The 72,089-nt window shown below is 43.2% G+C and overlaps 1 protein-coding gene and 4 long non-coding RNA genes across 6 annotated transcripts; 1 reads left to right on the top strand and 4 right to left on the bottom strand.

Annotated features, from left to right (window-relative positions):
- The first annotated feature begins 1,419 nt into the window (after positions 1-1,419).
- LOC125542296 (flavin-containing monooxygenase FMO GS-OX-like 8) lies at positions 1,420-3,695 on the top strand. The gene is made up of 4 exons (XM_048705264.2): positions 1,420-2,099; positions 2,191-2,426; positions 2,689-3,099; positions 3,284-3,695. Exons 1-4 carry the CDS (start codon positions 1,520-1,522, stop codon positions 3,563-3,565), a joined length of 1,509 nt encoding a protein of 502 aa, XP_048561221.1. The 5' UTR covers positions 1,420-1,519; the 3' UTR covers positions 3,566-3,695.
- A 30,208-nt stretch (positions 3,696-33,903) lies between these two features.
- Positions 33,904-34,779, bottom strand: LOC125547515 (uncharacterized). The gene is made up of 2 exons (XR_007300694.2): positions 34,507-34,779; positions 33,904-34,352 (listed from the first exon to the last, which is right to left on the bottom strand). It is a non-coding gene; the product is annotated as an uncharacterized LOC125547515 (long non-coding RNA).
- Positions 34,780-36,021: 1,242 nt separating this feature from the next.
- LOC125547514 (uncharacterized) lies at positions 36,022-38,376 on the bottom strand. Of its 2 annotated transcripts, none has more exons than XR_015599474.1 (3): positions 38,163-38,376; positions 36,567-38,000; positions 36,022-36,444 (listed from the first exon to the last, which is right to left on the bottom strand). It is a non-coding gene; the product is annotated as an uncharacterized LOC125547514 (long non-coding RNA). The 2 variants fall into 2 exon arrangements; XR_007300693.1 differs by having other exon boundaries at positions 36,597-38,000.
- Positions 38,377-47,700: 9,324 nt separating this feature from the next.
- On the bottom strand, positions 47,701-48,423 carry LOC125547512 (uncharacterized). Its single transcript, XR_007300692.1, has 2 exons — positions 48,284-48,423; positions 47,701-48,204 (listed from the first exon to the last, which is right to left on the bottom strand). It is a non-coding gene; the product is annotated as an uncharacterized LOC125547512 (long non-coding RNA).
- A 5,113-nt stretch (positions 48,424-53,536) lies between these two features.
- On the bottom strand, positions 53,537-54,309 carry LOC147977614 (uncharacterized). The gene is made up of 2 exons (XR_015599472.1): positions 54,092-54,309; positions 53,537-54,007 (listed from the first exon to the last, which is right to left on the bottom strand). It is a non-coding gene; the product is annotated as an uncharacterized LOC147977614 (long non-coding RNA).
- Between the last annotated feature and the right edge of the window lie 17,780 nt (positions 54,310-72,089).

Below are 72,089 nucleotides of genomic sequence, written 5' to 3'. Positions count from 1 at the left end.
TGTTTCCGAAAAATCAGGAGATATTAAATCGGCCAGAAGTTAATAGCAATCCCACTTGATTAGCGCCCAGTTCTGGAAACAGCTCACGGGAGATGCATGGGGCCTTCGTACTTATCAACGACTGCGACGCTTCTAATCTGGCGGTCAGGAAAAATGGTCTTATAGGAAGCTAGGACGAGTAGTCTAATCCCTAGCGAGTTTGTTTTTTTTTTTTGCAGGGTTAAAAGGGATTTCATTGCTCAAGATGGATGAAGATCCTCCAAACAAAGTAGTGGTACATTAGCAGGGCCAGATTTGAGCCAAATTGCCGTCCTGGCTTCTACACGACCAAACGAAGCTAACCTATGACTGACGGTATTTTGATGCCTGCTAATAAGAGCAATAGAGCTATCCCTTTCACCAAGGATTTTCCTCACTTCATTCACTAGCATCGCATGCAGCGATCTGTCCTGTGCATGTGCCTGGAAAGAAGCCACAGCAACCTGGCAATCCATCTCAACATCAACTGGGAGCAGCGACCATTGCATAGCAAAATTGAGTCCTCCAAACATGCAGCAAGCTCAGCTTGCAAAGGGCTTGCGCAATTAAGGAGATTCCGGCAGGCCGAGAAGATGATGGCGCTGGTACTGTCTCGCAAGACAATCCCAGCACCCGTCCCTCCTGTTGTCTCGCAGAAAGACCCATCCACGTTTAATTTTACTCTCCCTTGGTCTGGAGGTTTCCATCTGATCGACTGGTTCAAAGTGGCTACATGTAGTAACGATGCTGGTCGGCCTCCAACCTGTAACACCATTTTTCCTTCAATATGATAGCCTGATGGATGTTGCTTGATGGCCAGAAGTGATGCCTCATAGCTGAGCAAGAACCGGCAAGATGCCTCAACCCGGGGAGGTTTTTTTGTCATGGACGATTTCATTCCGGATGTGCCATGCGCGCCAGAGGACCATTAGTAGTCGCATGCGATCATCTTCTCCCAGCCCGTGCAACACGTCAAATAGCCATTCCATGCCCGTGTGTCGCACTGTAGCTATACCGGGCAGGTTCCAGTGCTTCGCCATGGCTCGCCATAGCGGTTCACTTGGAAATAACCTGATAGTATTTTATATCTATTTCGAGAAAAGGGGCACTCTGTAGGGAAAATAATGCGGCGCGCACTGTCTAGCCACATTCTTATAGTATTAGTTTTCGTTGCACGAGCAGCGCGTGTGTGTTGCTACAGCCAACCATTTTAGCAACATCATATAAGTTGGAGCAGGTAAAAGATGCTCCCTTTATGCAAAAGTATATATATATATATATATATATATATATATATATAATTGTCAATAATGCTAGTACTACTTTATCTAGCATCTGCTGCAACCACTATCTGAATGATGTGCAATTATTCGTCACAGTGGAGGTGGGTGGAGCACTCGAACATGGTTAAAGGACGTGAATATGCGGCAGAAACTTCGTGGCAAGAGCAAATCAGACAGCTGCTCCACACCTCCCCGGCCATGACTTCTTGCCGATCCACATGGATACGGCATGCGTCAGCAAGCCGCCGCAGTCGAAGAAGGTGTGCGTCATCGGAGCCGGCATGGCCGGGCTGGCTGCGGCGCGCGAGCTGCGCCGGGAGGGCCACGACGTCACGGTGCTGGAGCAGAGCGGCGACGTCGGCGGGCAGTGGCTGTACGACCCGAGGACCGACGCCACCGACGCGCTCGGCGTGGCGGCGCCGGTGAAGGTGCACAGCAGCATCTACGCCTCGCTCCGGCTCATCAGCCCCCGGCAGACCACGGGCTTCACCGACTTCCCCTTCTGCCCCAAGAGCGGCCGCGACGGCCGCCGCTTTCCGGGCCACCGCGAGGTCCACCTGTACCTCAAGGACTTCTGCCACGCGTTCGGGCTCATGGAGGCCGTGAGGCTCAACACCAGGGTCCTGCGCGCCTCCATGACGCCCGCGCGTAAGTGGGCGGTGAGATCCATGGACCTCGGGCTCGGGGAGTGCGCTGGCGCCAACGGGAAGGAATTGGACGCGTACGTCGACGAGGTGTTCGACGCCGTCGTGGTCGCCACCGGCCACTACTCGCAGCCAAGATTGCCAAGCATCAAAGGTAAGTGTAAAGCAATGCAAGCTCCACCCATCCCGTGCATGTTCCCATGCATAATCGTTTACTATGAAGAAGAAGATGTACGTACGTACAGGCATGGAGACGTGGAGGGGGAGGCAGATGCACAGCCACTCGTATAGGGTGCCGGAGCCGTTCCGCGGCGAGGTTGTGGTGGTCGTCGGGTGCGGGGATAGCGGCAGAGACATCGCCATGGAGATCCGCGGCGTGGCAAAGGAGGTGTACATCGTCGCCGGGTCCATGGAGGCGGTCACCCCAGGCTTGTCCAAGGTGCTGGCCAAGCACAGCGCCAACCTCCACCTCCGGCTTGAGGTACGTACACTACACGTACTACACAAGCGGTCCCTCTCCACACACACGTCACGTAGAAGAGAACCAATAGTACTTATAATAGTTTTGCTTAGTCTTTTTTAGTACGTCTCACTCCATGCTATCTTTCTTTGATTTTGCATAAAGATTCATAAAAAACATTATTTTTAGTTTTTCGTTTTCTTCTTACATACTATATCACTTTTAAGTCTCAGTCGAATGAGATCTAGCTTATAATGCACCGTTCATCCTGGCCGGCCCGTAGGTGGAGCGGCTGTGCGAGGACGGACGGGTAGTGTTCAAGGACGGTGGCGGCTCCAGCTCCAGCATCGCCGCTGACACCGTCATCTACTGCACAGGGTACAACTACTCGTTCCCGTTCCTGGACACGAGCGGAGCGGTGGCCGTGGACGACAACCGCGTGGGCCCACTGTTCGAGCACGTGTTCCCGCCGTCCCTGGCTCCGTCGCTCTCCTTCGTCGGCCTACTCAGGAAGGTATTCGCGCCTCGGTCCTTCGAGGCTCAGGCTCGTTGGGTGGCCCAGGTGCTGTCTGGCAGGAGGAAGCTGCCGACGGAGGAGGAGATGCTTCGATTCGTGGAGGAGTTCTACCGTGCCAAGGAGATCGCAGGCGTGCCCAGCAAGTACACCCACGAGGTCGGCTCGCTCAAGTGCTCGGTATGTGTTACACTTTTATTAATAATATGGTTGCATGCATCGATTGACACAAAGGCCATGGCTTTTCCTCTTTTTCAAGAAAAAAAGTGTTCGGTACGTACGGTTGGAACCATGACCACGTACGCCGCCAAACTGCTTGTGCTGGATGGATTCGCTAACCATCGCTTCTTTGATTGGCATGCAGTACGTGGATGATTTCGGGGAGAAGTACTGCGACTTCCCTCGTCAGGAGAGGTGGCAGTACGAGATGCTGAGGTCGACCGTGCACGACATGATGGACACGTTCGAGACCTTCCGGGACGACTACCAGGACAGCGTCTCCATCGGCAAGGCTGTGCAGGAGTGGCATCTCTCTTGTCTGCACAGCTCGTCCAAGGCCGGTTCTGAGGTTTCGAGGGCCGGGGCGAAACCAGAACCTGGTGCCTCTAAATACGAACATCAAAATGATATGGATCGAAGAGAGTAGTGGGAATCACTATTGTTTCATGTAAGGAAATCCGACAACAAGGAGGAGAAAAGCCTGACACAAAGAAAACCCATGAAGCGTTTCCTTAGACTGTAATAAATGAAGCTAAGCCGGCCCATGAGGCGAAAGACCTCCTGAGTCTGCAAAACATCTGGAGCACATACATGCTAGGGAGCCACTACTTAACGATCGCTCATTCAAAAGCCTCGCAACGGTCAGCGCGAGTTGGTGCGCTCTCAGCCGTAGCCACGTGTCGCGCTCTGGGTGCTTCCTTTGGATTTTGTCTTTTTATCTTCCGCACGTGTTTTCGGCTATTTAAACATTTTTTTCGGGTTTTTTTGACGTTTTGGTTTTTCACCAGTCTTCCTTAGCTTTTCGACCAAAAAATGTTTTCGAAAAAAAATTTGTTTGCGCGAAAAAGCGCGTTTTTCTTTTTTCCCTTTCGTGAGAGTCACAGTTTTCCTTCCGCTGGAGGCATGGTTTTTCTTTCACGGGAGTCACGACCGTGCTTCTCGGAAACGAAAAAAACGCATTTTCTGCGCCTTTTCCTTTCGTGAGAGTCACGGTTTTACTTCCGCGAGAGACATGGTTGTGCTTTCGCGAGAGTCACGGCCGTGCCTCTCAGAAATGAAAAAAAAAACATGTTTTCTATTTTTTTTCCTTTCGCGAGAGTCACGGTTTTGCTTCCGCGAGAGGCACGGTTGTGCTTTCGCGAGAGTCACGGCTGTGCCTCTCGGAAACGGAAAAAATGCGTTTTCTATTTTTTTTTCCTTTCACGAGAGTCATGGTTTTGTTTCCGCGAGAGGCATGGGTGTGCTTTCGCGAGAGTCACGGCCGTGCATCCTCGGAAACGAAAAAAAAAGTGTTTTCTCTTCTTTTTTTCCTGAGAGCATCAAAATGATATTTTTCAATGTGTAGACACATGCGTTTCAGCTGCAAGTAATATGGATCCAAGAGAGTAGTGGGAATCACTAATGTCTTGTGCAAGAAAATTATTTAGACACTATCTTCAGTGATCCGTAAATCCATCTGCACTCATTTATAACATTATCCTCTTCTTCTCTTATCATTGCCATGCTAGTAGCGATGCAAGATGAAGCCCGGCAGTTCCGTGTTTGACCATGAGTACATCCAGAGAGAACGGATTGAGGTGCACGATAGATTGGTGCACAATTTTTTCCGTACCTCACTACTAGGGAAAACCCTAACAGTAGCGTGAGTTAAAGGCCTAGCAGTAGCGTGACCTACCATGCTACTGCTACGGCACTACAGCTAACTTATATCAGTGTTTTTTTGCTACGTATTTACTGCATGATTGCATATAGTGTTTTGGCTGACTACATTAATGAGAATTTGGCGATGGCAGAGGGCACTTCTATCTTTTATGTCATACAATTTGCAAAGATTATGATAGGAGTGTTTGGTCCGGAGTACTTGAGAGCATCCAATGCTCAGGATAGTTAGAGGCTTTCGAAGATGAACAAAGCCCATGGGTTTCCATGTATGCTTGGGTCTATCGATTGCATGTATTGAAAATGGAGTAACTGTCCTACAGCATGGCATGGACAGTCTAGAGGATGCTCCAAAGGGGCTCCGGCACGGGCGGCCACGGTCCCGTCGGAGAGGCTTCGTGGAGACGGCGACCCGGGAAGACTACCTTCCGCGTCCCTTGTGCGTCCGCACTACGCGTTGTCCCAAGCCAAATCACAGACGACCGTAGTTCTCTCTCTCTCTCACACACACACACACTCTCTCTCTCAATCAAAATTTCGTTTCCCGCCAAAAGTTTCGTGTCCTTCTCGAAGCATCGTCTTGCGCTCGTTCATCATATTTGGATCCCTCCCTTTAGTATTTCTGTTGTTGTTTTGTTATGTCGTGGCGATGGTGAACAAGAACACACCCTATTTTGGCATGACAGGGAGATTTTCCCGCCCGAAATGACGAAAAAATGACCGTGACCACGAGTGTGTCAAAGGGCTCCCGGAGGTATAAAAACGGGAATAGGAACGTGTCACGCTGTTTGGTGGCCCCCAATCATGGGATGGTGTCGAAATTTAGGGGCGAAACGGGCATTCCTAGGTTTGTCCCGCGCAACGTAGGATGGCATCGCGGAGGACAACACAACCGGGGCAAAGGGACCCTGGCCGTCGGAGAGGCCTGGTGGAGACGGCAATCCGGGAAGACTACCTTCCGCGCCACGTGCGTGTCCGCTCTACGCATTGTCCCAAGCCAAATCGCAAACGACCGCATCTCTCTCTCTCTCTCTCTCTCTCTCTCTCAATCAATCAATCAAAATTTCGTTTCCCACGCAAAGTTTCGTGTCCCGCTCGAAGCATCGTCCCGCGCCCGTTCATCATATTTGGATCACGCCCGTTCATCATATTGGGATCCCTCCCTTTAGTATTTTTGTTGTTGTTTTGTTATGCCGTGGCGATGGTGAACAAGAACACACCCTATTTTGGCATGACGAGGAGATTTTCCCACCCGAAATGGCGAAAAATGACTGCGACCACGAGTGTGTCAAAGGGCTCCCAGAGGTATAAAAATGGGTATAGGAACATGTCACGCTGTTTGGTGGCCCCGAATCCCAGGATGGTGTCGAAAATTAGGGGCGAAATGGGCATTCCTAGGTTTTTCCCGCGCAATGTAGGATGGCATCGCGGAGGACAACGCAACCGGGGCAAAGGGGCCACAGCCATCGGAGAGGCCTCGTGTTTCTAAGAAAAATATTACTATTTTTGATTTTGTGATTTCGCTTTGGTAGTTACTGCTTTTCTTTCTTCTGAAAGGGTAATACCAAAACCACTAATTCACTCTTTCGTACAAAACATCATTATTTCATTTTTAATTTAGTTATTGTTTTATTTTACTTCTTCTTTATTTGTAATACCAATGTCACTAATTCATTACTTCTTAGGAATCTTTCTTTCTAGCGAGAATTCTACTATTATATACTTTTCTTGCATATATTATAAAAAGTGCAAATTCTATGTAAATTGTGTGCAAATTTCCCATTGTTTTAATTTTTTGTTTCCTTTCTTCTTAAATGTTAATACCAATGTCACTAATTCATTCTTTCTTAGACAACTTCATTATTTTATTTTTGAACTTTTTTAATTTCTTCTTAAAGGGTAATACCAAAGCCTTTAATTCATTCTTTCATAGGCAAAATTCATTATTTTATTTTTCATTTAGTTTATGTTTTATTTCATTTCTTATTTAATGGTAACTCACGTGCCACTAATTCATTCTTTCTTAGGAAATCTCTTTTATTGTGAATATTTCACTATTATATGTGTGTTTTTGCATATTGCAAGAAAACACAATTTCTGTGTAAATTGTATGGACAAAGCATTATTTGTTTAATTTGCGTCTATGTTTTCTTCTTGCCACAAATTTATTCTTTTGTAGAAACCTTTTTTTCTTCATTTAATCTTTAAGGCACACCAGCACACGTATTAAAATTTCACGTGATTGACCTTTTTCTTGCTTTGGTTATTGGGTTAATAGTGCACACCTCCTCGTCAGTTTGCAGTTGATGTGCAGAACGACGCAGTTTCCTCGGGAACTGATTTAATATTTTCTCCATTTGGAAGTTCTGGGCATTTTGTTGATGTACATGTTAGTAAGTTATATGTAGCAGCAGCACACTTTTTTAGATAATGTATGTAGCATGTATGTTGAATTTTTTTGTATGCAACACATCTTAGTAACTCTGAAGGTCTAACTTTTTTTTCAGGGATCTCTGAAGTTTAACTGTTGGAATGAAAAAGATGACCGTCAAAAAGCCTCAAAGCATTGGAAATTTGGAATACATGGGACTCATCATGTGCAGAGCCCGGCAGGCTATGTGCTTGTTCGCTACATTTTTTTATTGTGTGGAATGCAGAGCACTTGAGATGCTACAGGACACTCGCTAATGGCCATCATGTTGGGAGACTTTTGTTAACGGACCTATTACATTGATTCCTTGCTAAAGAACCTGCTAAGCAGCTGCCCTAATCTGTACTCTCAGAACGGAATTCCATATTGGATGCATGTTGCGTCAAAGTGTTGACCTTTCGCACAGAGGTAGCATTCGAGTGATGACTTGGGCCGGCACATTAAAGTGTTGTAGCATTTCTGATTTTGGGAACCTTCTAGACTTTCCTAGCCGGTTTTCTGGTTTTGGCTGGTTCACCAGACGCGCCTAGGCCGGCTCTCGGAGCAGCGGTCCGTTAATGATGGGCCGACGCTATAGTGGCATGGTAAAAAGAACCTAGCGATTCTCGGTGGGAATGATGAGATCATCAAAATGTTTAACAAGCACTTCGGACAATCCAGGTGTCAAATTATTTGGGGAATCCAAGATAGCTCAGTTTAACTGCTTTTTTAATAACCATAACATCCATTATTTAATCCATAATCAAGAACAATTAGGATTTCTAAAAAAGAAAAAGAAAAAAAAATAAAGGGGCCCCTCATAGGAAAACCCAATCTTTCCCGCATCTGGCACTAATCTATTTTTGAAGTTTGACTAGAGTGGCAATCATTCCAATTAGGAAGTTAAGCTCGTTGGTTTTTATTTTACCAAAATTGGAGCCAGGCTCTATCCATTTATTCACTAGATCCAGAAAATCTTAATTTTCAATTCCCTTTGAAAAAAGGTTGATTTTATTACGACATGCTATTTTTTTCCATTCATTGCCTTTGAGGATCAGTCGTGGTCTCCTGGACTCTTGGCCATTGATGACATAGCTAACTATTATATGAGTCGGCTATTGGATTGACTATACATGATGTGACAAATATATATAGCCGGTTGCTGGGATGTACTGTTAATCTTGCATTAAAGAGGATTTCTTCCGCAAATCTAAAAACAAAGCTAAGAAGTTGTGTGATTATTTGTGTTCTCTTCAAAACCAAACTGTAAAAGATAAAAGCTAGCCAAAATAATCTGCTTAACCCCTACTCCTTTTCCTCTATAGATCTCTTAATGTCTCCTAGCTCCGCATAACCTACCAGACCACACCGGAGATCTCCATAAATTCCACCGTTTTGTTCTCACTTACACGCGGGCAAACTGAATGACTAGTGCCTATTTGTTGAGTCTCAAGTTAATTAATATTTGCCTGGTGAGTGATCTAATACTAGCAACTTAAGTTTCGTTCATTGTCATAGAGAAGCTAGCATGGTTGTAGACGAGTTCTCTTGAATAAATTTTTTATTTTACTTTAAAATGTGTGTGTGTGTGTGTGTGTGTGTGTGTGTGTGTGTGTGCTTGTTTAAATTGTGAAGGGCATTATTAAGATAAAACTATCACATAATGGTTAGGGTTACAACAAACTACATGTTTTTTTTAATTTCCCCAAAAAAACTACCACATAATTGGTTGGCTCTTCCAGAAAACTCAAATTACCGCGTTGTTTAAAATTGATCCGGATTATAACATGTTAGGGCCACTCCTAACTAAATCATTTGTTCACTGTTTATGTGAACGTTAACTGACATGCGGGACTCACATGTTAGCTCTTTCTTTCTTCTTCTTTACATTATCTCCCTGTCCTTCCTTATATCTCTCTCAATGGCTCCTCGTCTCCCGGCACGGCACCTCTGGAGCCCCGCTGCCGTCGTCATGGGCTGCTGCCCGAGGCCTCCTCCTCTCCTGGTGCAGGTCATCTGCAGTTCGACCGGCGGTGCCACGGGCCACTGCCTGATGCACACGCCCACAACACACGCAACAGCAACAGCGACAAGGGCAGCGGGCAAGCAGGAAGCACACGCAGCGCTCCCGCACTCGTCCAAGCACTTGGCAGGGCACTGCGGCTGCCGGCAGGACCTTGCCGGTTGTTTGCAGGACCACACAACCTTGAGGACACATCAACCCGAGCTCCTAGGGATACTCTAGCGATGGCGGCCCGAGCACAGAGGGAGGCGGCCGCTGCTCCAGCGGCTGACAATTGCGGCTTGCCTAGAGCACGGCCAGGCACAGGGAGTGGCCAGAGCTAGGGAGCATGCCCGGCCACCACCACGGTCGGCGCACAGGACCTGAATGCTTTAAAAAATATGGACCCGATTGCTATCTTTGAAGTTACAAGGACCTGATTGTTTTTTAAGTTATAGGGACCTGATTACTTTTTTTGTAAGGGACCTGATTGCCTTTAAAAAATATGTGGGCCCCATCTATCATAACTTGCTAACAATCAACCTAACGGTCAAAGCTAATGATCAACCTGATGAGTGGACCCGAGCTATCATAACCACGCTTAAAACCTAACGGTTCAGAGGGTGTTTGTTTCCAGGGACTTAGAGGGTGTTTGTTTTCAGGGACTTATTGGTTTAGGGACTTAAAAAAGTCCCTATAAGTCCCATCTAAACCAAACAGGAGGGACTTATAGAGACTTAAAGTGGGCATTTGGAACTTATGAAATAAGACTCTCGAGGAGGGACTTATAGGGACTTATAGTTGTAATGTGGTCTTTTAGTCCATGTTAAGTCCAGGAACCAAACAGGTAGGGACTTTTTAGGGACTTGAGACTTATATGTTGGGACTAAAAAAAGTCCTATGACTTATGAACCAAACATGGCCTTATTGGTTTAGGGACTTAAAAAAGTCCCTATAAGTCCCATCTAAACCAAACAGGAGGGACTTACAGGGACTTAAAGTGGCATTTGGGACTTATGAAATAAGACTCTCAAGGAGGGACTTATAGGGACTTATAGTTGTAATGTGGTCTTTTAGTCCATGTTAAGTCCAGAAACCAAACAGATAAGGACTTTTTAGGGACTTGAGACTTATAAGTTGGAACTAAAAAAAGTTCTAGGACTTATGAACCAAACATGGCCTCAGCCACTTCGGTTTTTTGGAACAGCTAACCATTTCTGTGGCAGCTTTTTGGAAAATTCAGAAAACAGGTAGTTTTTTTATAACCCTAACCTTTAATGTGGTAGTTTTTTGTTATTTACTCGCAAGAATAGCAAGTTGGTAATACAGATTCTATACGCAGCTCATTCCCGAAGAAAAAAACATAGCTCATTTCTCCCATCCTGTTGCGCATCGTGCATCGTCGTTGCAGTAATATTTCTTGTTTTCCTCGTTCAGTAACGTACCCGTGCCTGTTGTCGGAAAAAAATACACGTGACAGAGCCACGTGTTGCCGGTTGTAGTTTCAGCTATTTTGCTCGCTTGTTTCAATCGTCACATGCACGGGCACACAAGAACAAAGAGCTACACACATAATAAGTTAAACAAAATATGTACGTACAGTGCTGATCCTTTATTCAAATCTCTGGCAACTACGAATCGTGCGTGCGTGTGTATATACACACATGGATATACACGGAGCGAGGCGCTTCATGCGTAAGGGTCGACGCTCGCAACGGCCTCCAGCGTCCTCCGGTGTGGCGCAAGGGCAAACGTCCCGGGCGGCGGCAGCAGAGACGAAGCGGTGACCTCGCCGTAGCCGCAGCCGGGGCAGCTCGTCGACTTGTTGACTGAGCCCGTGGGCGACGGAGGGCATCGTCCGTGATGAGTTCCGTCCAGAGCAACTGCATGGGAATGTTACTGCATGATTTCGTGTTTCTGGGTATGAACTATGAAGAGATCAGTAGGAAGCAACAAGAGATGAGTCGTCGTTTACCACGGCCCGCCGCTGTCAAGCATGCCAAGGAAAAAAACATGATAGCCAGCACGGCTACGGGGCGTGCGAGGGAAGAAGAAGGCCGCTCCATGATCCTGATCCAAGCTTTCTCCCTCATTCTCCTTGTGCGTCGTTTTATAAGCAAAATGGTACTAGCTAGTTGTACTAGTGGAGCACGAGTGTACTACCCCACTAACTTCTGAACTGGGGACTTTGGTATACCTAGGATCTCCTCTTAGTTGGCCACTCGCGTAGAAGAAGCATACTGTCCTCGCATGGTCAAAGTCTCTCGTCTATCAACAGAGGACGTCTGTAAATGAGTGAAAAATCGAGTAGGTATTTGTCGCTGTTATCTAATACATTATTCATGCTTTCCTCAGTAGGATTTGACCATATTGTGCTTTTCAATGGAAAGTCTTTACGCCTTCACAATTTTCGGATATACTATGCCCGTATGCCTTTCTACCAAACGGTCATATATTGAGTCAATGTACATGTCTTACACCGACAATCCCTTTAAGTGCGGGTTCAACGTAGTATGGTCTTCTAGCATGATCCGAGCATGATTTTAGTGTGACTGTGGACTTTCTTGTTGCAGTCCAATTCCAACACGTGGAGAAGTTGAATGGAATTTCTGGTAACGTGCGATTATCAATTGACATGTCCAGAGCAATATAGTCAAATATCTTGCAAGCTAGCAAGGGGGAAGTTAAAGCTCCAACTTTTTGGGGAATTTTCAGGTCGTGTTTGATCATGTTGACGGTACTTAGAGCAGTTATTTGGAATATTCGGCTGATCAGAAAAATGATTTAGGTATTTACAGATAAATTATGCTCTAATACCGTCTAGGTGATTCACAAGTTTGTCTGAGATGCAACAGTGATGGACCACGGTACTAGGATATTGGTGCCAAAAAATAATGAGCCAGTGGGTTGATCAGGGAAGGTCTGCGGACTCACTGGAAAGCTCTCATCCTTCTCGATCACTTATCTTGACATCCCGGTAAGCTATAATAGGATCCTAGTTAAGGATTTTGAGATGCTAATAGAGCAAATAAAATAGTGGGCTTATAGCCCGCTTACATGGTCTTTTTGCTTATGTGAAGAAGAGAGATGTAAAAAAAGTAAGGGGAGTGGGTTCTTATGCAAAAGCCTAGCTATATGCGTATATCTAGACAAATACAATTAATGTGGAGAAAGAGTAAGAGAGAAGATAGAAAAAGGTACTAATGTAAGAGCCAACCTTATAGCCCACACTATTGTATGATTGAATATAACTGATGGCTATATATAACATGGCAGTTTCATATAGCCAGCAGCCATGCTCGTAGAGAAGTTTAAATCCAATGCAGAGCCCTAGTGAGGCCGTTCCTCTTTAGTGTGAGCAAATGGTCCTAGTAAACTAATGCCTTTCCAGCCTCCTCGTATTTTTAAAGAAACAGTGTGAATGAACAGTAATAATCGCTGTTGATTGATGTCGATGATGTACATATTTATATCCCTCCAAGGGACGCATCGCACAAGCGCGATGTTTACAAGAGATGGGATTAGAAGGACGTGTCTGTTATATTAGGATGCGATCCATTGGGAGAGAACCCGCAAATTGGTTTTGCTAAGTAGGGATTTTCTTTAATTAAACTAATTAATTAATCCTAACACTCCTCTTAATTTCTGCTTTAATTATTTTTGTAAACATCATCATCAACATCTTGATCATCACCATCATCATTAATCTCCTCCAACAACCATGTAGGAAAAAATATGAGGAGATATGTACAATATGCCAACAAAAAACTCCTTCCAAACACCCAGTGGGAAAATAAGGAGAAACTGACATATCACAATGCTTGCATTACTATTGCCTCATTAAAAACCTTCCATAAGAACTTATAAAGGAAAAGAATGCACTATCAAAGATCCGAGGATCACAAACAGATTATCATTCAGGGACACACTCCCCCTGAACTTTGCAAGTCTCGAAGTCGTTTCATACCAATTCCTTTGATATACTTCTCAAATAAAGAACTTGGCAATGACTTTGTAAATAAATCGGCAAGATTAACACATGACTTAGTTTGCAAAATATTTATCTCCCCGGTTTGCTGTAACTCATGGGGATAAAATAACTTAGGAGAAATGTGCTTTGTAATATTGCTCTTTATATAACCTGTTTGCATCTGTGTAATATATGCATCATTACCTTCATAGATAATAGTGGGTGATTCCAATGATCCAATCCCACTTGAACTTTCAATAAAGTTTATCATTCTGCGAAGCCATGCACATTCAAGTGATGCTTCAAACAAAGCAATAATTTCAGAATGATTCATGGGTGTAGCCACCAGAGTTTGTTTTGTCGACTTCCAACAAAAGGTCGTACCTCTACTCAAGAAGACAAAACCAGTCTGTGATCTGGCATTATGGTGATCAGATAGATACCCAGGATCGCAATATCCCACCATGGTCTTATCTTGATTTTTTTGATAAAATCAACCAAGATCTTTGGTGCCTTGAAGATATCTGGAAATGTTGTTCACACCAACCCAATGCCTCTTTGTTGGCGATGCACTGAATTTAGCCAATAAATTTACTGCAAATGATATACCAGGCCTGGTGCAATTCGCTAGATACATTAGTGCTCCGATAGCACTCAGGTAAGGAAACTCATGCCCTAATACCTCTTCCTCATCACCCTTAGGTCTAAATGGGTATTTATCTCTATCAAGAGATCTAACAACCATTGGTGTTTTCGATGGATGTGCTTTATCCATATTAAATTTCTCTAGAATCTTTGGGATATAAGCAGACTGATGAACAAGTATTCTTGAAGGAAGATGTTCAAGTTGCCCAAACAATATTTAGTCTTACCTAGATCTTTCATCTCAAACTCCGTCTTAAGATGATTACTTGCCTCATGTATTTCTTGTGTAGTCCCATTGATATTCAGATCATCCACATACAAAGAAATAATGCAAAATCCATTATTAGATTTCTTAATAAACACACATGGGCAATCATTATTATTTGAGTAACCCTTCTGAAGAAGGAATATACGCAGTCGGTTATACCACATTCTTCCCGACTGCTTCAAGCCATACAATGACTTCTGAAGCTTTACGGACTACATGTCACGATTAGCCTTTTGATTCAAAAGCTTCATTCCCTTAGGAACTTTCATACAAATATCCAAATCCAGTGACCCATATAAATATGCAGTCACAACATCGATCAGCTAGATAGACAAATTAATTTTCACTGCCAGTGATATTAAATATCGGAACGTTGTTCCACTCGTAACAGGAGAGTATGTTTCATCATAATCGATGCCGGGTCTCTGTGTGAACCCCTGTGCTACAAGCCTCGGCTAGTATCTCACCACCTCATTGTTCTCGTCCCTCTTATGAACGAAAACCGATTTTGTTCCCACAGGGAACACATGTTGAGGAGTGCGTATTACTGAAGTAAATACCCCTCTTTTTATGAGCGAGCGTAATTCATCCTCAATTGTTGCCATCCATTTGGACCAGTCTGAGCGCTTCATGCACTCTTCCGTGGACTTAGGTTCGCAATCCAAATCAAGGCCTTCTGCAATTCTAGAGGAGAAATAAATGTCGACAACTATAGTCTTTCTGTTGTATGATTCTCCTGAACCAATATAGTTAATGGATATCTCATAAATACCTTTTGATCCTTCGTGATTTCCCTCAATAATTGGATCAAGTTCTTCTGATGTCCTAGCACCAAAATTTGTGTGTAGACTCGTGCTAGGTTCTGATTGTCCAACATCCTTTAGGTGTCCTTCAATCCTAGGTTGAATATCAACATCTTGTTGACTTGCATTTACTATTTGAGGATTCCTCGTTTCTCGTTGGACGCTTCTGCAAACCTTTGTCCTTCGTGTCTAGATTCCTCCCCCTCTTAGGTGGCTGAGTAGATCTATGGGTCACATCTACTATCTCTGGCACAATGATAGCGGGAACATTTGATTTTGTGACACCTTTATAATCAGTAAATGCATCTGGCAGATTATTTGCAATATTTTGCAAATTTATAATCTTCTGAACCTCCAATTAAGACTCATTCGTATGTGAATCTAAGGAATGGATGCCTTTCACATCCCAATCTATTTCTTGGCATTCTTTTTGGTTATTCTCTCCCCTAATGTCAGGAAATCGTCCTCATCAAAAATGCAATCAGCGATCCGGGTTGTAAACAAATCTCGTGTCAAGGGTTGCAAGTAATTCATGATTGACGGAGAATCGTATACCACATAGATGAGGACGTCTGTAAATGAGCAAAAAATCGAGTAGGTATTTGTCGCTGTTATCTAATACATAATTCATGCTTTCCTCAGTAGCATTTGACCATATTGTAATTTTCAATGGGAAGTCTTTAGACCTTCACAATTTTCGGATATACTATGCCCGTATGCCTTTCTACCAAACGGTCATATATTGAGTCAATGTACATGTCTTACACCAACAATCCCTTTAAGTGCCGGTTCAATGTAGTATGGTCCTCTAGCGTGATCCGAGCATGTTTTGAGTGTGACTGTGGACCTTCTTGTTGCAGTCCAATTCCACCACGTGGAGAAGTTGCATGGAATTTCTGGTAAGGTGCCATTATCAATTGACATGTCCAGAGAAATATAATCAATTGGAAACTTGCAGGGGGGAAGTTAAAGCTCCAACTTTTTGCGAATTTTCAGTAGGAGTTTGATCATGCTGACCATACTTAGAGTAGTTATTTGGAATATTTGGCTGACCAGAAAAATGATCAGTTTTTTCACAGATAAATTATGCTCTAATATATTCTAGGTGATACACAAGTTTGTCTTAGATGCAACAGTGATGACCCATGGTACAAGGATGGTGGTGCCAAAAACAATGAGACCAGTGGCTTGAACAATGAAGGTCTGCAACCTCGGTGGAAAGCTCTCGTCCTTCTCGATATCGCCTATCTCAACATCCAGGTAAGCGACACCAATGAAGGATTTAACCCGCTAGTAGAGCAGCTTAAATCCAAGAGACCAAGACGGAGCCCTAGTGGGGCTAGTTCGTCTCTAATGGGAGCAAAATGGTCCTAGTAAACCAATGCCTTTCCAGCCTCCCTGTGTTCATGATGGGGCTTCATCTTCTCCCCAAAGGTATCCAAGCGACGTTGGATAAATAAAATTTTGGCTTCTTTTAATAGGAGCCTGGTGAGAAGCAGAAATATGAGATGGTGAAACGGGCTAACATTTGCAAACCGAGGGATGAAGATGGCAAGGGTATCTTGGCGTCTCGTGGGATGAATGTTTTCCTTCTCAAGTGGGTTTGGAAGGTTCTCTGGGAGATGAAGGCAGTCTTTGGTCTAGTTGAATAAATGAAAATATACTTTCAACATCAGCATCTATTCTCTTGCTCTCTCATTGGGAGGGGTCTCGATTCCGGTGCACTATCCAGCTTCTTAAACCATGGGTCCATGGGGAGCCGGTTCTCTATGGGGGATGGTGCCACCACGTTGTACTGGTTTGACATTGCGATGGTCCTACGTCACACAAAGATGAATTCCCCTCTCTGTTTACCATTTTCGTGGACCCATAACACTATGTTGCCTCCGTTATCCGTAATCATGGTCTTAAATAGCGGGCTATGTCAAATAGCGACAATTATCCAAATCAGCTATAGTGACGTTATAGCAGGGCTATAGCTCGCTATTCGGCAACTTTACTGGATAATTATACATGAATTTCATTTAGCAGCACCATGCTCAAAGCGATATAGAGGGGCTATAGTGAGGTTATAGTCGGCTATTTGAAACCACTATTGTTTGAAACACTCTCCATAATAGACTGTCGACATTTCGTTTTGAAGGACGTTCGCAACAGAGGAAATGAGAGGGCATCTTTGAGGGCCTTGGCGTGCCGAACTTATCACTTCATCCAGGTAAGATCTATTGGACCCTTGAGCCAGTGGGTGTCTACTCGTCGGGCTCAACCTATTGAAAGATTACAACCTGGTGAAAATAAAAATCTTCACCTCGCAGTTGATTAGGTGTCATCTTTCATCGAAAAATGGAGGTCTCTAAATGGAAACGCCCTAGGATTGGTTTGTCCCCATGATGTCATGGATGAGGAAAACAACCACATCTTCTTCCTCTTTGTATCTGATTAGTTCATTTGGAATTGTGTCATGGAAATTGTGGGTTGCTCCTAATTCCAGGCTTATTTTGGTGATCTGTTCACTATCCATGCGAATTTCACCAGTATGAGGAGGCGCCACTTCGAGCTTGGCTTTGCTACAATAGCTTGAACCTTTTGGACCACTCATCACAAATAAACTTCTTAGTGGACAAGCTCATTTGTGCCAGGATAGGGACTTTGTGTTAAAAATGATTGCCTTTATGCAACAGCGGAAGTCGCATAATAAGGAGGCTTCAGGAGAGGGATATGCTAGACCCGATTGTTGTCGGCCTACAGGAGGTGCCCTGACATTTTTCCTTGCCTTCCCGATGCATATGGTGCATTTACATATCTCTTTGAACATTTCGCAACATTTGACTTCAGATGTGAATATAGAGAGGCAAACGGCTAGTTTCTGAAGTCGGGTGCTTCTGTGTGCTGAAGAGGGAAACATCTAGGGATTGTTTGGATTTTTTGCTAGCTTTTATTTTGTTTGGAGCTTGTACCATACAAATGAAATTTATTCACTCAGCTTGCTATCTATGTTCCTGAGTACATGTGTGTATATATATAGTGTCGTAAGTGCTATGTATGGATTTTTTGGGGGTCCATATTGTACTAGCTCTATGTCCACTTTGCATTGCCTCATTGCTTTTATTATTACGACATTTTTGTCACAAGCATAGTACGTTCTGAACACTCGAGGAGGTCATTTTACAATAGTTAGCTAGATCTCCCACTGTGTTCTTAATCCTATGTATGTTGCTCAAATATGATAGTGAAAGGTCAATTTTATTTTGATTGGTAATGTGACCTCTTGCTAACATTTAGTTACATAGAAAACATAACACATACGACAAAAAAACATAGAATCATAATTAATAGAACTAGCATAAATATACGGATGCATCACAAACCAATTGCCGGTCCATATACATAAACACAATATTCAATTCATGAGAGTATCAAGGGCTTCTTTACTTTAATGGGAAAACATGGGGTCCATTTGTCCTTGTCCCCTAAAACAAAACATGGAAACGCAAGCTGCTTAGGCCAAATGGCCGTTTGCGCCTGTTTGTCATTCTAACTATCAAGAAAAGGAAAAAAGGCCCAGGCGTAGCCAGGCTGCGAAACTTTGCCTCCTAGGCACATTGGCACAATACATATTCATAACTCCCTTGATGTGTCGATGACCAAGATCACATTTTGTCGACTAATTAGAGGGCTGCCAACCAACTTCTTCCTTCAGATAAGATAATAGGGTTTCTTTTGCCTATTTTCGACAATATAACACAATCTTAAGAAAGTTGGGACCCACAGAGTTGCCTCATAGCCTGTCAAGTCCCTACCTCGCTTGATTTCAACCTCAAGCGAGATATTGGGGATGTCATCTCGGCTTAGAAAAGAGTGACCTTTGTCACTAAGGGGACTCACATCTCGGTCCCTAGCCACGGTGGCAAGAGGGGTTGTGGTTGTGGTGCCGCATGTCCAGCGATTACACTGATGCACACCAGTAGCTTGTGTTATCCTAAACAACATGTTCATCGATAGTGAGCGAGAAACAATTTCAAGACTTTGACGATAACCAAGAGGATGGCGATGTGGTAAGGATAGAGGCCATGATTCTCTTCTACCGCAGGAGTTTCTAGTGATATATCAGTAGACTGAAAATAGAAAGTCACTTGAGCAATTCCGAGATGAACTTATTGAGCACTTCTAGATGCTTCATGGGACTACCTAGTGCTAGTATTGAATTTGTATTTTTGGTGTTTCAAGTTATGGATTTGAATATCATTGAATTTTATGCACTAGATATATTTATATTTGAATTATTGTGATGTCAAACATAGAGTAAAACATAGAGTATGCGTGCAAATAAAAAAAGTATAGGCTAAGATTGGGGGCTTCTGCTAGGAAGCATTATTGTGGGGCTCGCTAAGTGGGGGAGTTCCTGTGTAGGGCTCTTATTTAGGGGCTACTCATGGACATGATGTGAGAGGCACATGTCCAAAAGGAAAATATGTTCCCTCAACCTACTACTATGCATGTTAGGTTAGGATTTCAGCTTGGAGGTGGACTGTAACAATGCCTTCTATAGGAAGCTGCTCAGTAGAAGAATGCTTTATCATTCAATCAAAAGTTGAGAGATAAAGAGGTATGCCTAAATTCGATGGAGTTGTTTGAGCGCAGATAGACATACTTTTTATCGCAAGGCGGTGAGGGGTGACGACTTCCACTGAGCTTGCTTTAAGAGGGTTCCGGGTGTTTGAAGTGCTATTGTCGGAACTTTGGAATCAACCGCCCCCATGAGTGACCACAAATTATCTCCCCCTTCGTAATATTTTGCCCTCGGTTAAGAGAGGCATCCTTGAAACATCCTAGTGTTTGAACAATTCTATGGTCAGGAAACTTAACCATCTTTGATTAACGAGCTAGTCAAGTAGAGGTATACTAGGGACACTCAGTTTTGTCTATGTATTCACACATGTACTATGTTTCTGGTTAATACAATTCTAGCATGAATAATAAACATTTATCATGATATAAGGAAATATAAATAGCAACTTTAGTATTGCCTCTAGGGCATATTTCCTTTAGTGTCGGCCCTTCTAGCATCAACATCATCGAGAGTTTTGATCAACGACGTCATCGAATACCCTATCAAGTATGGTAAGGGTTTGAGACAGGGAGACCCCTATTCTCACTTCTCTTCATCCTTGCCATCGACCCACTTCATCACCACACCCTTGCTAAGGTGACGAGCCAAGGACAGCTGCACCCTATACTATCCAGAACCGAGACCCTCCATGCGTTTCTCTATGCAGATGATGATGCCATCTTTGTCAAGCCAATAAAAGAAGACATTCAGTTCTTGGCATCCACCCTTGCTAATTTCGGAGAGGCGACGAGTCTGGTGAATAACTATGCCAAGAGTCATGTGGCAGCTATTTGCTGCGATGGCATTGATCTTGATGATTTCCTCATGTCCCAGCCATCCAGACTACCTTCCCTATGATATATCTCGGGCTGCCCCTTTCGGTCCGGAGACTTCATAGGGTTCACTTTCATCACTTGGAAGACAAGGTGGCTGGAAAGCTCACCCCTTGGCTTGTTAGGCACGTTAAGTCTCTAGGAGTCATTGTTCTTGTGAAGGCGGTCATCACTGCTATCACGATCTACCACCTCACTTATCTGGATCTGCCAGTTGAGGTCATCAAGGCCATTGACAGTATTAGACGTGCATATCTTTGGGCGGGATGTGATAAGGTCACTGGTGGGAAATGCAAAATTAATTGGGAGATGGTTTGCAAGCCCAAGTTATATGGTGGATTAGGCGTCCTCAACCTGCAAAAGTTTCCGACCACTCTCCATCTACTATGGCTTTGGTTTGAGTGGGCTGATCTCACTAAACCTTGGATTGGAATGGGCACTCCATGCAATGATGATGATAGAAATCTCTTTGCGCCTGCAACTCGGGTTACCATTGGCGATGGTCATCGTGCCACTTTCTGGGAATCACCTTGGCTGGACGGTTTCCGTCCCAAGTATTTTGCTCCGAGGTTCTTTGACCTATCCAGGAAGAAAATAAGCTCTGTCTAGTTGGCTCTCACCGTCAATGCTCGTGTCTGCAACATTATTACCTCTCAGGGCCTCACTTTTGAGCATATTGAGCAATTCACCACCCTTTGGGAGAAGCTCTCTAATGTCATACTCACCCCTGGAGTCGACGATACAATTATTTGAAGTTTACTAAAGATGGTGTCTACTCCATGTCTTCTGCGTACAATGCTCAGTTTGAGGGTCTCGTCGCCTCGACCATGATCTCAACCATTTGAATTGCTTGCCCCCCCCCCCAAGTGCAATTTTTTGCCTGGTTGATAATCCCTAATAGAGTTGGACCGCTGATATGTTGCAACGTCGAGGATGGCCAAATTGCAATCTTTGCCCTCTTTGCAAGTAGGTTCAAGAGACGGCGGCCGACCTCCTCTTCCACTACCGGTTCACAGTGAGAGTGTGGACGGAGATTAACACTTGGCTTGGTTTTCACGACATCAACCCGACGGATTGGAGACTTGTGCCCTCGGTGAGAGTTTGGTGGAACAAGGTTTGTCATGAAAGGGGTGACTCGCTCAAGGCTCGTAACACCTTGATGACGCTTGTTGCGTGGGAAATCTGGAACGAGCGCAACATAGCCACCCCAACTACCATCGTCATCCCCAAGATTAAGCATGAAGCCTCTCTTTGGGCTCGTGCGCGTGCGAAGTATTTGAGTAATACAAGAAAAAATGCCCGTGCGTTGCAATGGGTATAAAATAAATCTAAATATCCATGTGGTATTCGAGAGTTTACCTGTCACGACGAATAATGAGACTTTCCAATTAAATTGGTTGTAAGACTCATAAGGATCCACTTTATGAAGATCTTATTGTATTCCAAAAGCTCGTGATCTTTTTGTCTACAAATAAAACCTACTTCTTCCACTCTCTATAAAGAAATTGAATTATGTGCAATAAGTTGTTATTTAACAATCCTGTGTAAAAATAATTACAAAAATCTTAACATTTATCTATCCGGTAGATCATCGGCTACCCCTTCGATGCGAAAGTAATTGTGCAACATTCGTATACCTGTAACAGTGTCAAATAGATCATATATTAATTCCTATATCTCACAATCCCTATTAACGTTAATTCATATTTATGCTTTCCCACTTCAAAATATGATGGCCGGAAAGTAACGTATTTACAATGCTTGTCGCTCTTTGTTGACACGTTGCCGTTAACAGTAGGAGCACAGCCTCCACGCCAACATAAGCACTTCCCTGGACATTATCATCAGGCCTCGATGGGGATTAGGATTAGGGTAACTACGGGATAGATGGTACAAAGAAGGGTAGTGCTCCCCCCTCCTAGCTGCGATGCTAGATGAAACAGGACGCGAGTAAGATGCACTGTTGTCACAATCTCTCTATTGGTCATCCCTCCGTCTGTCCTCCTATATCACCCATGACATCCAGATTTGAGGAACATCTTCATGGACAACCAGCACCGGTGAGCTTCAAATATCTTCTCCCTTAAGAAATATTTCTTTCTAATATTTCACTCACTTTTAATTATTATACTCTCTGCCCTAAAATATGTGTCTTAACTTTGTATAGCTATAGTACAAAGTTGTACTAAAATTAGGAAACTTTTTTTCAAAGAAGGGAGTATATATAATGTAACAACGAACAACAACAGCGAGTAATAATCGGTGCTCTTTTGGAAAATAAAATTTTTTAATTGATGCTAGCACGCAGGCATCCAGTAGCTTTTAGCGGGTACAAGGCCAATTTCTTTTCACTAGTCGTCAACTCGTGCTACTGCACGGGCTAGGATATTTTGTTGAATTATAATACTGTAGATAGAGAGTTTTGTGAGTCTTATTTTGTCAAAATTTTAGTAGAAAACAGAAATATGAAACATTTATATTAACATTTTACTATTTTAATACCTATTTTAGCTTTGTGGCACAACAAAAATCGGTGACACCATTATATATATTTAATGACTACTAATTTGTGCAATTACTAAATACGTATGAAGATGTGTTTTCTTTTTAACTTTATCATACATATAAAATCTATCATTTTTTCTATATAGCTTTATATCAGGAGCTAGCTAGCCGGTGTCGTAGCCCATGATATATAGCTTTATCATGCCGAGAAATATGTGCAGTTCTCGTTTTGGCTACCGTTGAATTTTTTACTTTAATTAATAAGTGATGTCACATTATTGTGGTCTCATTACTTCCATTTTAATGCGCTTAAACAATTGAGCTATTTTGATATTTTTTATTATAATCCTGGATTATTTATTAATATATTTGAGACATAGATTGCCATAAAATTGGCAATCTTCTTTTCATTTTCAGAAAACTATGTGTGCTATGGAGCACATATATCTAGGTATGTGTGAGTGCTGACGGGATTGTTATGTGAGTGGCGATTTCTGGGTGAGATAAATAGTTCATACCTAGATATATGCACCAGACAGTGATACACTGTATGCTGGTCTGTCAAAAAAGTACTGTCAGAATATTTTTAGCAAAGAGGACAACATTGGTCCGTGACATATTGCAATGTGCTCCATGCATGCATGGATAACTTGGATGGTACGTTCCCGGAAAGAAAAAATATATAATTTATTAGGTGGTATTACTTTTGACGTGTCTTCTTTTTTAGGGAACGGACTTTCTTTCTGTCTTTTTCTTTCTTGTTCTCTTTATACAACCTGGATGTTACTTTCCTGGTGTAACACATTGGTTTGTTGGGCCCATCGGATATTCTTTTTATCGTTTTTTGGGTCCTTTTTTAACACACGGACTTCTAAAGATTAAGCTGTAGAGTTTTTATATATCTCATTTAATCCTAGACGTACGATTAAGATCTAATGGCTATCTTAAAGTCAATTTTGAGGATTAACGTGATGGCTTGTATGGTGCTTCCAATTAGTATATATATATATATATATATGTAAGAAAGATATAAGATATAAGATTTCATTAAAGAAATACACCGACCGCCCAGAGAGCCAATCTTCCTTCTCATCCATTTGCGTGTCTCTATTATCCACAATTCCACATCGCCACTCCTCTTTCTCACACAGCGCTAGTCCTCTTCTTCAGTCACACATCACCCAATGCTGCTCCTCCTCCTCTTCTACACATGTTGCACCGGCGATGCACTCCGCTCTCCTGGAGTGCGCGCGGCCGTGGTGGCTGGCCAGAGCCAGGGCAGCACCCCTTATCGGTGCGGAACCCAGACACGCCATGGATGGCGCCATGGAAGCTCCTCTGCTGTCGGTCTGATCTGGCCGTCACGCCTCAGTCGTCGGCCCGCTCTGTATCCGGCCAGCAGCCCCGCCTCCGACCCGATTCGGACGGCGCCGCTCACAACCTCCACCACCTACGACATGCCCCTAGAGGTTAAGCTGATCCTGCAACGCTCATCCTCGCGTTGACCGCCTCGCCGTGGCCTGTTCCAGGCCACCAACCGGAGCCTGTCCATGAAGTCCAGCCGGCCCTCCTCTCGGGCGCGCTCCTCGGCCGTTGCCGCGTGCTCCGCCAGCAGCTTCGTGATGAGCCAGTCGAACTAGCGATGCACTCGGCGCATCTTGGCCCAGCCACGACCGCGCCGGCACGAAGTCGCTGATGTTGAACAACCCCGTGCTGGTCAGGAGCTAGCGACATGATCATCTCCTTGTAGCTGCTGGACTCTCCTCGTCCCCGACCGTAGCGCCTGGGCCGATGCCCCCTCCCTTCCTCTGCTCCGAAGTTGCTAGCTCGCGAGCGCCACGGCAACCAGGACCACTCTATCTTAGGGAGATCCATGGGTTGGATTCATTCCGTTCCATTTTCTTCGCTCCTTTCCCACTCGGAATTCCTTCTCATTCTGTTTCCCTTTCCTTTGCTCTGTCTTGCCCATTACGGAGGAAATTCGTTCCTTTCCCTTCTCCTTGGAAGAAATTTGTTCCTGAATTTCTTCAGTTCCCTTTGCTTGAGGGTGGGCGCGGTGGTGGGGTCCGGCGGGGCGGCGCGCCGCGGAAGGGCGGGGCCGGCGGTGGTGGTCCGGCGGGGATGGGAGGCAAGGTCGTGGGTCATTCAGTAGTTCTTTTTTTTTCTGTTTTGCTCGTACCGGTTCAGGTTAACTTGAACAATAAGATTGCGTGTTGATTTTAGAAAAAGCTAGGGGCTTTTCTGCAAAAATGCCGATGACGGACGACCAGAAGCGGCCGCTGCTTTATTAGTATATAATATGTAAACATAATGCCGCGAGAGTAATTTGTAATCGCCCGCTTGGCGGAACCATGTCTACTCCTCTTCTTAATTAATGAAAATAGCAAATCTTTTGCCCTATTTCAAAAAAAAGAGAGCACGTTCTTCAGTCAAGAGTTCAGACTAGCTACTAGTCCTGCTCTGAAAATTCGCTGTGATGGAGGCCCTCCATCTCATGGTGATCGATCACAGCGACTCCATTGGTCAAAGTCATCACACGCACTAACAGATTTCCGCCACTAACCATGGTAATCAACCTGTTCCATACAAATGCACAATGCACGCAATAGCTTACACTTCCATCTGCCTCTCACAAGGTACGTGGACTTTGAGGGCGCACTGCATGTAGCTTACTCGTAGACAGTTACCACTTGTCAGCGTCATATTGCAAAATTCGAAATGTCCATGTGTATTTTCCATGGGATTTGGGGACTTTGCTGCAGTCCTGACAAAGATGCTACGATAAAAAAAATCTAGTAAGCTGCCAGCATGTTGCCATCATCTGTGGAGAAGAAGATCATTTCCAGTAGTACCATCAGTTATTCATTTAAGTATTTTTCACGTTAGTACATATTTTGGTGATGTAGAAAAGTAATGACAAGATAAAAAATAATAATAATAAGGTACTCCCTCCGTCCCAAACGTAAGCTATGCACAGGTTGCCGAAATAGGACGCTGCTATGCGACGCTCGCCGCAAACAGCATCACACGCTCGCCCACGTCTATGTAAGGTAGGTCGCCCCATCGGATTATGATCGCTTGTTTTCTGCGTATTAGTTATGCTACACAATATATGTTGGTTTCTTTCATTATTTATTAATTTTGTATTTCACATTTATTTTTTCATTGCAGTTCTTTAAAACGAAAAAGAGAAAGTTTTGTTCATTTGTGTACCAAAATGATCTTGCATATCTAAAAAAAAGTAAACAAAAATATTCAAAATTAATGTTTCAAAAATATTTTGGTTAAAACGTTGATTGCTAATTAAAAAATGTTTCATATCATTTAGAGAAATCTCTCTCGCATATTAAAATAAAATCAACATTTCAATGTATATTAAAATATATTCAATTTACTTATAAATGTTTTTCATTTAATAAAAAATTCAATGTGTATTTTAAACTGTTCAACTTGTATTCATAAAACATTCATGCATAAAATATTTAATAATATAGAAAACATCATTTATTCTCCCAATATGAATACATGTACTAAATGTAAAACGGGAATATATGCGAAACTAAAAATAGAATGGGCACTAAAAAAACTAAATACTCCCTCCGTCCTAAAATTCTTGTCTTAGATTTGTCTAGGTACGGATCTAAGACAAGAATTTTGGGACGGAGGGAGTAGAAAATAAGAACTGGAAGAATACAAAAAAAAAGAAATCTTATATGCGAAAGAAAAAGAGAAAAAGAGGAAAGAGAAAGGAAAGTAAATAAAATTGAAATCTAGAAATAAAAATCAGAAGAGAAATATAGAGGTAAACTAGGGAAAGAAACTACCCACCCTAGACAACCGGACAAGGAGAACCGTCAGAAAAAATCACCCCACTCTCACTATTGTGCCGGTCGAGGTCATAGCGCACGTGGGCAAGCACTATGTATTGCACCAGAAATAAGCTACCTAGGCCAGAAATTCTACCACCTGAATAAATGCGGAATCAATTTTGAGAATGTATGTAGTTTTTGTTAAAAGATATGCCAACACCTCAATAGCCTCGGAACAACTAGCTGAGTAGTACTCGTTCCAGGGCTTCCGCCATTGTCACTTTTGGTGGGCTGAGATTGTGCCACTTGCATGCTCTCAGCCACCGCCATGTGTCGCATGATGGGCGTTTCATCAGGATTTTTTTTTGTATATGCGTTTTCGGGTTTTAGATGATTTTTTTCGATTTTTTGTTTTTGCCCAATTTTTTCTAGGTTTTTGGACAAAAAATTTCCAGGAAAAAACACATTTTTCCTTACACGGGAGGCATGGATTTACTTCTTGTCCATAAACAAATTTTCTCCCGCGAGAGGCGTAATTATGCCTCTCGAAAACGGGCAAAGCACATTTTCTCTTTTTTGCTTGCGTGAGGCACATATTTACTTGTCATGGGGGCACAAATTTGCTTCCGCAACAGGCACACTCGCTAAAGAAAAAATGCATTATTTTTTGCTTCCACGACTGATATAGTTCTGGTACCGGCAATACTACACGTACAAACAGTTTACAGGCTTTTACAGGTGGGTTAGTTTTTATTGGTCAACAAGTGAGCGGGACGGCCCACCCCCTGAAAATCAGGGGGAGAGGTTTGTGATTGGTTGTTAGATGGAAAGAGCTTGTAAAAGCTTGTAAATCTTTGTATGTCTAGCATTTTTGGTTCTGGTACACATGCAGACACAGATTTGCTAACGTGAGAAGCACAGCTCTGCCTCACGGAAAAGAAAAAAGATGTAATTTCTTTTCTTTCTTCCGCAGAGGCATAGATTTACTGCTCATATAGGCACATATTTTCGTCCATGAGTTGTGCCTCTCCGAAAAAGAAAAACAACCTGTTTTCCTTTTTTCTCTTCTGCAAGAGGCACATATTTACTTCTGGTGTAGCCACCGATTTTCTTCCGCGAGAGACCCAGTCAGGCCTCTTGAAAAGAATATGTTCTTTTATTTGTGAGAGGCACAAATTTGATTCTCTTGTGGGCATAGCTTTGCTTTCGCGAGAGCACAGCTGTGCCTTTTGTCCTTTTTGTGAAAAAAAATTGGAGAAACATTTCAACATGAGATATAGTTTCGAAGGTCTCGGCGCAAGGAATTCAATGGAAAAACGGATCGATATATATTTAGACGCACGGGTTAAGAGATAAAATATTTTGAATAAACGAATCTATGAAAAAAGGACTAACTCCCAAGTGTCAACAAGTGGTGCACATGCAATGTGCCACTTGTCGCAACCTAGGAGACGGGAGTGACCATTGCAAAGGGTACTCCTTAATTAGTGATTCTGCGATGGACTTGGCCTAAAATCTCAGCGTGAGGCCATCATACCTTTTCTTGCCTCCTACGCTTGTGCGTGGCCCACTTAAAGATCCCATTCTTAGTTCAACGAATCACTAATTAAGGTAAGAGGTACCTTTGCGAAGGTCACCTCATTTCCCTAGTTTGTGACAAGTAACACACTACATGTGTGCCAGCTGTCGCAATCTTGAAGCTTTCCTTTTTTTGATATTCGTTTATTCAAAATATTTTATCCCTAAAATCATGTGTCCAAATAGAGAATCATTTTCACTGTTGGATTTTTTGCGTCGAGATCCCTTGTTAATAGGTTTCGGTGAACCTTTCTTCTGGAAAAAATAAACAAAAAATGAAACCAGAAGCATGATTTTCCCCCAATTTTTTTCATTTCTGATGCCTCTCACTGAAGAAAGCATGTGCGTCCAAAGGAGCAAATATGTGGCTCTCACGAAAAAAACACGTTTTTTCAAAAGAAAAAGAGGGGAAAACACGAACCGGAAGCACAATATTTTCTTCACTTTTTTTTCCTTTCCATGAGGGACATGTGTGCTTCTCACGAAATCAAACATGTGTTTCCACGAGGAGTAAATTTGCGCCTCTCGAGAAAGAAAAACACATCTTTGTTCTTTTCGAGAGGCACATTTGTGCTTCTCGTGGAAGCAAACCTATGCCTCCATTAGTAGCAAATATGTGCATCTCACGGAAGAAAAGAATGCATTTTTTTCTCTTTTCCTTGGCACGTGCAAACATGTGCCTTCACGAGAAGCAAATATGTGCCTCTCGCAGAAGAGAAAAACATGTTTTTTTTCCTTAGCGAGAGGCATAGCCGCGCCTCTCGTGAAAGCAGACCTATACCTCCATAAGAAGCAAATCTACGCAACTCGTGGAAGAAGATAAATGTTTTCTTGTCACTTCTCCGAGAGGCACAGAACAAACCTGTGCCTCCACATGAAGCAAATATGTGCCTTTCGCAGAAGAGAAAAAGGTGTTTTTTCCTTTCCGAGAGGCAGAGTCATGCCTCTCATGGAAATAAACTTGTGCCTTCACGAGAAGCAAATCTTTGATAAAACATGTTTTTCACGATTTTTGTAATTTATTTTCCAATACCTAATAGGGCAAAAATTAATTAGCCGGAAAACCTAAAAAAACCATTTCAAACTTGTACGGAAAAATTAAAAAAATACAATTCTTCGGGAGACCCCAGCACGCGACACGTGGTGGCGAGCGCGCACCAAGTGACGCGCTGCCAACCCACCAAAAATGAGCCTTGGGGCTTCTGCAAAGGGTACCACTGAGTTAGTTGCTCGTTTGGTTCAGACTCCACCTCGCAGCTTGTGCGAAAGGGATCCGTCTACATCACCGACCGGATGCTTGTCTCTCTCGCGCATGTTGGATCAACCCACTACAACTTCATTGTTGGTTGAGTTGGCTACAGTCAGTTGCCAAAAAACATCCTAGGTATGATTTATATTCTATATATGCCTCACAAATATAAGGTTTTGTATTTCTTGAGGGAAATCTAAGTTTTTGTATTACTGAAAAGAAAATTGTACAACTTTGTAATTTTATTTAATTTTTTATATATTATAACTATTCCAACAATACATATTTGTACAAGTAATTTTATTTTACTTATTTTTTTACAAAAATGTTCATCATGTATTAGAAAATGATCATTGCTTATTAGAAACAACACATATTGTTAAAATTTTGTTTATTGTGTCTTTCAAAACTTTTTTATAGGCTACATCATGTGTTAAAAATTTGTTCATGTGTATTCCAAAAGGGTTCCTTTGCATGTATTCAAAATGTGTGACGTGTCGTTCAAATGTTAATCTACTTAACAAAAAAACTGCCTGCTCCGACGTAGGCGACGGAGGACCCGCTCCTTCTCGGTTTCCTTCTGTATGAACAAGGGACGTTTGCAAAAGCCTGCCGGTGATCTTCCCCTACGGCGCCGGCGGGTGCCACGGCGGCCGAGGTGTCACTCCCGATCGGTCTCCATTGATATGAACTGCATAGATGCACATGGATTATAAATTAATAGTACATACCCACAACATGCATATGGAGCCGGCAGCGCCTCAAACATTTTGCTGCTCGTAGATAGTTCTTGTCCTCCCTAAAAAGAAAGTAATCCAATACTGACTTACCTTGCCCGGTTCAAAATAAATAAATACTGACTTACCTTGGATTGCCACCGAGGATGGCAGGGAGCAGCATATGATTGCCAGGATGGCCATGGTCCCTAAGAGGGAGGAAGAAGAAGCAGAGGAAGAACGCTCCATGATCTCCTCTTCTCAGTTAGAATCTGTGTGAGCTGTTTCTATGTATGTAATTAACTGGGGAAAGCGTGTTAAACTACTTGGGCTGGCCTTCCCTTAGAATAACCTTGGTTGTTTATATATACATAGAGAACACTATGAAGTTTGTGACTAGTCCTGTACAACGACTTCAACAATCAAAGTCGTCACACATATCACTAGCAGCAGGTCGCACTCATAATGGGAGGTTCCATTTGCACTCATCCCGATGACGTAACATGAGGTATACACTCTCAAACAGCTAATCTTGTAGTCTCATGGGGCAAAACATCCAAATAGTACGCGGAACTTTGCTGCAGTCTTCAACATGGACGCTGCGGGAAAATTTGGCAACCACTTTCTATGAGAAACAGATCATTTCCGTCCCTGCAAAACAAAAAAGAAGAAGAAGAAAAAACAGATCATTTCATGTAGTACGTGTCAGTGTTTTTTTGTTGCGAAAAAGTACATGTCAGTGTTAATTTAAGTATTTTCATATTCATATTAATATTTCGGTGATGTAGAAAGATGATGATAAAGAGAAAAGGTAAGGAAGTTACTTGTAGAAAAATATCATGTGCGCCAAGTAGACAGGTCAGATTGTAGGAGTAGTGCCGCACCTTGTGGATGGTGGCCTCTCTATATTGCAATACGCCAATGATACGATTCTTTTTATGGCACCTGACTTGGATAAGGCTCGCAACTTGACACAATTCTCTTATTATAATATAATAACATCATCTTATTTTACCAAAAATGATTATATTTCATTTGAAATAAATAAATATATATATATATACAAAAATAAAAGCAAAGGGAGAATTAGTGAAATAAAATAAAATCAACACGTTTAAAATAAGAATAATAAAGAATACATTAAAATAGAACCAGAACGAAAAACAGGAAATGAAAGAAAATAAGAATAAGAAATATCAAAAAGTATAAAGAAACGGAAAAAGTGTAAAGTCCGGTAAATGAGGTAAAAATAGAAGAAATTAAAATAAAAATAACATAATAAAAAAATAAATATTTAAATGAATGAAATTGCCCAACCCCTGAAACATAGATAAGAAAAGCACCCCCACTACAGAAAACTTTGACAGGGAAAATTGTCATCATCATGAACTTCGGCCGTTGGGCTGGCCCATCTCCCAGTGCACATGGGCATGCGCTCAGTGGGGTTTTATGAGTTAGCCAGATTGGTGAATTTTTGTGAGCCGAACATATATGAAAGAAATTTTGAGAATTTGAGTTTTGTTCTTTTAGTGGACTATGTTGATATTTTTTTTACAATAACAGACTTTATTCCTCAAATGATAGCCAGGACCTTTACAAGAAATGGAGAAATAAAGTCAGGGAACTAAGAACCCCAAAAGGTTGAAGATCTACTACTAGAAGCATGTTTAGATAAACTATTAGCTACCTCATTAGCCTCTCTAGAGCATTCAACAATTGTCGTACTTGTGAAATCACCTGCCAACTGCCCGTGATCATCAGGCGCTATAGTCGAAAGATCATCAGGACCCAAATATAAATCAGCTTGGCTAACACCTTGAACCGCAAAGGTGCTTTTAGATTCAATAATCAGTCGGTTGCACCCCAGCACTATTCGTAGCTAGAATAAATCCATTTCGAATTAGAGTGATCTCTGGAGAACGCACAATGCTTATATGAGGTAAATACCAAAAGTTGTTGCTAAACTCTCCATGATCATCAGGCGCTACCGGTCATGTGGCTCACAACAGTGTTTCAGCATGGAATGCCACATCTACATTGATTTTAACAACACCTGCCACCGGCTTCTTCCACATTTGAGGATTTGTAGTTTTATTTACAAGATAAGCCTACAACCCAGTATGCTTGGGCTGAAACCTCCGGGTAAGGCTATCCTTCATGTTTAGGCCTCCAGTGCCAATGGCCCGCTAAACCAGCCCACCGCATAGACCATACAAATGTGCCCACTGCGGTGGGCTATTTAGGCCTCCAGTGCCTATGGCCCGCTAAACTAACCCACTGTATAGACCATGCAAATGTGCCCACTTCACTTTAAAAGAATAAAGTAGCCCTAAAAAAACTTTAAAAGAATAAAGTTTGCACCTTCCAGTGAAAAATAATAAGGCACTAAAGTTTGAAACTTTCACTAGATAAAACTAAAGTTTGAAATCCGTCCTAGAAAAATAATATGGACATACATGATCAAGTGTTATTGTGTTCCCAAAAGTGATATCTCAGCATGGGGGCATTGGAGCCCGTTTTTTGTAAGTTCAAAAAACAGGGTTTTATGGTTTAAAATTTTCTAAATTTTTGTGCACATGCACATATAGCAGTGCAGTATAACGGGGAAAATTTTCATCAATATACGTGCTTGCATTTGAGAGATAAAAAAGACAAATGTCATGCAAATTTGGGGCTTGGCTTTTGTTGTTTTTTGGCCGAAACTTTTTCCTTTTTGCGCAGCATACAATACAGTTTATTTTTTAACGAAATTTCACAGGTACTTAGGCCACATGCATGCGTATTCATGTAAAAACAAAAAAATATCAAACTTTTAAGAACTTATTTTGGGGTGGTTAAAAAACGGGCTACAATGCACCCGTACGATAGTCAAAGGTCGACACTAGCTACTAGGCTCTACACGCAGTGTACGTACTGCAGCCTATGCACCGTCGGCGTCAAACTAGCTAGAGACCCTAACCGGATTAGAGCTTTTTTTCAGACCTACATGGAGATTGAAAATGCAAACAATCACTTTTCGCTTCATCAGGATCTCATTGAGCACCATTGACAAAGGGTTGGGTAGTAACGCATTCCATTTTCCATTCATTTTCATTTAATGCATGTGTGATCTGTATTCGGCACAAGTTTTGTATTGTATTATTTAGTTTGTTTCGGTGATTTAAATAATTATTGTATTTTGGATGATTGTTGTATTGTAATATTGATATTTTCTTATATTGCAAATTCGTAATTCTTAATATGTGCATATGTGTCAAATTCAGATAAACCCGAATCTGATATGCGGGCCGGCGCGGACGCCGGCGGAGCAGACACCGCATAGCGGAAGTGTAAAACGAAATATCCGCGAATATTCTGTTTTATAGTTCCGCTATGTAGGATCTGCTCGGCCGGCGCCCGCGCCGGCCCACAAAACCGTTTTTTCCGTAAACTGTAAATGAGTTTTGTGGATTGACAATATACGGGATCTGCTAGAGATGCTCTAATGGTCTGGTCCAGTCTGCAGATATTTCGTACTAGCTCATGGCGATACGGTCAGCACCGTCGTCGTCAACACTCAACACTGAACTCCTTCCCGCAAAACACACACACATGCACACAACTCTCCATGGTACGGACCATGTTAGCTAGTCTAATATTTTGGTAGCGATCACATTGCTTTCTTAGGAAGTCGACTCTCGCTACCGGGGATTGATAGCACTAAAAGGAGTATGCTTTCTCGACTGGATTTTTCATTCTCAAGTCAAACTTTATTTTGACAGTTCATTCTCACTCAAAATTCAACAGAATTCGTTCCAGCCCCCTCACGGTTCTTATCCAACTCCATAAACGATACATCCATCTGAACAACGGGCGCTAGCTAGACTCTAGCTAGGACCTTTAACACTGTATGGAAGAGTCAAGCAAAATGATAAAATCACTCAAACACTAACACTGACAGTTAAGTGCGAGAGGGTTTTCCTTCCCTTATTATCCTTAAAAAAGATTGTACATGCTTTTATGGAGAGGTGGTCATCGCATCGGTGGTGTGCCATACGCATGGAGGGGCATTCGCAACAGCCTGCAGGGTCTTGTGGTGCGGAGGCGGCAATTTCTTCCACGGGGACCCGGGTTTTGGTGATGGAGGGCCCACTCCCTCATGGTCTCCATCTGGATGAACTGCATACATACATACATACACACATGTCAAGAACCACCAATCATCCTCGGTAACTCCATGCAAATAGGCAGATCTTACATGAAGTTTGGTCTTGAACATATTCATACTGGTCCTAATAATTTCTTGTCGTTAAATGAAAAGGCTAATGCTTACCTTGGATGGCCACCGAGCATGGCAGGAAGTAGCAAAGGAATATGATGGCCATGATTGCCATAGCTAGTGAGATGGAAGAAGAAGAGGAAGAGCGCTTCATAATCTTCTTCGCAATCATCTTCACGTGGTGCTGCTACTTGATGATTGTAATTAATCGTGTATAATTGTGTGAAGTGACAAGAGGCCAGATTGCTTTGCCTTGGGAAGAGCTCATTAGTCCATATATATACTCTTAGAGATATCAAAAGTTAAGAGTGCTAGCTGGTTCAACACTCATGGGGATGACTTCAATATGGTCAAAGTCTGCTCCCGCTCAATATTTTAAGAATCTTGTTAGAACCTTATGACCATGGTATGTAAGACAAATAGAACATACAATATTTTAAGAATCTTGTTAACCATCGATCAATTGGAAGCTTGTGGACCCCACGGCTTTTTTTGTTGTAAGGTCTTGGTCAAGTTATCAACACAATACAACCCATTATCCTTTTAATGGTAGGCAATCTACCAACGATAGTGATATGTCAACTGTCGATTCGTTAATCTCTATGCTCCATGACTACAGTATTTGATAGACGTTATGTGAGTTTGTAAATGTGGTGGTTGTGTTAGCTGTATTACTGTATTTTAAAAAACACAAGAAAGCAAGACCACTATATTTAATCTCAGTGCAACGAGTGAATAAATCCTAACCTCGGTGACGCCAAACTGGTTCACTAGACTAGGGATAGAATTTCCACATCAGCACACCAAAAGAAACTTTCTTTCTTTTTTCCTGAAAGACCAAGGAAACAATGATAATCATGTATAAAAAGTAAGCAAGTTAACCAAAATCAGGCGGGAGTTAGTCTTAATTGCCCGTGTTAACCAAGACAAATCAAAAATCATGTTATATATACTACCAAGGACTGTGCTTCTACGTGGCGACGCGAACGTTGTGTAATATTTCTTTAAAGTATGTGATATTAGCTTGTGCATCGGGCCATATTGTCCTGACTTAGGAATGACCTTATTCGTTCTGCGGTTGAAGATTATCCCAGTCGATAGGGATATATTTGAAACTTTATGTATGTCAATGTTAGGTGGATTAAATAGAACATTCATGAGTTGCTCCGCGAAATCCCAGGATCGGTGAAGAACTTGTTTCCTCGCTCCGTGATTTTCAACTGCAGCTCCGGGAGCGGAGGGACTCTGAACAGGCCCTCAATATTTTAAGAGCTAGGTGTGTAAAACGTCTACCAACTCGGAAGAACAAGAGCATCGCCAGCAAGGTGCATCTTAGGTAAATTTGGTTTTGTTAATTCTTAATTGTCTGAGAATATATTAGTACCCACCTGATTTGGAGACCCAATCGTTTGATATTAATCCATGCATCATTCACCTTTTTATAAATCTAAGAAAAAATATATATCTTTTCTGCCAGACAAACAAATTTTACAACACAGTGAACATTTTCCATATTTCCATCAAAGAAAAAAGGAGATAAGAACACAATCGTCTCTTTTTCCATGCAAAGATCAGAAACTATTTTTTTATTCCTTTTAAGGTGCCTTGGAACAACTAATAATTACACATAATAGTACATATATAGCACGGTCATCCATCATACGACAAGACAGGAGGCAGAAGCTGGCTAGGCTATAGCATCGACCGCTCAGTGATTTTCAAAATGAAAGGCCTCCAATGATCTCACTTTGATCAGCTTGCATGCCCAAACTCAGGACATGGTTTATTGACAGCTCCTGCCCACAGCTTCAACGGCATGCGTACTTGACCATTGGTAATTTTACGGGGTGTTTGCTGTACCAACCAGCAGGGTCTTCCGGTGCGGCGGTGGTGGCGGAATGGTGGGGCGATCGCACCCGGGGCACCTGTGGCGCCCTGACCCAGGGATCGGCGCCGGTGGACCCACTCCTGGACGATCTCCTTCTGGAAGATCTGCAATGATATGTATACACATATCACTAACTACTCATCATCTGTAACTCCATGCATATACCCAGAGCTTGCATGCAGCCTGGCCTAGAAAATATTACGTACGTTCTTCTCCTGATGCTTACCTATTGTCAAGTGAAATATCTAATGCTTACCTTGCACGGCCACCGAGCATGGCAAGGAGCAATATATGAACATCAGAGGCAAGATTGCCACAGTTGCCGCGGTCGAAGAAGAACAGGAGCGCTCCATAATCTTCTTGCCAAGTATGTCGGTGTTAGGCTTTTTTGGTGGCTATAATTAACCTTGTAATTTTGTAGACAATGCAAGTGGCCAGATTGCCTTACTTTGCGAATGAGCTCCTTTGTCCATATATATACCTATAGATGAAATGGTATGAGTGTTGGTTCTACATTCAATATTTGTCAATGAGGCTCTCGTTCTCAGGGACTTTGATATGGTCAAAGTCTACTCCGGGACTCCCGGTCAATAGGGACATACGTGGAACCTTATGACCATGTTAGTTGGAGAAGATAGAGCCTTCAATATTTTGAACACCTGCAACCTATTGACCATGTGTAAGCTTGTGCCACCACGTGGCATATTTTGTTGTAAATCTTGGTCAAGCTATCAACACGGTCAAACCTATTATCCTTTTGCTGATACTCAGTGTCGTGTCAATTGTCACTTTGTCATTCTTTGATGCTCTTTGACTATAGTAGATGCTATGACATAGTGTGTGGAGGTCAGTTACGGGAGGTTTCTTGAAAACAATCCTAGAAGTAAGGCCATCATAATGGGCAATGGTCGAACTAATACTAACCTCACTGATGCCAAACTTACTAGCTAGATCTGTGTGAGATTGCTGCCTGCATCGGCTAAGCATCGGCTGAGCATGAATACTAGCTCATGTATGGTCAGCACCGTCGTCGTCAACACTCAAAACTCAACTCTTTCCCGCAAAACACACACACACGCACACAACTCTCCATGGTGCGGACCATGTTAGCTAGTCTAACTTTTTGGTAGCGATCACATTGCTTTCTTAGAAAACTGACTGTCGCTCCCGGAATCATGTCCGCCCATGTTACGGGGATTGGTAGCACTAAAAGGAGTATGCTTTCTCGACTGGATTTTTCATCCTCAAGTCAAACATTATTTTCACAGTTCATTCGTACTCGAAATTCAACAGAATTGGCTCCAGCCCCCTCACGGTTCTAGCCCAACTCCATAAAATCACTCAGACACTAACAGTCACTAGCAACGGGCGCTAGCTAGGACCTTTAACACTGTATGGCAGAGTCAAGCAAAATGATAAGACACTAACAGACACTGACAGGGTAAAGTGCGAGAGGGTTTTCCTTCCCTTATTATCCTTAAAAAAGATTGTACATGCTTTTATGGAGAGGTGGTCATGGCATCGGTGGTGCGCCATACGCATGGAGGGGCATTCGCAACAGCCTGCAGGGTCTTGCGGTGTGGTGGCGGCAATTTCTTCCACGGAGACCCGGGTTTTGGTGATGGAGGACCCACTCCCTCATGGTCTCCATCTGGATGAACTGCATACATACATACATACATACATACACACATGTCAAGAACCACCAATCATCCTCGGCAACGCCATGCAAATAGGCAGATATTACATGAAGTTTGGTCTTGAACATATTCATGCTGGTCCTAATAATTGCTTGTCGTTAAATGAAAAGGCTAATGCTTACCTTGGATGGCCACCGAGCATGGCAGGAAGCAGCAAAGGAATATGATGGCCATGATTGCCACAGCTAGTGCGATGGAAGAAGAAGAGGAAGAGCGCTTCATAATCTTCTTCCCAATCATCTTCACGTGGTGCTGCTACTTGATGACTGTAATTAATCGTGTATAATTGTGTGAAGTGTGCAAGAGGCCAGATTGCTTTGCCTTGGGAAGAGCTCATTAGTACATATATATACTCTTAGAGAGATCAAAAGTTAAAGAGTGGTAGCTGGTTCTACACTCATGGGGATGGGACTTCAATATGGTCAAAGTCTGCTCCCGCTCAATATTTTAAGAATCTTGTTAGAACCTTATGACCATCGTACTATGCATATGTAAGACAAATAGAACATCCAATATTTTAAGAATCTTGTTGCCCATCGATCAATTGGAAGCTTGTGCCACCCCACCGCTTTTTTTGTTGTAAGGTCTTGGTCAAGTTATCAACACAATACAACCCATTATCCTTTTAATGGTACGCAATCTACCAACGATAGTGATATGTCAACTGTCGCTTCGTTAATCTCTATGCTCCATGACTACAGTATTTGATAGACGTTATGTGAGTTTGTAAATGTGGTGGTTGCGTTAGGTGTATTATTGTATTTAAAAAACACAAGAAAGCAAGACCACTATATTTAATCTCACTGCAACGAGTGAATAAATCCTAACCTCGGTGACGCCATACTGGTTCACTAGACTAGGGATAGAATTTCCACATCAGCACACCAAAAGAAACTTTTTTTTCCTGAAAGACCAAGGAAACTATGATAATCATGTATAAAAAATAAACAAGTTAACCAAAATCAGGCAGCAGTTAGTCTTAATTCCCGTGTTAACCAAGACAAATCAAAAATCATGTTATATATACTACCAAGGACTGTGCTTCTACGTGGCGACGCGAACGTTGTGTAATATTTCTTTAAAGTATGTGATATTAGCTTGTGCATCGGGCCATATTGTCCTGACTTAGGAATGACCTTATTCGTTCTGCGGTTGAAGATTATCCCAGTCGATAGGGATATATTTGAAACTTTATGTATGTCAATGTTAGGTGGATTAAATAGAACATTCATGAGTTGTTCAGCAATCCAGCAGCTCCGCGAAATCCCAGGATCGGTGAAGAACTTGTTTCCTCGCTCCGTGATTTTCAGCTGCAGCTCCGGGAGCGGAGGGACTCTGAACAGGCCCTCAATATTTTAAGAGCTAGGTGTGCAAAACGTCTACCAACTCTGAAGAACAAGAGCATCCCAGCAAGGTGCATCTTAGGTAAATTTGGTTTTGTTAATTCTTAATTGTCTGAGAATATATTAGTACCCACCTGATTTGGAGAACCAATCGTTTGATATTAATCTGTGCATCATTCACCTTTTTATAAATCTAAGAAAAAAAATATATCTTTTCTGCCAGACAATCAAATTTTACAACAAAGTGAACATTTTCCATATTTCCATCAAAGAAAAAAGGAGATAAGAACACCATCGTCTCTTTTTCCATGCAAAGATCAGAAACTATTTTTTATTCCTTTTAAAAAGGTGCCGTGGAACAACTAATAATTACACATAAGGCAAGACAGGAGGCAGAAGCTGGCTAGGCTATAGTATCGACCGCTCAGTGATTTTCAAAACGAAAGGTCTCCAATGATCTCACTTTGATCAGCTTGCATGCCCAAACTCAGGACATGGTTTATTGACCGCTCCTGCCCACAGCTTCAACGGCATGCGTACTTGACCATTGGTAATTTTACGGGGTGTTTGTTGTACCAACCAGCAGGGTCTTCCGGTGCGGCGGTGGCGGCGGAGTGCTGGGGCGGTCGCACCCCGGGCACTTGTGGCGCCCCGACCCAGGGATCAGCGCCGGTGGACCCACTCCTGGACGATCTCCTTCTGGAAGATCTGCAATGATATGTATACACATATCACTAACTACTCATCATCTGTAACTCCATGCAGATACCCAGAGCTTGCATGCGGCCTGGCCTAGAAAATATTACGTACGTTCTTCTCCTTATGCTTACCTATTGTCAAGTGAAATATCTAATGCTTACCTTGCACGGCCACCGAGCATGGCAAGGAGCAATATATGAACATCAGAGCCAAGATTGCCACAGTTGCCGCGGTCGAAGAAGAACAGGAGCGCTTCATAATCTTCTTGTCAGTTATGTCGGTGTTAGGCTTCTACTTTTGGTGGCTGTAATTAACCTTGTAATTTTGTAGACAATGCAAGTGACCAGATTGCCTTACTTTGCGAATGAGCTCCTTTATCCATATATATACCAATAGATGAAATGGTATGAGTGTTGGTTCTACATTCAATATTTGTCAATGAGGCTGTCGTTCTCAGGGACTTTGATATGGTCAAAGTCTACTTCGGGACTCCCGGTCAATAGGGACATACGTGGAACCTTATGACCATGTTAGGTGGAGAAGATAGAGCCTTCAATATTTTGAACACCTGCAACCTATTGACCATGTGTAAGCTTGTGCCACCACGTGGCATACTTTGTTGTAAATCTCGGTCAATCTATCAACATGATCAAACCTATTATCCTTTTGCTGATACTCAGTGTCGTGTCAATTGTCACTTTGTCCTTCTTTTATGCTCTTTGACTATAGTAGATGCTATGGCATAGTGTGTGGAGGTCTATCACGGGAGGTTTCTTGAAAACAATCCAAGAAATAACACCATCATAATGGGCAATGGTCGAACTAATACTAACCTCATTGATGCCAAACTTACTCCCTAGATCTGTGTGAGATTGCTGCCTGCATTGGCTAAGCATGGTAGTATGACCACAGCGATCTACTCATTCTCGTACCATCACACAATTTTTCCCCTGAAAAAGCAAAATCAACCTTTGCGCATGACAACCATAAAAAATAAACAGTTGCTCTTAGCTGTAAAATGTGCAGGTGGCCAGATTGCCTTGCCTTGGGAATTACTCTCCTAATCTGTAAGCCCCTCTCGAATTTGTGCCTAAATTTCACTAACAAAATATATGTTATATGGCACAAAAAGTGTATCCTTGGATTCATATCCAAAATAAGTTTTCAAGGATTTACTTTTCATGGCATATAGCTCATGATTTAATATCAAATTTTAGGTCAAAATTAGGTTCCAATTTTAGGAGCTTTATAAACCCGGACAGAGAAAGTAGATAGAAGTTAAGAGTGTTAGTTAGTTCTATATTCATGGAGACTCTCAGTTTCAGGGTCTTCAATACTGTCAAAGTCTACTCCTAGACTCCCGGTCAACAGTTATACTTGGAAGTTGGAACCTTATAAACATGGTAGTATGACACCAGCGATATACTCATTCCTATACCATCACAACTTATTTCCCCTAAAATAGAAAAATTAATCCTTTGCACATGACAATCATAAAAAAAAAGTTGCTCTAAGTTGTAAAATGTGTAGATGGCCAGATTGCCTTGCCTTGGGAATTACTCTCCTCGTCTATCTTTCTTAGTCCCTCTCGAATTTGAGCCTAAATTTCACTAACAAAATATAAGTTATATGTCACAAAAAATATATCCTTTGATTCATATTACAAATCATGTTTTCAATGATTTACTTTCCATGGCATATAACTCATGATTTAATAGTTAAATTTTAGGTCAAAATTAGGCTCCAATTTGAGGAGCCTTATAAAATCAGATGGAGAGAGTAGATAAAACGTCAAGAGTGTTAGTTGTTCTTTATTCGTGGAGGCTCTTAGCTTGAGGATCTCCGATATGGTCAAAGTCTACTCCCAGCCTCCCGGTCAACAGATGTACTTCGGAGTTGAAACCTTATGATCAAGTTAGGTGAGGCAAATAGAACATCCAATATTTTAAGGAGCTCCCACCATCGTGGCCTCTGAAGCATGTGGAAGCTTGTACCATCCTGCCACTTATATTGTTCTGTAAAATGTAATTATTAATCCTCGGTTAACTTGAACGTATACATCTATTTTACTGATACGTCTCCAATGTATCTACAATTTTTTTATTATTTCATATTATTATATTATCTATCTTGGATGTTTTATATGCTATTTTATATGATTTTCGAGACAAATCTATTAACCTAGAGCTCAGTCCTAGTTTCTGTTTTTTCCTTGTTTTTGAGTTTCGCAGAAAAGGAATATCAAACGGAGTCCAAATGAGTTGAAAATTTACGATTATTTTTTATGTACCAGAAGAAGCCCCCGAAGCAAAGAGAGTTGGGCCAGAAGAGCCATGAGGCCTCCACAAGGGTGGAGGGCGTGCCCTCCGTCCTTGTGGTTGACTCATGGATCCCCCCTGACTTGTTCTCGACACCAAAAATTCTTATAAATATAGAAACCCCTAGAAATAAACCTATATTGAGAGTTCCACCGTCGCAAGCCTCTGTAGCCACCAAAAACCAATCGGGGCCCTGTTCCGGCACCCTGCCGGAGGGGGAAACCATCACTGGTAGCCATCTTCATCATCCCGGCGCTCTGCATGACGAGGAGGGACTAGTTCATCCTCAGGGCTGAGGGTATGTACCAGTAGCTATGTGTTTGATCTCACTCTCTCTCTCTCTTGTGTTCTTGATTTGGCACGATCTTGATATACCGCGAGCTTTTTATTATAGTTGAATCATATGGTGTTTCTCCCCCTCTACCTTCTTGTAATGGATTGAGTTTTCCCTTTGAAGTTATCTTATCGGATTTAGTCTTTAAGGATTTGAGAACACTTGATGTATGTCTTGCATGTGCTTATCTGTGATGACAATGGGATATTCACGTGATCTACTTGATGTATGTTTTAGTGATCAACTTGCGGGTTCTGTGACCTTGTGAACTTATGCATAGGGGTTGGCACACATTTTCGTCTTGACTCTCTAGTAGGAACTTTGGGGCACTCTTTGAAGTTCTTTGTGTTTGTTTGAATAGTTGAATCTGAGATTGTGTGATGCATATCATATAATCAGACCCGCGGATACTTGTGGTGACATTGGAGTATCTAGGTGATATTACGGTTTTGGTTGATGTGTGTCTTAAGGTGTTATTTTAGTATGGACTCTAGGGGTATTTGTGACACTTATAGGACAAGCCCAATAGATCGCTCAGAAAGAATAACGTTGAGGTGGTTTCGTATCCTACAACAATCTCTTCGTTTATTTTCCGCTATTAGTGACTTTGGAGTGACTCTTTGTTGCATGTTGAGGGATTGTTATATGGTCCAATTATGTTATCATTGTTGAGAGAACTTGCAGTAGTGAAAGCATGAACCCTAGGCCTTGTTTCCAAGGATTGCAATACCGTTTTCGCTCACTTTTATCACTTACTACCTTGCTGGTTTTATATTTTCATATTACAAAAACCTATATCTACCATCCAGATTGCACTTGTATCACAATCTCTTCGCCGAACTAGTGCACCTATACAATTTACCATTGTATTGGGTGTGTGGGAACACAAGAGACTCTTTGTTATTTGGTTGCAGGGTTGTTTAAGAGAGACCATCTTCATCCTACGCCTCCCACGGATTGATAAACCTTAGGTCATCCACTTGAGGGAAATTTGCTACTGTCCTACAAAACTCTGTGCTTGGAGGCCCAACACGAGTCTACAAGAAGAAGGTTGCGTAGTAGACATCATTTACCAATTAATAAGCATTGCCTTCTGAAAAGATGTTTTAATTCATAGCCAAAACCAACCTATAATTTGGTGGTGGTTGTACCCCCTGCACACCAAGAATCAAAACAAACATGCAGTTTAATCTTAGAAGTGCATGCAAAGACTGGAGCCACCATTCAGGGAGACAAGCTAACATATTACTCTCTCCAATCCATTCTACATTGTGCATAACGTTGGACTCGTATACCAATGAAGCGATGCATTCGGTTTTTTCGGACTAATTTGCACTTGCTTTTGCATGTAAGGGAAGTTGGTTTATTGTTAACCTGCATGCAGTGATTGGTTCTCCTCAATTCCTGCATCGGTTTCTCTCTCCTGCTCTGCATGGCGTGCAGAACAAAGGCTATTACTCCATCTGTAAAGAAATATAAGAGCGTTTATATCACTATTTTAGTGATATAAACGCTCTTATATTTCTTTATGGATGGAGTATTAGTTTGATTCGTTGCACGCAAGAGGAATACTAGGGACAGCATGGGAAAGAATCAGTGACATGGGCAACACACAGAGTAAATCGGAAAAAAGAGGAAAAGTTATTCGCAGAGTAAAATGGGTCGGAGGGGGTATAATGCACTTCACACTGAGAATGCAAAAATATGTTATATAGTGCATCTTTTTTGAGTGCTAACTCTAACAGCTAATCTTTTACATGCTTATAAAATTATGAGGTGAATAAAATTAAACTACAAGAATATGTATCTACCAGATGACATATTGTACACTGGACATAATTGTCGTATCTTCTATATCAAGAGATCATCACTTTACTAAGAGAAGACAAACCATTTTGTTTTTGTTTCTATCTCTTCTAGATCAACAATTATCCTATGTGGTACTAGCAACATATAGCACTATTGTAGATAACCTAATACCCTTAAACTAACTCATCATCCCAAAAGTAGGTCCATAGTGGTGTGGCTCTGTATGATAGTGTGGACTGATGATCTGCCATTTTTGTCTGGGCCAAAACGCAATGAAGCAGGATTTGTTTGGCCGGTATTCATGGCTCATGCTAGATTTTGTTTCTTGTGTCTCTATGTGGGGATCAGATTTGCATCTGAAATTTATAAGAAGTCCAAAAAAAAGTGAATCATTGTGCTTGTATGAAACTGTATGGTGATCCACAATACGAAGATCTTATGTTTTTTTTTCTTCGAAAAGGAGGATTACCCCCAGCATTTCATAATAACCGTGTATTTCCTGCATTGGGAGGTAACAAGTTTGAGTCCCCTCTTTCCACCTTTTTATTTCTCAGGATACGCAAGGCACAAAACTAGTTCAAGCCTTATCTATAACTAGTACGTAGTTTAGAAGAATTAGAATTCAAAATTGTTATAAAGTTTTTCCAAAATATGTGGTATTTCATGGTTACCATGAAAAACTGTGAGTTCCGTATCCAAATGTTCGCAATCTTCCCTATTATCATCGTGGGCTGGACCATGGGCTTGCTCTCCTGGGCTTGGGCTTCTCAAAAGCCTGTGAAGGAATTGACTACAGACAAGGGAATTGACTACAGACAAGTGGCGCTCAAAGAAAACGACTACAGACAACTCCGTGGATTAGGAGTTTAGGACTGCTTCGGCGCGGCCTCCTCGCTTTTGTTTCCTCTTCCTCGTGTTCGTGTTCCTCTGCACCTCTGCCATGGCTTGATCCTCTGGATTAATGGCTTGCAGTTCAAATCAGTGAGCAACTGACCTATGTACTAGTATGCTGCTAACACTAAAACCTTGGTCTCAGGTAGATCCTTCTGTTTTACATTTCTCGAAACGGAGTCTATGGCCCAGACTCAGCCCTTCTATTTTCTGATGAGCATGTATGAATTGACCATGCACAAGGCACGACTCACTTTTATGAATGGAGTATATAGTTTCACTATAGTTTTATCATGTACCGTAATAACGGACACGAATTTTGGGGACATGGTTCCATGCGATGCCGTTATCTCAGCCGTCCGCGTTTGCATCTAGATTATTAATTAATATAGTGTTTGCTGCAATACAAACAGTGTTGCTTAATAATGCACTGGAATACGCTTTTCTTTACCGGGCAGGAGTGGGCCTCAAAGCTTTAAATTCGTATGCATACTACTTTGTCCTTTAGTCAATCGGTAATATTTGCTGGGTGCATTGATGACCTGCCCACTCATTTACAATCGTCTACGCGGACAATTAAACAAATGTCGGCAGCATGTGAGAGATTTATGGTGCTTGGCTTGTGCGAGGCACGCTAATTTGTATGGTTCCTGCTGTTTTGCATCTTAGAGGGTGTTTGGATACGTTTTAGTCCCATGACTAAAAATAGTGGGACTAAAACTTGCTAGCCTCACCCATGTTTGGATCTAAATACTAAAGAGACTAAAATCAAGTTATTGAGCATTTATTATCCTCCAAACCCTCCAATCCAAAACTCGCATATGTTTAAGGAGAGGAATTAAAAGAGGAGAGAGAGGGCTAATACATATTTTAGTAGGTTTCCTATGACTACAAAATTTTAGCCTCAAGACTTGTCCTAGCCTCTATTTAGTCAGGGGTGCTTGGAACTTTAGCCTCTAAAAGAGACTATTTTTAGTCAGACTAAAAATAGTCCCTTGGATCCAAGCATGCTCTTAATCATGTGGTAAGCACAACAATTGAGACAAAAACGAATTAATTTCTAGTGCTGATTGTATATCAGCAGAACAACATCAAAATGGATTGTTGAGTGATAAGCATAACATGACACAGATTGTGCGATAGGTGAGGACACACCACATACTGGAAGATACATGGGCAAATGTGGATAAAAAAGTAAGAAAATAGCTATTGGGGGGCTCTGATTATTTGTTCTAAGTGGACTAGTCTAATTTTATGTAGTGCACATATTTTTGAAAATTAAAATGTTGGATTCCTAAAATCTTAAATTATTTGTTGGAATTTAGGAACATTGTATTTTAGTTGCAATTTAGGAATATTAATCATGTTTGTGCACATGCCTAGCTAACCTGACATGGAGATAGAGCTAAGCTGATCTCGCATAGTTAAAAGTTCACACTAATTCATCCAAAAAATAAAAATAGTTATTGGTGCTCTGATTATTTGTTCTAGGTGGACTAGTTTAATCTTATGCAGTGGACATATTTTTCAAAATTTAAATCTTGGATTCCTGAAATTTTAAATCATTTACTGCAATTTAGGAACATTTTTTAGTTGCAATTTAGGAATATTAATCATGTGTATGCACATGCCTGACCTGACATGGAGATAGAGCAAATCTTATCTAGCATAGTTAAAAGTTTACACTAATTATTCTAAAAAGGAAAATAGCTATTTGGGGCTCTGATTATTTGTTCTAGGTGAACTAGTTTAATTTTATGCGGTGGGTATATATTTAAAAATTAAAATCATGGATTCCTGATTTTTCAAAATATTAACTGCAATTTAGGAACAATTTTTAGTTGCAAATTAGAAACATTAATCATGTGTACGCACATGCCTGACCTGTCATGGAGATAGACCTAAGCTGATCTAGCATAGTTAACAGTTCAGGCTAATTCATCTAAAAAAGTTCAGACCAATTAGCAGACTACACATTTTCGTTGCAACTGTAGAGGGTGGTGCACTAGTAATATGTAGTGGAGCAGCACACATTAAGACGTGGTGCATTAATCCTCACCTGTGCCTAGTAAATGTGATGACACTAAAATACCTCACTTTCCAACTTCAACAACGCTGGATGGAGAGAGATGATGGTGCAGGCTTCAAATGCAGTTAACGTTCCCAACCTGTGCCTAGTAAATGAGTTGGGTCATGTTTGCCAAGCATGTGGCCCCTTATGCATTGATTGTTTTGTGGAATACAGATTCAATACTGCAAGGAGGAATATTCAATATACGTGATATGCACTGCTTATGGTATGAATACGATACAAATCTGCGAGAAATGGATGGTGAGATAAAGACCTCGCGTGGCGCCATGTTCACCTATGCATTTTCGCGTAATAACATCCTATCTAGATATTGTTTATACAGTTGTAAGAACGATTCAACCATATCCGTTCATTATTTGTTTTCCAGAGTCTTTACTTATATACCAGTCGCACAAACACCCTTTCACGCAGTGTGATTCGAAGACGACAAGGAAAATCATGAAATAACCGAGAGCTCGACATGTCGCGGCAAGAAAAAGAGACCCGGTGCTCATGGCATCGGTGGTGCTTCATACATTAGGGGCACGTTGGCAGCTGCTCGCTGCAGGATCTTGCGGTGCGGCGCTAGTGTTGCCGGTGGCGTAGTGTCAAGGTGGCGGCATCCATGGGCGCAACTAATGGATTTCCCGGGCCGCGGCGATGGAGGACCCATCACAGGGCGGAAACCGTCTGGATGAACTGCATACATTAAGCCATGGGTAGAATATTGAGACTGCTCATAATATTACTGCCAAACAAAAAAAAACTTAATACTTACCCAATAAAATAGCCATGATTGCCATAGTTTGTGCAGTGGAGGAGGAAGAAGAAGAAGTAGCATAGTAATAAAATAGCCATGATTGCCATAGTTTGTGCAGTGGAGGAGGAAGAAGAAGAAGAGCGCTTCATGATGTTCTATTGAATAATCTCCCGTGGGAATGAGCTCATCCGTCCACATATATACACATAGATGAAACGCGGTATGCTCAAGAATAGTCTTCATGGACGCTCTCGTGGCGATGGACATGGACTCCAATACAGTCAAAGTCTACGGGCGGTCAACATGGACATATTTGGAGCCTTATGTCCATACGGTCAAAGACTTGGCAAGTCACCATACAGGGAGATAAGAACCATTATTGTCTAGAAAAAAAGACAAGAACATCATCGTCACCCCAGTTAGTGCATTGCATCTGAAACAAGCTTTTGTTCCATATTCAGATGGTCCGAAACCAGTGTTATTTCCACGCCGTTCTCCCGAAATACAGCACGGCCATACATCATACATACGCAGGCAAGAGGCAGAGTCATCGATCACAACTTGGACACCATGCGAACGCAACCGCGGGAGATGGACCGGCGATCTTACAGACTTACGGTGTAGTGTTTGGTGCACGAACCAACCAGCAGCGGAGTCTTCCGGTGCGGCGTATGTGACGATGTCTTTACCGGCGACGTGCAGGCCAGGCGGTCGCAGTCCGGGCACATGTGGTGCACCGGCCCGCCCCGGGGAGACGGAGGTGTCCGTCCCCCACCGGCTCGGTCTGCATGCATGCACGTCACTACACAAGGACATATACGGGTGAAAGTAATACTGAGGCCAACACATACTTCCTCCATTTCAAAATAGATGACTCAACTTTGTATTAATTTTGTATCAAAATTAATATAAAGTTGGGTCATCTATTACTAACTCTGTACCAAAGTTAGTATAAAGTTTGGTCATCTATTTAGAAACGAAAAAAGTACATGCGTGGGCTAACACATACGTACGTCACTATAAAGGTTGACTCTGTAGATTTTTTTTGTAGGTAACATCCAAATCCAAGTGTTTTAAAAACAGGGCTCAACCCAGATTACATTCAGTTTCACAGAGAGAGGTAATATGCTAAGGCACACTCGCCGGTGGAAGGAAATCTCCCTGCACTCTAGCATAGGAAGCAAGTTCGTGGGTGACCCTGTTGCATTGTCTACTTATCTTTCAGACATCGCATGCGGAAAATCTCTTGACAGCAGCTTAGCCTCCTAATAGATGGTCCACCACTTTGTTCTTCTTACATCATCGGAGTTGATTGCACTAATATAACGACTGCAGATTTGATAATGAGTGGCCCCATGTGGAAGTGGCCTGTCATCTCGGCAGCGATCAACGGCGCATGACACTCGTGCACCTAGCATTGTTCCAAAATTGATGATTGTTAGTGGAGATTACTTGTTATATAGGATTCGAAGAATATCTTCTCCTACCAAATACCAATACATTAACTCGGTGTCCCGGGCAGAGCAGTGACAAATCGGTTAATGGGTACTACTAAACCCCTAAAAATGGACCAGGAGCTCCAAGTGGTTTCCTAAAGAAAAGCATTAAAAAACCAGAATTTTGGCAAAAATTGTTTTGACTTCTCTGACCATAAAATAAATTAAGGACAGTAAAACTGAGCCTAATCCGAGCTCTCTAGGATTTGTGGCCATCCGTTTTGGTGATTTAATCCTTTCCAGCCGTCGGATCTGCTTCATGTAGCGTTTTCTAGCGTCTTGGCCCAACTTCTATAGCGTTCTGGGCCAACTGTCCTGGGGCTGCTACTCTGGAAGAAAAAACCGAGGCCTCTGGTTAATTGGGCCGATTGGGACAGCCCATTCAAAAACCCAAGGCCCGACTCCGATCTGTCCCTGGCTTGCGTACGTAATGAACCTGTGCGGTCGAGGGGGCACTGTGCGGTCGATGGGATGCGGGGGAGGGGGACTCGAAGAGAGGAGGCGGGTGAGGGGATCGAGCGCGCGAGGGTAGCCGATCCGGCAGACGAGGGGACCCAGCCGACGCGGTCGATCCGCCTGTGAAGTGGAAAGGGGGGACGCGGGTGACGATGGCCGGCGCATCATCTCCTGGAAACTACTCGCAATATACTTCAGTTTCTAATCGTTCATTCATGACGATTGATGTGCCAATCCTTTCCGCTGCAGTGTGGTACGTCTATGGGCCAGTTCTTTTCGGCGATTCTCCCAGAATCGCCCCCCTCTCCAGCTTCTCCCAGAATCGCCACTCCATATTTTTTTATAATCCTATCTAGTTAAGGTCTAATTAGCTAGGATTGTAAAAAAACATATGGAGTGGTGATTCTAGGAGAAGCTGGGGAGGGGGGCGATTCTGGTAGAATCGCCCAAAAGAACTGGCCCTATATATTCTTCCTCCCTGACACTCCTCGCCCATCCTCTCTACCCCGGCAGCACAGGATCTTCCATCATGGTCACTACAATCCCGATTTCAATTAGCCTGATGGGTGGACTGAGCCTTACCACAGATCCTGGGAGTTCAAATAAATCTTTCGGGATGCCCAGACCCCTCCTTAATCCATGGTATAAATAGCTCATTTGCCTCCATTGTGGTACGTTCTTGATATGGGTTAGTTCATAGTTTGTTTGTTGGTGAGTATGATTTAACTTGGAAGGGCTCACTTTTCATGCAGGAATTGTGGAGGTCGCCATTCACTTGGGTTGCAGCGGGCCTGAACGAGATTCATCCATGGCTCCTGGATTAGTCCAATCATTGGTACACCCTGTAATTTTGTCCATCCATGGCTCATGAGTTTTTCTGCCTACACAGCATGCTCTTTGTTTTCATGTATGTACATTGTATACTATAAGTCTATAAACTCCTGAAATTTGATGTTAGTTGATTGCTTTTGGTGCTTTACATGCTGAATGTTTATAACAACCAAATAGAGGATTAGTCCAATTAGTATGTTATTGGATTTATGTACTTAAATTCGATTATCAGATTCTGCATCTCTAGGTACACCCTGTGGTCTCCGGAGTTCAAAGGAAACTGAAAGCATTCCTGTAGCACACTTTTTAGTTAAGGTTGGCTTTGATGGACTCATGGTCTTCTAAGGCGCATACTTTTGACTAGCATAACTGGCACTGCAAAATGCTGGGTGCATTGGATGCATGCTAGATCAATATTATTGGCTGAATACCTTCAACTGTTCTGAAAACAGTTTTCTTGTATACCTTCAACTGTTCTGAAAACATTTGGTGTATATGCTCCATGGGATAATCCTTGGGCTCCTACTGTTATCTTAGGCTAAGCTAGATGTTCGTTAACTTCCTTTTGGCCATCTACGCATATTTTTGGTGCTCTCTTAATTGGTTCCTGGTCCTTCACCCTAAGGCTGGCATGAGATATTATTTGGTACTTGGCATTGTATCTACACTTTGTTATCCTAAATTGGATGCATGGTCTTTCCAGGACTTGCTTCTTCGGTTTTGGTGCAGTTTATTTCTGGCTGGTTTGGGTACTTTCTGATGCTATCCTATTTGCTGAATAAGGCTATATATAGGCCATCTTCTCGATGATAAATGGAGTACATGCACTCTACAGTTTCATTCTCCCTGGTCATCTAAACGTGCATGTACATAAATCCATTAATTTTCTGCCAATTTTTTATAAGTGTTACGCTAGCCAAATTTTTGGAGATCAACCATGCAAGCAGCAGCCAAAAGTCACGGCCATGTCAAATTTTCGGTCACATACAATACCATCAGCATTTTGCCATTAAGAAGCATTAGTATGTTACCATTTAGCCTCACAAATCTGTAGTGAAGATTTCACCAGGTGCGTTTTACTAACCGTTACTTAGTAAATTATCCAAAGCTAGCTCCAACTTAAACTTGCACCCGTCTCGCAATTTGTTGTCTTTAATATTTCATAGCTTCACATTTGTCGAGCCAACACAAATTGGTTCAAACATGCATCTTTGATTCCTTATTTTGTTAGCCATTGACTGGGTTTTTTTTTCATTACGGGCTTCGTAGCATAACATCTAAATAGCGTTGGTTCCATGTAGTATTTATACCAACCAATCCATCTTTTCATATATTTTCTGAAATTTCTATTGCATATTTGGAAATAGATGGGCGCAACAATGCACGTCATTGAACTATTTTTTTTGCCCTCTCACGCACTAAGTGATTTTCACCATGAAGTCTCATCGCTGGTCTAATTTTACCGTCAGATCACCACAGTTAACATTATAGTGCCCATTATTATGCCAAAATGGATGGGCGCAGCAACGCGCGCCATCAATGATCTAGTTTGTCAATAAAAATGTTACTCCCCGTCGGGACATCCATGCAAGTCTACATGGGCGCCATTAGCACCCGGTCAGATGCCAGTACTTAGTTCGGGTGGATTACTTGTCGCTTTTCATTGTTGTCACCGACCCTTCTCTTTTTTTTTCATCATCTTATTTCATCATCGTCATGCACAAATCTGTTCTTTCTCCTCACATCTCAACAATTCGTAGAGTAGATCTCAGCTTCTTTTTTCTCCAAAAATAGACTTTAGAGTTTGGCCTAGTTTATGAAAAAATTATAAAATACATATGCACCATTATCGAATAAAGGGTCATTCTCTCATGATTCTAGATGATTAACATCACGACTAGGATCACCGAATTGACTGTGTGTCGCTATTCACAAAATTATTGTACTCGTTAACACGTAAAAAACCCGAAAATGGTAGTGGTGGCAAATCACAGATTCCAAGGAGGATTCCAACCCGTAAATCCTCTAATTATATTTTCCTAAATGAAATGTTTGACTGCATATTAAATACCTTAACTCTTCTACACATTGGTTTTAATTACAAGGTCAGTACGGAGATACCGCATGGGACATGTGGTTAGCAAAAACAAAGAAAAAAAGTACAGAGATGTGAGATTGACAAGTATCACCGAATTCTCATATTACGAAATAAGCCTTGTAAACCCAAATGGAGTGAGCAGCCTGAATGTGCATGCATCGACATGATCGTACATGAGTATCATGTGTGCCGTTCAACAGGGTCGCCACAATGATCGAATTCGGTAGTTTCATTTTGTATTATTCTACAACTGAACTAGCCCCATTTCCATTAATTGCTTGTGAAAAATAACCATTTCATACAAGCGTCCAAAAACGAGGGATAGGGGAATAACAAAAATATGAAAGAGGTTTGCGAGTTGTAGCAATATTAAGAAACCCGCTGAGAATGTTTGATGTCGAACAACCGGTATGTGGCAAAAACCTACTAGCACGACATACAAATGTTTGAAAAAGTTGGGGATCACAAATCAGCACAAATTACAACCAAAAGAAGCACTTGCTCTAAAGATAGAAGCATCATTCCCAAACCACCTCCGGGAAGACCATCATCAAGCAGTGTCCAGTAAATGCCGGGGCGCTAGATCAGCGCCATGGCAGGAGCCATAACATCACCTGTGATTCCACGGTGTCTTGCCCCACGGCGCCGGAGGCATCCGACCTACATGGTTTCCTCCAGCAGACGTCTCACCGGAATTCCTTTCTCCCCCTGGCCACTCTCCATTCCCCTGAGCAAAATTTCCTCCTTCCGCTGGCCCCTGACCAAAATGGTTTCCTCCTCCCCTGGCCCCTCCCCAGCCCCCTGACCATTGGTTTCCCCCTCGCCCTGGGCCCTCCCTGGCCCGCTGACCAAATGCATGCCCTGATGCCATCGCAACAAAATATATGTCAAAATGGGCGTCCACTTCCACAATATATAAACTGGAAATGACGCGTGGTTGCGTACCTTTGCAAACGGCAGAGCATGGGAATGGCAGCAGGGAGCAGCAGCACACGATCACCAGGGTGATTGCCACGGCGCGTGCAAGCGAGGACGGAGAGGAAGAAGACCGCTTCATGGTCGATAAGATGTCCTGCCTTCCCAGCTTCAGCTCTGAGGACATGGTTCGATCTCTCTTCGTGGTTGTGGCTGGGTTACTGCTCCTTGTTAAGTACTCTAACAGCAACGACAACTGTGTCAAGTCAACAGATTGTTTGAACATCTAGATTAACCTAATGTAATCACGATCTAGTCAAGTCAAGTGCTCAAAGTTGTCTGCGCCCGACACTCAGTCTTTGTTGCCAGTGCATCTTAATCACTGTTGCAGGCTTTGAAACAGTCAAGCAAAGCTTCTGGTAACTATGACATACAATTTGTACGCGTCGTGAACGATCGAGGCATTGCCACGAAAACGTACGTGGTAGAATAAAAATATTTTCTATGACTACTCCAGCAACTCCGGCTCCTACAAGCTGCTAGTGCTAGCTGAGCAATTGTACTACTTGTCTACTTGAGATGCTCACTGCATCCGCAACCCTCAACTCGGTTGCACGTTTCGATCTGTGGCATGAATCGGACTCATGGGACCAGAATGCAAGTATACTGCAAGTCTGCGTTGCAGTAAGAGGAGCAGCGTGGCAGTTCACTGATAAGAAAAATAAACCTCACAATTTCAATAAGAAAATCAGAGTGCCACAGTGGAATATTTTCCCCACTGGGCTGAATTGTTTTTGCTGGGCTGTGATATTTTATGCGTTGTTCGGCAAATTTTTCAATTTGATGAGTTTTGAACTGGACTTCAGTTTTTCGTTTGGTCCATTCCGATTTTGTAGGATTGTTTGGCCCGTTTCTTCTATTCATCCATCTTTCGAACTGATTCTTAACCTGAAAAAAATGGTCTTGGATCAATCCGTTTGACTTTCTTTTTTTCGAGTATTGTAGATTCTCTTTATGGTGACATTGTAGAAATTTTCAAGCGGTGCATTTGTCCATCCGTCCACGAATAAGTATACATCTATCATATGGTAAAACAAATTGCTTTTCTTTCCCCTCTCACAAGGCGATTTGGGAAAGCCTTTGTCCCCTCGATTTTCACCGGCAAGCCCATGGATCCATCCACCTCCACTCTGCCTGCCGCTCCGACTGCCGGTGGCAGGAAGAGGACCTTGTCCCTCGGCTCCGGCTAGTTGATAGGTAGGGTTTTCGTCCATCTTTTTTCATTGCATCCACTTAATTTCAATCAGGTCAAAATAAAAAAATTGAAGACAATTCTTGACCAAAGAATCAATGGAAGGAAAGAAAAATAGTATAATAATAGACTATAGTAAAAAGTAATAGGAAAAAACCAAAAAATATTTCATGCTTATATATCCTGCGAGGTGCTTCAGAAGAGCATAAAATCATTCTAAGAATAAGAAAAAGGTATAAAACAAATGGAAATGTGTGATATGCTATGAATAGTTCCGTGGCGATGTAAGATAGAAAGAATGGGGAGTTGGGCCTTCGGTTTCCTTGTAGCCATTTGCCGACATGCGGGCCCACTTGTTTGTTCAAACGGACGACAACGCTTCTTCTTTGATATAGTCTTCCAGGCTCCGATCCTCCTCAAGTTCGTCCATTTGTGCGGATTAGATAGAGCTCCAATGTAGATTCCCGCCAGCTCCTCGGTGTGGCAGGTTAGGTTTCTTGTCATGCATACACAATGGTGAGATTTGATGTCGGGTTCTGAAGATCGATTCAAGGATTCAACGCCAACGACTGCGGTTCTAGGACGCTGATCCTTAGGGGCACATGTATGAAGACTTCACAGCTGTCATCGATAAGATCAGGTCAACTTCAGTATGGGAGCGGTGACAGTGGCACATGGGCGGCTCGTTCTGGCAGCGGCAAAGATTGTTCGGTGGTCCATGGACCTCGATGTATTTTTTTTATTATGTTTGTGCTGTTTTGTGCTTCCGGTGAATCTTTATTTTAGTATAAACTTTTCGCATAGAAATAATATGTCATACAATAAAATTATAAATTTACATTTAATTTGCAAGTTCTCATGCAAAAGAAGAAGGCCCATTATTCTTTGAACAAAATTCAACTTCAAATTTCGTCGAGGTGACTGACTGTTTTTTCTTTTGTTTTTTTTTTGAGTCAATTACAGCGGGCAAAAGCCAACCTGAGCATATTTTTATTTTTTGAAAAAAAAATCAGGATCAGATACCGTTGGATCAGTAGAAAGGAGATCGGCCGCCAAGAAGATATACAGAAGAAGTCACCCATTTGCATTAAGGCGAGAAAAAAAATATTGAAGAGACTTGCGAGTTGGAGCACCAATAAGAAACCCATTGTGAATGTTCGCTCTCGAATAACAACTATGAGAAGAAGAAAAACCTACTAGCATGTGATACAAATGTTCCAAAGAGTTTGAGACAGCAGCAGAAATTACAACCGAAAGGCAGCACCTGCGCCAAAGATAAGCATCATCCCAAACCACCCCTAGGAACACCAGCAGCCATCAGCTTCCAATAACCACCGGGGCCGCCAGATGAACACCGTGGCAGGAGTCGTCACATCACCTGTGGTTCCTCGGTGTCTTACCCCGCGGCGCCGGAGGCGCCCGTCCTACTTGGTTCCCTCCTCCTAATCCCGTACCCCCATGATCAAATTGGTCCTCTCCTCCCCTTGGCGCTGGCACCCCACCCCCCTGATCTCCTCCCTTTGTCCCGGCCCCAGCACTCTGACCAAAGTCGCCAAATGCACGCCCTGATGCCATCGCAACAAATTATATGTCAAAATGGGCATCCACTTCCAAAATATAAGAACTAGAACCGACGCGGTGGTTTCGTACCTTTGCAAACGGCAGAGGATGGGAATGGCAGCAGGGAGCAGCAGCACACGATCACCAGAAGGATTGGCATGGCGCGTGGGAGCGAGGACGGAGAAGAAGAAGACCGCTTCATGGTCGATCGGACTACCCTGTCCTGCTTTCCCAGTTTCGGTTCTGAAGAAATGATTCGATGTCTCTTTGTGATCGTGGCTCGGTTACTAATCCTAGTTAAGTACTCCAACAGCAATGACAAGTGTGTCAAGTCAACAGATTCCCCGAACATCTTGATTAACGTAATTAACTTCATCACGATCGTCGATGCCGCCATTGAAGAAGTGTAGCTAATAGCTGCTCGGAGACCCCAAGTCAAGAGCTCAAAGTCGTCTCTGCCGACACTCAAACTTCGGTGCATCTCAATGGCAGTTGCAGGCTTGAACCAACCAGTCGAGCAAAAGTGCTGACAAGTGCAAGTAAAACAGAATTCGAGGCATGCATGGCCACCAAAACGTACATGGTACAGTGAAAATATTTACTACCACTACTGCTGCCACTCCGCCTCCACTACAAGCTCTTAGTGCACGAACTGCAGTCGGCTGATAGGTGATCCTGAAGCCGCAACCCTGAAGTCGGCCGCACGTTTAGTAAGACTAGTCATAATGGGAGTAACTTCAGCAGTAACATCGAGTCCACTTCAACAAATTTGCTTATGTGGCAATGAGTTAATGAGGAGAGAGGTAGTAGTAGTAACTTAGCTAGTTACTGTAACATCACATGTCCCAATGCAATATGAGTCTATAACCTAATAAATGAAGCTATGCATGTTACCACACATATGTTACTACCCACTATGAAGATAGTAACATAGCCTAGGAATACGTGTATGTTACTAGTGTATGTTACTCTCCATTATGGCTAGTCTAAGTCTATATTGCACGAACGGCAGTGGAAGACTGGTGGGCCCATAACCCACAGGTCCCAAGATCGAAACCTCACTGTTTCTTCTATTGATGCATCTATCCAGTTACTAAGCTCCCCCGAAATAGAGCGATCTGGTGAATCGATGCTGTGAAAATGGCATGGGCCCCATTGGGCAGCGGTTCACCGAAGTAGGCTGACTTTTTCTTATGACGCGTGCCTTGCATCTGGGTCCTTCCGCATTACGTGTAGCACGGGGAGGCGGTAGTGATTAGGTTGTTTCCGTTCACGTGTGTACGCGGGGTGGGGAGTCGGGTTGACTGCTCGTTACTGTGCCGGTTCTTGCGGCGGACGCAACGACGTCGGGGCGGCCAAGCGGGTGGTGGTTTGGGCGACGGATTTGCTCCTGTGGTGGATTCCGGCTGCTCCGCTTCTCCTGATTTCCTCCTGTTTCCCGTTTCATCTTCCTCCGCTACATCGCAAGATTCGTTGTTCTTCGTTTATCTTTCCAATTGCTGATTCGATGGTGGTCTGTGCTTGGGTGGGCCGCGGGGGAGGAGTGGCGAGTGCGCAGCTTGGTGTCTTTGTGTAGATGGGGTGCTTGATTTCTACGGTTGTTGTTTGATTATGGGTTGCTGTTTGGACGGATTTGGCTATTTTGGGGGCAATGCCGCTGACATTGGTCACCTGTGGGTGTGTTGGCCTAAGAGCATCTCCAGCCGTCCCCCCGAGAGCCTCCCCAGGAGGACTTTTTCATCACTGGCGCGTATTTTTTCACCCAGTCATGCCCCCAAAAGCTCAAATAGCGCTGGATTTGGCCAAAATTACATCCGGCGGTCCCAACCCAAACCCAGAAAGTTGGGGGGCAGCTGGGGGCGCCGGCGCTCTTTTTCGCATGCAAAAACCCCACAAGTCAGCCTCTCTCCTCACTCTCTCTCCTCTTTTCCTCACAGGCCCACCACGTGCATGGCCTCTCTCCTGCAGCTCCAGGCCACGCCTGGAACCCGTCGCCCTCATTAGTGTCGCCGCTGCCGAAGGCCACGCCGGGGAGCTCCGTCTTGGCCAGCGTGAAGGACTCGGCAGCCAGGAAGCCCTGCGTCGATGAGGAGTGCGGCCGTGGTCCAGGCGGCCGGCGACACTGTGAGCGGGCGCGGGCAACGAGGCCTGCCACAGGCGGCCCCGGCACCGGGCGCACCGGCACCCACTAGAACCAGTCTCGCGTAAGCGTACGCATAATGTCGGTCTGAGCCGCTATATCCAACAATGCCGCCGAACCAAAGTATGACATGCTGGTAAAAGTATGACTATTATCACCCATAATTTTTTGTGTCCTACTTGTGCATATAACATCTACGCATAAACCTGGCTCTGATACGACTATTGGGGAACACGGTAATTTCAAAAAAATTCCTACACACACGCAAGATCCATCTAGGTGATGCATAGCAACGAGAGGGGAGAGTGTTGTCTACGTACCCTCGTAGACCGTAAGCGGAAGCGTTATGACAATGCGGTTGATGTACTCGTACGTCTTCACTGAAAGAAATATACCCTAGAGGTAATAATAAAGTTATTATTTATTTCCTTATTTCATGATAAATGTTTATTATTCATGCTAGAATTGTATTAACCGGAAACTTGATACATGTGTGAATACATAGACAAACAAAGTGTCACTAGTATGCCTCTACTTGACTAGCTCGTTGAATCAAAGATGATTTAGTTTCCTAGCCATAGACATGAGTTGTCATTTGATTAATGGGATCACATCATTCTCTAATGATGTGATTATGTTGCTATTGATTTCTTCATGACTTATACATGTTCCTATGACTATGAGATTATGCAACTCCCAAATATCAGAGGAACACTTTGTGTGCTACCAAACGTCACAACGTAACTGGATGATTATAAAGGTGCTCTACAGGTGTCTCCGATGGTACTTGTTGAGTTGGCATAGATCGAGATTAGGATTTGTCACTCCGATTGTCGGAGAGGTATCTCTGGGCCCTCTCGGTAATGCACATCACTATAAGCCTTGCAAGCAATGTGACTAATGAGTTAGTTGCGGGATGATGCATTATGGAACGAGTAAAGAGACTTGCCGGTAACGAGATTGAGCTAGTGATTGAGATATCGACGATCGAATCTCGGGCAAGTAACATACCGATGACAAAGGGAACAACGTATGTTGTTATGCGGTTTGATCGATAAAGATCTTCGTAGAATATGTGGGAGCCAATATGAGCATCCAGGTTCCGCTATTGGTTATTGACCGGGGACGTGTCTCGGTCATGTCTACATAGTTCTCGAACCCGTAGGGTCCGCACGCTTAACGGTCGGTGACGATCGGTATTATGAGTTTATGTGTTTTGATGTACCGAAGGTAGTTCGGAGTCCCGGATGAGAACGGGGACATGACGAGGAGTCTTGAAATGATCGAGATGTAAAGATCGATATATTGGATGACTATATTCGGACTTCGGAAAGGTTCCGAGTGATTCGGGTATTTTTCGGAGTATCGGAGAGTTACGGGAATTCGCCGGGGAGTATATGGGCTTTATTGTGCTTTAGGGGAAAGAGAGAGGGGAGGCTGCCCCCCCCCCCCCAAGGCTCAGTCCGAATTGGACTAGGGGGCGGGGCGGCGCCCCCTCCTTCCTTCTCTTCTCTTTTCCCTTTCCTTCTCTCCTACTCCTACTACTTGGAAGTCTCCTAGTTCTACTAGGAAAGGGTAATCCTACTCCCGGTGGGAGTAGGACTCCCCTAGGGCACGCCATAGAGAGGGCTGGCCCTCCCCCTCCTCCACTCCTTTATATACGGGGAGAGGGGCACCCCTTGGAGACACAACGATTGATCTCTTGATCTCTTAGCCGTGTGCGGTGCCCCCCTCCACCATATTCCACCTCGGTCATATCGTAGCGGTGCTTAGGCGAAGCCCTGCGTCGGTAGCAACATCATCACCGTCATCACACCGTCGTGCTGATGGAACTCTACCGTCAAGCTCTACTGGATCGGAGTTCGCGGGACGTCATCGAGCTGAACGTGTGCTGAACTCGGCGATGCCGTACGTTCGGTACTTGGATCGGTGGGATCGTGAAGACGTACAACTACATCAACCGTGTTGTGCTAACGCTTCCGCTTTCGGTCTACAAGGGTACGTGGACACACTCTCCCCTCTCATTGCTATGATCATGTGTGTGCGTAGGAATTTTTTTGAAATTACTACGTTCCCCAACATTCACGATCCGACCGATCCTAGCACCGAAGGTACGGCACCTCCGCGATCTGCACACGTTCAGCTCAGTGACGTCCCACGAACTCTAGATCCAGCTGAGGTCGAGGGAGAGTTTCGTCAGCACGACGGCGTGATGACGGTGATGATGAAGTTACCGGCGCAGGGCTTCGCCTAAACACTACGACGATATGACTGAGGTGGAATATGGTGGAGGGGGCACTGCACACGACTAAACAATCAACTTGTGTGTCTATGGGGTGCCCCCATCCCCCTTATATAAAGGAGAGGAGGAGGGGAGGGCCGGCCCTCTCTATGGCGCGCCTTAGGGGGAATCCTACTCCCACCGGGAGTAGGATTCCCCCCTTTCCCTAGTTGGAGTAGGAGAGGAAGGAAGGAGGAGAGAGGGAGAAGGAAAGGGGGGGCCCCACCCAATTCGGATTAGGCTTGGGGGGTGCGCCCCCACCTTGGCCGCCTCCTCCTCTCTCCCACTAAGGCCCAATAAGGCCCATACACTCCCCGGGGGGTTCCGCTAACCCCCCGGTACTCCGGTAAATGCCCGAACTCACCCGAAACCATTCTGATGTCCAAACATAGTCATCCAATATATCGATCTTTATGTCTCGACCATTTCGAGACTCCTCGTCATGTCCATGATCATATCCGGGACTACGAACTACCTTCGGTACATCAAAACACATAAACTCATAATACCGATCGTACTGAACTTTAAGCATGCGGACCCTACGTGTTCGAGAACTATGTAGACATGACCAAGACTCATCTCCGGTCAATAACCAATAGCGTAACCTGGATGCTCATATTGGTTCCTACATATTCTATGAAGATCTTTATCGGTCAAACCGCATGACAACATACGTTGTTCCCTTTGTCATCGGTATGTTACTTGCCTGAGATTCGATCGTCGGTATCTCAATACCTATTTAAATCTCGTTACTGGCAAGTCTCTTTACTCGTTCCGTAATGCATCATCCCGTAACTAACTCATTAGTCACATTGCTTGCAAGGCTTATAGTGATGTGCATTACCGAGAGGGCCCAGAGATACCTCTCCGACAATCGGAGTGACAAATCCTAATCTCGATCTATGCCAACTCAACAAACACCATCGGAGACACCTGTAGAGCATCTTTACAGTCACCCAGTTATGTTGTGACGTTTGATAGCACACTAAGTGTTCCTCCGATATTCGGGAGTTGCATAATCTCATAGTCATAGGAACATGTATAAGTTATGGAGAAAGCAATAGCAATAAACTAAGCGATCATAGTGCTAAGCTAACGGATGGGTCAAGTCAATCACATAATTCTCTAATGATGTGATCCCGTTTATCAACTGACAACTCTTTGTCCATGGCTAGGAAACATAACCATCTTTGATTAACGAGCTAGTCAAGTAGAGGCATACTAGTGACACTCTGTTTGTCTATGTATTCACACATGTACTAAGTTTCCGGTTAATACAATTCTAACATGAATAATAAACATTTGTCATGATATAGGGAAATATAAATAACAACTTTATTATTACCTCTAGTGCATATTTCCTTCATTTTCATGTGTTGCTTTTCATAAAATCAAACAAATATAAGTGAAGATCATGAGCATAATTTTTCTTTCTCTCAAAATAATTTAAGAGAAGCAAGAGAGAATTTCTTAAAAAATTTAGTAACTCTCAAATAAATCTAAGTGAATCAAGAGAGCATTTCTTCAAAAATACTAAAGCACACCGTGCTCAAAAAGATATAAGTGAAACACTAGACCAACTCCATAGCTCATAAAAATTTAACTGAAGCATAGAGAGCAATTCTAGCAAGTCATGGCATAATTTTGGCTCTCTCAAATAGGTGTGTCCAGCAATGGATCAAGACTTAAAACACAAAATAAAACAAGCAACAACTCATATCATACAAGACGCTCCAAGCAAAACACATAGTATGTGACGAATAAAAATATAGCTTCGAGTAAAATACCGATGGTCGTTAGAAGAAAGAGGGGATGCCACTCGGGGGCATCCCCAAGCTTAGTTGGTTGCTCATTTTTGGATAATAGCTTGGGATGCCGAGGCATCCCCAAGCTTAGGCTCTTTTATCCTTCCTTCAGCCATGTAAGAGAACCCAAAACTTGAAATTTTCAATCACACAAAACACAACAAAACCTTCGTGAGATCCGTTAGTATAAGAAAGCAAACCACTACTATAAGTGTTGTATCAAACCAATTCATATTTTATTTTTGCATTATATCTACTGTATTCCAACTTTTCTATGGAAAAAATCCATCAAAGAAAACTATAGAGCCATCAAAACAAGCACACAACATAAAGAAAACATAATCCGTCAAAATAGAACAGTCTGTAGGAATCTGACTATTTCGAATACTTTTGAAACCCCAAAAATTCTGAAAATTAAGGACTACCAGGGTAATTTGTATACTAATCTTCTGCAAAAAGAATCAGGGCAAAAGCACTTCTCTCTGATTTATGAAAATTATTTTCATGTGTGCATAAGTTTCTGTTTTTCAGCAAGATCAAACAACTATCACCCAAGAAGATCCTAAAGGTTTTACTTGGCACAAACACTAACTAAAACACAAAAAACACAATCATAACAGTAGCATAATTGTCAAACACTCAAGAACAAAAAGCAAAAATAAATTTTATTCATTGAGTTGCCTCCCAACAAGCGCTATAGGTTTACGCCCTTAGCTAGGCATAAAGCAAGGATCTAAGTTTTGTCCTCCGAAGTTTTGGCAGACGGAGAAGACTCGGGTATTGAGAAGTCGGAGCGCAAGGCGAACGAGGCAGCGGTGGAGAAGGCTCGGGTCGACAGTTTGAAGCGGGAGCAGGATAGGGCGGTCCGTCGAATGAACTGGCTCATCGTCCTCTCTGACTCCGACTCTGACGACAGCGACAACTGCACCTCCTCGTCAGACGACCAAGACCCTGCACCAGCCGCGTACGCGTACGGCTGCGCCGGCGACCGAAAGGGCAAATACCCGGCAAGGAAGTGGTGTTCCCGCTCCCGCTCCCCACCCCCACCCCCCACTTGTCAATGTTTATATCGTTTCTAGTTGTACAAGTTTAAGAACTTGTCCGGTGATGAACTATGATCTTTTGGATGTGGCGAAGTTTGTTAATGTTTGTTTTGAGCCGATCTTGTGTTCCTTTGCAGCCGATTTTTGTTATCCGTCGTTTGATCACGTAGACTAGATCAATGTTGCATGTGTAGTTTGAATATGAAGCGCCGGATATGAGATACACGGATGCAGAGTGGCAAATATGAGGCGTGCCCAGTTAGTGCCCGCGGACATCCCCACGCCTCTGGGCGCGTTTGAGGGGCCGGATTTGGTCATCACGGTTGTAGATGTTCTAATTAAGTCCTATGATAATTCCTTGTCTTGGAGACGCGTTCAAATTTAACGGTCAAAGTCTACCATTGGGTTAACAGCAAAAAGGACACCCTTTTTCGTCTTGTAGATATGAGACGAACACGAGTCAACAATATCTCAATCATGCAGTTGGGCAGCGAATAAACACTATAATTCCCCGGGTTTGCTAGTTTACAAGACATATTTTTTTCAGTGAACTTCCTCAGCAGAAATTTGTCATCGCACATATATTAGTGCGGTTGCAAAATATTTGTGTAGCATGAATGCATCCGGCGTCAACTTCCACTGAATTGTGGCGTCAACCACATCAATCAGCTCGATCGTTGCCACATAAAATAATTCTAGAACTCGTAATCATATCGCAGCGTCGCCATCGCTGCATATAACGGTGATTCATGTGTTCGCCACAACTTGCATGGTCTTGCGGCGTGGAGTCGGCGGGGATGTCGCCTGTGGAGGTGGTTCAGGAACCGTTCTGCAGCCATAATAGTGCTCGCACGGCCGTCCCGTGTAGGGTTCCCCATGCGGCGAATAATTGGGACGCGGCGACGGAGGGAAATTTTGCGGCCCATGGAGTCCGTCGGGAACAACTGCACACACACACACACACACACAGATGCGATGAATCAAACATCATTCCGGCCATCGAGTTGCCGAGATTAATTACTGGGGAGTTGTATACATATACCTCGGATTGCCGTCGTTGAGCGTGGCATGAAACAGCAGATGATTGCCAGCACCGCCACCGCGAGAGCGAGGGAGGAAGGATGCGCCATGATCGTCATGTAGCCAGCTTCTCACTGCATACGCTGTCCTCTTCTCTTTCTCTTTGTGCAGGCGTTATTATAGGGCTTCCTTTCGGTCCATGGTCAAAGTCTTCCGTTCGTCAATGAATAGACCAAGCATCTCTGAAAATTCTGCTTCTCCTTTATAGACCAGTCACGCAGCAGCCGTCGACACACATCTTGGCAGCACCGTGACTATTCAAAGAGGTGCATGTCCTTCTCCGAGAATTTCCATTTAGCACGGATTCAACCTCCTGCAGCAGTCTCTACTGATTCGAGTGTGATTGCCAACGCATTACAGTCCAGTCATGTCATATGAAGAAGCTGCGTGGAATTTCCAGTAAGCTGCCACTGCATTGCACCTCCGAAGAAAATACCGACCATTACCAGCTTGTCAAGGATAGAAGAATGATGTTTGATTCATCGCATCTATGTGTGTGTGTGTGTGTGTGTGTGTGTGTGTGCTTGTTTAAATTGTGAAGGGCATTATTAAGATAAAACTATCACATAACGGTCAGGGTTACAACAAACTACATGTTTTCTTAATTTCCAAAAAAAAACAACCACATAATTGCTTGGCTGTTCGAAAAATCTCAAATTACCGTGTTGTTTAAAATTGATCCGGATTATAACAAGTTAGGGCCGCTCCTAACTAAACCGTCTGTTCACTGTTTATGTGAACGTTAACTGACATGCGGGACCCACATGTTAGCTCTTTCTTTCTTCTTCTTTACCTTGTCTCCCTGTCCTTCCTTATCTTTCTCCCAGCGGCTCCTCGTCTCCCGTCATGGCGCCTCTGGAGCCCAACTGCCGTCGTCGTGGGCTGCTGCCTGAGACCTCCTCCTCTCCTGGCTTGGGTCATCTGCAGTTTGACCGCCGACGCCATGGGCCACTGCCCGATGCACACGCCCGCAACACACACAACAGCAACGGCGGCAAGGGCAGCGGGCAAGCAGGAAGCAAACGCAGCGCTCCCGCACTCGTCCAAGCACTTGGCAGGGCATTGCGGCTGCCCGCAGGACCTTGCCGATTGCTTCAAGGACCACGCAGCCTTGAGGACACGGCAGCCCGAGCTCCTAGGGATACTCTAGCGATGGCGGCCCGAGCGCAGAGGGAGGCGGCCGCTACTCCAGCAGCTGACAACTGCGGCTTGCCTGCAGCACGGCCGGGCACGGGGAGTGGCCAGAGCTACGGAGCATGCCTAGCCACCATCACGGTCGGCGCACAGGACCCGAATGCTTTAAAAAAAACAGACCCGATTGCTATTTTTTAAGTTACAAGGACCTGATTGTTTTTTAAGTTATAGGGACCTGATTACTTTTCTTTTGTAAGGTACCAGGTTGCCTTTAAAAAAATATGTAGGCCCCATCTGTCATAACTTGTCAACAATCAACCTAACGGTCAAAGCTAATGGTCAACCTGACAAGTGGATCTGAGCTGTCATAACCACGCTTAAAACCTAACGGTTCAGCCACTTGGGTTTTTTGAACAATCAACCATTTATGTGGCAGCTTTTTGGAAAATTCAGAAAACAGGTAGTTTTTTGTAACCTTGGCCTGTAATGTGATAGTTTTTTGCTATTTACTTGCAAGAATAGCAAGTTGGTAATACAGATGCAGTAGTCATCAGGGATATATCTACTATCTGTCTACTACCACTATAAAAGGAAGAGAGGGGCAGATCCAAACAATCACATCCATCTATCGTCAAGATCTAATGACCCTTAATTCTCCGGTGTTTAACGCTACAAGCCACGCATTAAGCCGCTGACAGTCCATCGATCGCTATTTGCTAACCCCCGCTCATAAAAAAAACCGCTGCCTGCACGATCGCACGACCTCTCGCCCCATCCTCCTCCTCCCGTGTCGTTCGCCGCCCCGCTGTTCCTCCCGCAGCCTCGCCCTCTCGCCCGTCCGCCGACGCCGTCCGCTCACTCGGCCGCCGCAAGCTCCGTGGGTACTGTTCATCTTCAACAAGATAGCTCGTCACAGCAGGCAGGTCGCCTTAGAGATCTCGCAAGTCGCCGGATTAGAGGAGAGGAAAAAATTGGTATGTTGTGGCAGATCCGATGCATTGCGCCTCAGCTACAAATCCTAAATTCTACTTTTGATCTAGAGCTGCTACCTACTAGACTTGCTCGGCGACGCGCCCGACGAGGACGTCAACATCGTTGCCGCCGTGCGCACCCACATCGTTGCCAAACATGTGCTGCGCCTGCCCTCCCCCCGCCGCTAGACTACCAGCCGTTGCTCGCCTACGCGAGGTGTTCGACGGAAACTTCCCGTCAAGAACGGCATCATGTGGGCGATTATGGTGTCTGCAACCCGCCAGTTCGCGCCCTCCGTATGCCTAGGTTTGTTGGATTTGAGGCACTTGGCTTGGATCTTCCCAGGAGCAACACATACAACTGCAAGCTAAGCAAGAAGCTGATTAATTTTACCGCGTAGACATTTGTCTGAACCTTCTGGCCGGCTACATAAGCAAGCACTCACGCAGCTGGATGAATTCCAGGCGCACAGCTTGCCATGAACCTTGTACGTCTTGGCTTGTCCTACCTTGCTTGGCTGGATTGATTCACTAATTTTTTTTCTTTCAATTTGGATGGAAAGTCTAATGGAGTGTGTTGCATCTGGTGGTGTCGATATTGCAGAAATTGCTGCTCCAACAGGCAGCAAACCAATCATTTGATATCTGAGGGACAACAGTCAGTAGACGCTTTGAGGAAGCATTGGTGCTGGCAAATAAAAGGATGCTTTAGGTAGATCTATTTACACTGTTCAATTGGTTCGATTCCATCCGTATGTGATTGACTGATCAAGAATGGAAATATTCCTTGTTATTAGAAATTTGTATGGTGGTGCTTCTTTAGGCTGTGCCTGAAGAATGCTCCCGTGCCAATAATCGGTATACTTTGTAATGGTGATTCCTAATTTGGTCTTAACTTTCTAAGTAATAGCTACAGTTTACTTCAGCGGTAATGAAGATACGCGAAGGAAGAATTATTAGCTATGGATGATTACTATGAGCGCATGAGATTATGAGTTGTGTAGGTTTCATAAGCTACATGGGTTGTTCTAGCTTGTGATGGTTAAATTGTTTAGGCGATGGCAGTACTAGATTAGTTGTTCTAGCTTCTTTAAGTTGTAACCAATTGAAGTTTTTTTTTGCGGGAGAATTGAAAGTAATTTGAAGATCCCGCACCAGAGTATATTCCATTTTTTATTAACCCGCAACAGAGTGTGTATAGGGCTCGCTTCTGTGCTCGCTTTTGTGAATTGTTAGTGCTCGCTTCTCTTACTATACTGTATCAGGCTGTTCATGTTCAAATTCTTCAGCTTTTTGTACACATGAAAGGTATTTCTGTAAACCAGTATTTCAAATTGGCATGGATAAAATGCATATAGATGCATGTATCCTTCTCCAGAATTAACATCAATTTTTCATTAGTTTTATGAGATCATTCCTTTTTCTTTTGGATAGCTTTTGTAGATTTTTAAGATAGCTTTTTCTGTCAGCTGGACCTGATGCTCAAAGGACCTTAAGTTCTAACCAAAGATGACAATATGGATAGTCACATTTCAAAGTGTTTTTTTCGCGGACACATGTAATCTTTGTCTCACTGTGTATCAAAAGAATGGTGAAAAGGTGAGAACCAGTATAAACTGGGGATGGGGGATCATGCTTACAAAGTTGGTCATGTTTCACAATAATACTTGTGCATGTGTTTGTGTGTCATCATCTTTATAATGGGTGTGATGGATGTTGTATTCATTGGTGACAACCAAGAGCTCATGCTCAAAAATGTCATCATCTTGCTTCGTTTCTTCGCCCCAGCTAAAGTGCTTGATCTTGAGAAGATGAGAGACAATTGATAAGAGTACTCTTGACAGGTGCATTTGTCAAATTCTAGCCAACAGATTTGAAAGTGTGTCTGCCTATTTGTGAGTTTAAGTCCCAATCAATCTTCCTTTTCTTTTTGGATCCAAAGTAGAGGAGATCATGTGACAGGTTGTTGATTGTCCAAACACTCTTTCCTCTACAAGAGTGTAAATCTTGTCGATGGTTGTTTCCAACATGCAAGGACATGAGCACACACATTTTATATATCTATATAAATCTTATGCTATGAAAGTTTTCAAGTGCAGACATGAAGCACCTTTCTGATTTAAAGAAATGGTTGTTGATTTTATTTAAACTAGATGAAACCTGACATGTTGTTATGGGAATGTTTTTTGGTACATTTTGTAAACTATTCAAATCATCACTTCATTTTGTGTAAATGGTGAAACAATGCACTTGAAATAATTAACTTCTTATATTCCAGGAATATTTTGCAAAGTATTGTACTTACCATCTTAGATACAATCCTTGCACATTATACGGATCGCGTTTGCATTCATTCATTTGTGCAAATAGCACATATCACACTATTTTAGAACTACAAATGTTTAATAGTATAATATAATGTGTGTTAGTGTTGACGTGCATTGCACGTGAAGCTTACTAGTAAAGAATCCTACGCACCTAATTCTTGAAGAAAAAAACATATAGCTCATTTTTCCCATCCAGTTGCGCAATGGTCGTTGCAGTACTATTTCTTGTTTTCCTCGTTCAGTAACGTGCCCGTGCCTGTTGTCGGACATACACGTGACAGAGCCACGTGTTGCCGGTTGCAGTTTCAGGTATTTGATCGCTTGTTTCAATCGTCACATGCACAGGCACACAACAACAAAGAGCTACACACATAATAAGTTAAACAAAATATGTACGTACAGTGCTGATCTTCCGGGGCTGCATGCATCAATCTCATGCAGAGGCCGGTAGTAATCATCCTTTTCTAGAAAAACGTATAGTGCTGATCCTTTATTCAAATCTCTGGTGACTATGGATCATGTGTGCGTGCGTGTATATATATACACATGGATATACACGGAGCGAGGCGCTTCATGCGTAAGGGTCGACGTTCGCAGTGGCCTTCAGCGTGCTCCGGTGTGGCGCCAGGGCAAACGTTCCCGGCGGCGGCAGCAGAGACGAAGCGGTGACCTCGCCGTAGCCGCAGCCGGGGCAGGTCGTCGACTTGTTGACTGAGCCCGTGGGCGACAGAGGGCATCGTCCGTGATGACTTCCGTCCAGAGCAACTGCATTGGAATATTACTGCATGATTTCGTGTTTCTGGGTATGAAGAGAGTACTCCCTCCATTCTTAAAGAGATTCCACTATGGACTACATAGAAAGTAAAATGAGTGAATGTACATTCTAAAATGCATCTATATACATCGGTATGAGGTCCTCAGTCCTAGGAACAGAGTGAGTAGGTAGCAACAAGAGATGAGTAGTCGTTTACCATGGCCCGACGCCGCCAAGCATGCCAAGGAAAAAAACATGATAGCCAGCACGGCTACGGGGCGAGCGAGGGAAGAAGAAGGCCGCTCCATGAATGATCCTGACCCAAGCTTTCTCACTCATTCTCCTTGTGCGTCGTTTTATATATAAGCAAAATGGTAGATAGCTAGTTCTACTAGTGGAGCACCAGTGTACTACCCCACTAACTTCTAAACTGAGGACTTTGGTATACCTAGGATCTCTTCTTAATTGGCCACTCGCGTACAAGAAGCATATTGTGTGTCACATGGTCAAAGTCTCTCGTCTATCAACAGAGGACATCTGTAAATGAGCCAAAAATCGAGTAGGTATTTGTCGCTGTTATCTAATACATAATTCATGCTTCCTCAGTAGGATTTGACGATATTGTACTTTTCAATGGAAAGTCTTTACGCCTTCACAATTTTCAGATATAGTATGCCCGTATGCCTTTCTACCAAACGGTCAAATATTGAGTCAATGTACATGTCTTATACCGACAATCCCTTTAAGTGCGGGTTCAACGTAGTATGGTCTTCTAGCGTGATCCGAGCATGATTTTAGTGTGACTGTGGACCTTCTTGTTGCAGTCCAGTTCCACCACATGGAGAAGTTGCATGGAATTTCTGGTAAGGTGCCATTATCAATTGACATGTCAAGAGAAATATAATCAATTGGAAACTAGCAGGGGGGAAGTTAAAGCTCCAACTTTTTGCGGAATTTTCAGTAGGAGTTTGATCATGCTGACCATACTTAGAGTAGTTATTTGGAATATTTGGCTGACCAGAAAAATGATTAGCTTTTTACAGATAAATTATGCTCTAATATATTCTAGGTGATGCACAAGTTTGTCTTAGATGCAACAGTGATGAACCATGGTACAAGGATAGTGGTGTCAAAAAGCAATGAGACCAGTGGGTTGAACAGGGAAGGTCTGCAGCCTCGGTGGAAAGCTCTCGTCCTTCTCGATCGCCTATCTCAACATCCAGGTAAGCGACACCTATGAAGGATTTAACCTGCTAGTAGAGCAGCTTAAATCCAAGAGACCAAGACGGAGCCCTAGTGGGGCCAGTTCGTCTCTAATGGGAGCAAAATGGTCCTAGTAAACCAATGCCTTTCCAGCCTCCCGGTGTTCATGATGGGGCTTTATCTTCTCCCCAAAGGTCCAAGCGACGTTGGATAAATAAAATTTTGGCTTCTTTTGACAGGAGCCTGGTGAGAAGCAGAAATATGAGATGGTGAAACGGGCCATGTCGGTGTCAAAACCGGCGGATCTTGGGTAGGGGGTCCCAAACTGTGCGTCTAGGCGGATGGTAACAGAAAATAAGGGACACAATGTTTTTACCCAGGTTCGGGCCCTCTCGATGGAGGTAAAACCCTACTCCTACTTGATTAATATCGATGATACGGGTAGTACAAGAGTAGATCTACCACGAGACCAGAGAGG

Source organism: Triticum urartu, chromosome 3A, assembly GCF_056163025.1.
Source record: "Triticum urartu cultivar PI428250 chromosome 3A, HENAU_Tu73, whole genome shotgun sequence".
NCBI classification, from domain to species: Eukaryota; Viridiplantae; Streptophyta; class Magnoliopsida; order Poales; family Poaceae; genus Triticum; species Triticum urartu.
Note: the sequence above shows the minus strand (reverse complement) of the source record. Positions and strands in the feature narration are given on the sequence as shown.

Bases quoted from the DNA above. Each gene is read 5' to 3' on its own strand.
- LOC125542296 (XM_048705264.2), top strand. From the start codon at position 1,520: ATGGATACGGCATGCGTCAGCAAGCCGCCGCAGTCGAAGAAGGTGTGC. The intron at 2,100-2,190 runs GTAAGTGTAAAG...ACGTACGTACAG, and splicing joins AAGATTGCCAAGCATCAAAG to GCATGGAGACGTGGAGGGGG. The intron at 2,427-2,688 runs GTACGTACACTA...GCCGGCCCGTAG, and splicing joins ACCTCCACCTCCGGCTTGAG to GTGGAGCGGCTGTGCGAGGA.